This window comes from Oncorhynchus kisutch, linkage group LG15 (assembly GCF_002021735.2).
Source record: "Oncorhynchus kisutch isolate 150728-3 linkage group LG15, Okis_V2, whole genome shotgun sequence".
Classification (NCBI taxonomy): Eukaryota; Metazoa; Chordata; class Actinopteri; order Salmoniformes; family Salmonidae; genus Oncorhynchus; species Oncorhynchus kisutch.
Window position 1 is genome coordinate 27,687,047 of NC_034188.2, and position 60,948 is coordinate 27,747,994.

Here is a 60,948-nt window from a genome sequence, read left to right on the forward strand (position 1 = left end):
GTCATCAAGCTCGAGACCCTGGGTCTCGACCCCGCCCTGTGCAACTGGGTACTGGACTTCCTGACGGGCCGCCCCCAGGTGGTGAGGGTAGGCAACAACATCTCCACCCCGCTGATCCTCAACACTGGGGCCCCACAAGGGTGTGTTCTGAGCCCTCTCCTGTACTCCCTGTTCACCCACGACTGCGTGGCCACGCACGCCTCCAACTCAATCATCAAGTTTGCGGACGACACAACAGTGGTAGGCTTGATTACCAACAACGACGAGACGGCCTACAGGGAGGAGGTGAGGGCCCTCGGAGTGTGGTGTCAGGAAAATAACCTCACACTCAACGTCAACAAAACTAAGGAGATGATTGTGGACTTCAGGAAACAGCAGAGGGACACCCCCCTATCCACATCGATGGAACAGTAGTGGAGAGGGTAGCAAGTTTTAAGTTCCTCGGCATACACATCACAGACAAACTGACAACAACCACCCGAGCCACTGCCTGTTCACCCCGCTATCATCCAGAAGGCGAGGTCAGTACAGTACTATCAAAGCTGGGACCGAGAGACAAAAAACAGCTTCTATCTCAAGGCCATCAGACTGTTAAACAGCCACCACTAACATTGAGTGGCTGCTGCCAACACACTGACTCAACTCCAGCCACTTTAATAATGGGAATTGATGGGAAATGATGTCAAATATATCACTAGCCACTTTAAACAATGCTACCTAATATAATGTTTACATACCCTACATTATTCATCTCATATGTATACGTATATACTGTACTCTATATCATCTACTGCATCTTTATGTAATACATGTATCACTAGCCACTTTAACTATGCCACTTTGTTTACATACTCATCTCATGTGTATATACTGTACTCGATACCATCTACTGTATCTTGCCTATGCCGCTCTGTACCATCACTCATTCATATATCTTTATGTACATATTCTTTATCCCCTTACACTTGTGTGTATAAGACAGTAGTTTTGGAATTGTTAGTTAGATTACTTGTTGGTTATTACTGCATTGTCGGAACTAGAAGCACAAGCATTTCGCTACACTCGCATTAACATCTGCTAACCATGTGTATGTGACAAATAAGATTTGATTTGATTTGAAATTATGTCAATTAGCCTATCAGAAGCTTCTAAAGCCATGACATAATTTTCTGGAATTTTCCAAGCTGTTTAGAGGCACATTCAACTTAGTGTATGTAAACTTCTGACCCACTGGAATTGTGATACAGTGAATTATAAGTGAAATAATCTGTCTGTAAACAATTGTTGGAAAAATGACTTGTGTCATGCACAAAGTAGATGTCCTAACCGACTTGCCAAAACTATAGTTTGTTAACAAGACATTTGTAGAGTGGTTGAAAAATGAGTTTTAGTGGCTCCAACCTAAGTGTATGTAAACTTCCGACTCCAACTGTACGTAGCCTCATTATTGTTATTTTATTGTTACCTTTTATTATTGTTGACTTTAGTTTATTTGGTAAATATTTTCTTAACTCTTCTCGAACTGCACTGTTGGTTAAGGGCTTGCGTTTCACGGTAAGGTCTGCACTTGTTGTATTTGGCGCCTCTTTCTTTCTCTCTTTCTCTCTTTCTTTCTCTCTCTCTTTCTTTCTCTCTCTCTTTGCCTGTACTGCTATGCTGGCTATTGCCTCAAGAGTGGAGATTACCCAGAACTCTGTGTTCTGTCACAAGTTCCAGAACTCTGCTGCAGTCATCATTACACAGATATCATGATCTCATCTTTAATTTATCTTTAGGTCACCTGTTGATGCTCCCTGAAGAGACCTACAACTCTACCAGACATAGACATAACACAGACTTTATCATTGTCTTTTATCCTGTGTCTGTCCAGGGCTGTATTTTATAGTACGACATGTGTTGACCTATATTACTATATAAAAGCACTGTGGCTCTTCATCCTCTGTCAGTGGGGCAGCTGCCAGACGCGGACACAGGGGTGGGGTGCTGGGTAGAGGTGGGGGTTCCTCCCCTCTGGACGGGCCTGAACTGTAATGGCAGAGTAAAGAGCTTAAAATGGCACGGAAATTAACTTCCTGTCCCGCCATACACATATCTCATTACTTCCTGCTTTCCTCACATGGATCAGATGGCTGCCCCTGAAATCAGATCCCTGTTTCCCAGAGCCTTCATTTCCTCCTCTGTGTTCCCTGCTCTTCCGCAGTGGCCTGATGGTTCAGATAAGGAAAGGGGAAGTTGTTTCCTGCCTTTACTTTCTATATAAATGAAAGGGATGTTTTTGATAACTTTGTCTCAACAATGCATCCTAGATTTTTTGTTTCTGTGTGGAAATCTATGTATGGTGTTTGAGTCTGGTGTGTGTGAGACTGTGTCTGTTGTGTGAGTCTGGTGTGTGTGAGTCTGGTGTGTGTGAGACTGTGTCTGTTGTGTGAGTCTGGTGTGTGTGAGACTGTGTCTGTTGTGTGAGTCTGGTGTGTGTGAGACAGTCTGGTGTGTGTGAGACTGTGTCTGGTGTGTGTGAGACTGTGTCTGTTGTGTGTGAGACTGTGTCTGGTCTGTGTGAGACTGTGTCTGTTGTGTGAGTCTGGTGTGTGTGAGACTGTGCCTGTTGTGTGAGTCGTGTGTGTGAGACTGTCTGGTGTGTGAGACTGTCTGGTGTGTGTGACTGTCTGGTGTGTGTGTGAGTCGGGTGTGTGAGACACTCTGGTGTGTGAGAGTCTGTTGTGTGAGACTGTGTCTGTTGTGTGAGTCGGGTGTGTGAGACTGTGTCTGTTGTGTGAGACTGTGTCTGGTGTGTGTGAGACTCTGTCAGTTGTGTGAGTCTGCTGTGTGTGAGACTGTGTCTGTTGTGTGTGTGAGTCTGGTGTGTGAGACTGTGTCTGGTGTGTGAGTCTGGTGTGTGTGAGACTGTGTCTGTTGTGTGTGTGAGTCTGGTGTGTGAGACTGTGTCTGGTGTGTGAGACTGTCTGGTGTGTGAGACTGTGTCTGGTGTGTGTGAGACTGTGTCTGCTGTGTGAGTCTGGTGTGTGTGAGACTGTGTCTGTTGTGTGAGTCTGGTGTGTGTGAGACTGTGTCTGTTGTGTGAGTCTGGTGTGTGAGACTGTGTCTGGTGTGTATGAGTCTGGTGTGTGTCTGTTGGTGTGTGAGACTGTGTCTGTTGTGTGTGTGAGTCTGGTGTGTGAGACTGTGTCTGGTGTGTGAGTCTGGTGTGTGTGAGTCTGGTGTGTGAGAGTCTGGTGTGTGAGACTGTGTCTGGTGTGTGTGAGACTGTGTCTGCTGTGTGAGTCTGGTGTGTGTGAGACTGTGTCTGTTGTGTGTGAGACTGTGTCTGTTGTGTGTGAGACTGTGTCTGTTGTGTGAGTCTGGTGTGTGAGACTGTGTCTGGTGTGTATGAGTCTGGTGTGTGTGTGTCTGGTGTGTGTGAGACTGTGTCTGTTGGTGTGTGTGTCTGGTGTGTGTGAGACTGTGTCTGTTGGTGTGTGTGAGACTGTGTCTGTTGTGTGAGTCTGGTGTGTGAGACTGTGTCTGGTGTGTGTCTGTTGGTGTGTGTGTCTGGTGTGTGTGAGACTGTGTCTGTTGGTGTGTGTGAGACTGTGTCTGTTGTGTGTGTGTCCATCACGGTATGATGACGTCTGTGATGTCCTTTGTCCAGAATGTCTGACTGACGTTATTACCACACAAAGACGGTCTATTGTCAAGGTTCCCATTAGCCTGGCTACGCCTGGGATCCCCCTAATGCTCTTTCCAGTGCTGCACATGCCTGATCCATGTGTTCATGTGACTATGTGTATGGTGAGTGTGTATACCTCTTTGTGTACATCTGTGTGTGTGTGTGTGTGACTGGTGGAAATATGCCTAATGAAGCCAGATGGGGAGATGGGATGAGTGTATGATAAAAGAACAATCCCCCCCATTCTGTTGTGTGTCTCCCCCCAAGGCATCGCCTCGCTTCCTGTTGCACAGTCACAGGAAGCAGGAAGTCGGCTCAATCAGAAATGACCTTTAAATTTCAACCACATTATAACGCAGGTATTCTGCGGTCCGGATTGAATCTAGCCTCTAGAGGAAGCAATGAAAGATGGATTCTATATTATATCAATGTGATTCTCAAGATATTTATCCATTACATAGGATTGTGTAACCTAGTATAAAATGTGTAGTGTATCCTAAAAGCTTAACATTCTCAATAATATAGAATGTTCTGTATAGCTCCATCGATTGCAATACATACTGTACATATTTAAAACTTTGGAATACGATCAATTTAAAGCAAAAAAATGTGTCTTCAGATAGGTTATGTATTACATAATGTGTATCCACGTTCACTTTGAGGACTGTCGGAGGAGGGTGTCACATTTCTGCTGAGGAAACATTGTCATCTTGCTTTCATCCCCCCTTCCCCTCATCCCATTTCCCCTGTTTCCACATCGCAGCGGACACTTCAAACGGGCGTGTGAGTTGAGGCTGCTGGGAGCAGAGGATTATGGGATAGCGTGGTGCTGATGAAGTCTGGTGGATCTGGGTCACAGATAAAAGCTGAGCAAACTGATGCAGAACTACTGCCACTTAAAAACCCCTGGCCAACAGAACAGACTGGAACACTGTGGCTGCCAGGACAACATTACTAGTTGTTTAATGTGCTGTAATGCCTTAGTTTGGTATCTAGAATCATGATACATGATTATGGTAGAATTTAAGTTGGATCCTAATTATGTTGTTAGTGACTGTCTTGAATATTGTATCATTCTGCAATATTTTATTAACACAATTTCTAAAGTTCCCTTAACTAAAATACATTTTTCCCATCTTACAAACCAAGCTGCACGGTAGAAAAGACTAGACGGACAACGAGGGTTTAATGATTTCTGAACCTTTTATTTGAAATGTCAGTGTTCAAGGGCAAATAAAACAGCAATATAAATATTAGCATAACAAATAAGAGATTAGGGGGGGGGGTTAAGAGATTAGGGGGGGGGGGGGTTAAGAGATTAGGGGGGGGGGGTTTAAGAGATTTTGGGGGGGGGATGGGGGGGGTGTTAAGAGATTAGGGAGGGGGGGGGTTAAGAGATTAGGGGGGGGGGTTAAGAGATTAGGGGGGGGGGTTAAGAGATTAGGGGGGGGGGGGTTAAGAGATTAGGGGGGGGGGTTAAGAGATTAGGGGGGGGGGGGTTAAGAGATTAGGGGGGGGGGGGGGTTTAAGAGATTAGGGGGGGGGGGTTAAGAGATTAGGGGGGGGGGGGGGTTAAGAGATTAGCGGGGGGGGGGGGTTAAGAGATTGGGGGGGGGGGGTTAAGAGATTAGCGGGGGGGTTTAAGAGATTCATAAGAAAGATATCAGGCCACAGCACGGGAGAGGATTAATTCAGCAGCAGACGGACGTACACACATATATAATATTTATAATCATTTGTTCATATGGACAGAGAGAGAGGCATTCCTGCACAAATGCGCGATATGAATCACAGAAAGAAAACGTAAAGAGGTTACAGAAGGATAGAAACATTTTTTTCAATATACTTTTTTTTGTTTGGTTTCTTTACAGGGTGGTAAAATGGAGAGAGTGAAAATGAACACAAAATGTGCGCAACACATATCACAAGTTAACTAGTCTATGTGTGTCACTGTTTACTCATCGTCTAAAGTTAGCAACTTTATTTATTTACACTGAAGAGTTAGTTAGTTGGCCTTCATGGTGTTTAGTTACTACATTGCAACACTAACTTTCAGAGATCTATTTTTTTCGCAGCGGTTTTCATATTTTTCTTGAAAAACAAATGCAACACATTCCAGTAGTAAAGCCACACCTTGTGGAGAGAGGACTTTTCATTTGGAAATGCAGGACGTGGTCCGTACTATACAAACACCTGGCTCATGCCCCCGACAGGACCAGTGTTTATTTACAGTGGGGAAGAGCCTTCACTGGACCAGGGAGTGGAGGGCAGAGTCTTGAGGTTAGCTTTACCAGAGTGGATTTACACTGAGGGGATTAGATACAGTGAGGAATGGAACTAGCGAACTCTGTCCCCACTCCCTTCTTCTGAAGTGGTATCTCCTCTGTGACATGGAGAGATGTGCTTGGCTCTGTCACCCTCTAACCTGGGTCAGTGCATTCAAGGAAGTTTAGGGGTGGACCTTGCCTATGTACATTCAGTGAGTAGAGCCAAGGTCGTTGCCCCCCTCCCAGTCAATCTAATGGTACCAACCCAGACGTCGCACCCCATCCCTTTCCACTCCCCCTTGAACCCTGTTCATGTGGTGGGAGCCTGACAGACAGACAGCAAACTAAAGACTTCCCACCCCTTTCCACTCCCCCTTGAACCCTGCCTCCATGATGCCTCTTCATGTGGTGGGAGCCTGACAGACAGACAGCAAACTAAAGACTTCCTACGTATCTTCTAAACAACTCTTATGCTGCTGAGTCGTCAAAAAACATGTCTTATCACATCAAGAAATATAACTATCTGCACTTCAGGATACATAGCAAGGGGTGAACACTCAATCTGGAGCCTAGTGACCTAAGAAGTGTAATTTCTCAGCAATTTGTTGAAGATCTCTACTTGTGCCCTCCTCTGAAGGGCTTTTTACCCTACAGCTCATCTTTAAGGTATGAACAGTGCATCTCCTATGGTTGAAGTGGGATAGCCAGTGAGGGGAGGGGGCATAAGGGGACAGCAGGTGGTCTCTATGCCCATCTATGGTGTTCTAAAAAAGGGGCAGTGCCTACTATGTCACCAAGCCAGCCAATAGGGCTGATGATAGTACTATAACATGCCCCTCCCCCTCTGCCATAGCACTCTAATAGGGTTCACGCTAAGGTCATAAAAAACAACAAAATATTAGAATCTTACCATTTAACTAATGCTTACAAAATCATATTTAGAATTTTTCGCTACCACGTCAGATAAATGCTACAAAGTGCATTTATCAACCAGTATTTTTGGGAGAGGAGTTAAGGTGGTCGTCCTCTTTGCAACACTTAAGCAATGCATTGTTGAATCTTCTAGGTCTGTGGTTTGAAGCTATAGGAACATGCAGAGGAGTAGAATACTCCCAGTGGACACGATACCCTTGTGTTCCAAAGAGCTGTGGTGTAGGATCCTATGAGGCTGATCCTATATAGCGGTGGAGGCTCGACGCTCACGTCGGGATTTTCATATTCAACTGAGTGCCGCACAGATTGGTTTTAGAACTGCTATATAGGAATCTATACTATAGTCATCTACTATAGTCAACACTGATCTACTTTCCAACAACAATTACAAATCCAACATGAAACATCTTAGGGAACATGGTTAAAATATCAACCTGTGAATACGTCACTGGGGGAACCTTGTTACCCCAGCAAGGTTTTTTACACTCAATCTGTTGTCTGAAGTGAATCCAAATTCATTGACCCACCCCCCCCCCCCCAACTCCAGTCTTCCTTACCAGGAAATACCATTAATACTTTGCTGTTGAGTAGAACAGAACACAGGCTTTCCAAAAACAACCGTTTCTAGCTAGCCTTCAGAAAGGAAACAACCGTTTCTAGCTAGCCTTCAGAAAGAAAACAAAAACAACCGTTTCTAGCTAGCCTTCAGAAAGGAAACAACCGTTTCTAGCTAGCCTTCAGAAAGAAAACAAAAACAACCGTTTCTAGCTAGCCTTCAGAAAGGAAACAACCGTTTCTAGCTAGCCTTCAGAAAGAAAACAAAAACAAACGTTTCTATCTAGCCTTCAGAAAGGAAACAAAAACAACCGTTTCTATCTAGCCTTCAGAAAGGAAACAAAAACAACTGTTTCTAGCTAGCCTTCAGAAAGAAAACAAAAACAAAATGTCAATGCGGTTTGTAAACCTTCAACCCTTTCCAGATTCAAGAGCCCAAAAACAGACATTCCCAAACCATCTCCATATTTTGTGTTATCATATGAGCGTGACCAATACAATTCCAACCATGGTTAGAGTAAACGCATTGTGTGGAAAAGTGGGGGTGAGCGAGGGTTGAGTTCACAGGAGGTTGGTGGCACTTTAATTGGGGAGGACAGGCTTGTGGTAATAGCTGGAGAGGAATGGTATCAAACACATGGTTTCCATGTCTTTGATGCCATTCCATTCGCTCTGTTCCGGCCATTACGAGCATTCCTCCCCTCAGCAGCCTCCTGTGGTTAAATTTCCTTTCTCATCGGGTTGTTCTCTTCTCATCGTATACTCCATATCTATCCATTCATCGTTCGTCCTTCCATCCATCCTACTTCTTCTCCTTCTTGGTGGACTTCTTCTTGGAGGCGGGGGTCTGGGCAGCCTTGGGGGGTTCAGGCTGAGCCGAGGCCTCGGAGGGCTGGGCCTGCAGGGCCTGTTGTTGGGCTACCATCTGCTGCTGCATCAGCATCTGCTGTTGCTGCTGCTGCTGCTGAGGGTTGGAGGTTAGGGTGGCCGTGCTGCCAGGGATGTAGACGTTCTGACGGTAGTCGGGCACGTGCTGCAGGGTGAACTGGGGACTGTAACGGGTGCTTAGACCCATGGTGCCTGGTCCCAGGGTGGCGGTCGCTTCGCTCACTTCTGGGGAGAAGAGGGGCAGAGCGGGGAGGAGGAGAGGAGAGAGGAGATCGAACATATTAACAAGATGTTCTGACATGGCAGAGATGACTTGTATAATACATTGATTGTTTCCATTTGTTAGGATTTCAATGATCACTTCTATATGTTGCTTGGTAAATGTGTGTGTTTATGCAAAGCTAATTGGACTGAAATTAAGTGAATAGAGAGATTAAAAGAACAAAGGCAGAGACCTTTTGTCAAGGTGGAGGAACTTGTGAATTCATGGTGTGCATGTGTGTGTGTTCATTTCTGAATGTATGTGTGTGAGTGACCTAGCTGCTAGCTCATAATTCTCTCCCAGCCCAGAGCTACAGGGATACACACACACATCCTGACCCCGTTCCCTGCTCTCTGCCTCCACTACACGCACGCACGCTCACACACACAAACGCAACCACACAAGCTAGTAGAATTAGACTACGGATAAAAGAAGCTGGGACAATAGCTAATTTGACATGGCTGTTTCTGCTATCTCCTAACTGACTGGGCTATCTCCTAACTGATTATTAATGCACTACCTAAAGCACCATCTGCCTTTGATAACATTCTAAACCCTCCGTTTCTAGTTGTTAACATGACCTGTCTGGTAGCCTCCATTTCTAGTTAACATGACTCGTCTGGTAGCCTCTGTTTCTTGTTGTTAATATGACTCGTCTGGTAGCCTCCATTTCTAGTTAACATGACTCGTCTGATAGCCTCTGTTTCTTGTTGTTAATATGACTCGTCTGGGACCTCTGTTTCTTGTTGTTAATATGACTCGTCTGGTACCTCTGTTTCTTGTTGTTAATATGACTCGTCTGGTACCTCTGTTTCTTGTTGTTAATATGACTCGTCTGGTAGCCTTTGTTTCTTGTTGTTAATATGACTCGTCTGGGACCTCTGTTTCTTGTTGTTAATATGACTCGTCTGGTACCTCTGTTTCTTGTTGTTAATATGACTCGTCTGGTAGCCTTTGTTTCTTGTTGTTAATATGACTCGTCTGGTACCTCTGTTTCTAGTTGTTAATATGACTCGTCTGGTACCTCTGTTTCTTGTTGTTAATATGACTCGTCTGGTAGCTGTGTTTCTTGTTGTTAATATGACTCGTCTGGGACCTCTGTTTCTAGTTGTTAATATGACTCGTCTGGTAGCCTCCGTTTCTAGTTGTTAATATGACTCGTCTGATAGCCTTTGTTTCTTGTTGTTAATATGACTCGTCTGGTACCTCTGTTTCTTGTTGTTAATATGACTCGTCTGGTAGCCTTTGTTTCTTGTTGTTAATATGACGCGTCTGGTACCTCTGTTTCTAGTTGTTAATATGACTCGTCTGGTACCTCTGTTTCTTGTTGTTAATATGACTCGTCTGGTACCTCTGTTTCTTGTTGTTAATATGACTCGTCTGGTAGCCTTTGTTTCTTGTTGTTAATATGACGCGTCTGGTACCTCTGTTTCTAGTTGTTAATATGACTCGTCTGGTACCTCTGTTTCTTGTTGTTAATATGACTCGTCTGGTAGCTGTGTTTCTAGTTGTTAATATGACTCGTCTGGGACCTCTGTTTCTTGTTGTTAATATGACTCGTCTGGTACCTCTGTTTCTTGTTGTTAATATAACTCGTCTGGTAGCCTTTGTTTCTTGTTGTTAATATGACGCGTCTGGTACCTCTGTTTCTAGTTGTTAATATGACTCGTCTGGTACCTCTGTTTCTTGTTGTTAATATGACTCGTCTGGTAGCTGTGTTTCTAGTTGTTAATATGACTCGTCTGGGACCTCTGTTTCTTGTTGTTAATATGACTCGTCTGGGACCTCTGTTTCTAGTTGTTAATATGACTCGTCTGGTAGCCTCCGTTTCTAGTTGTTAATATGACTCGTCTGATAGCCTTTGTTTCTTGTTGTTAATATGACTCGTCTGGGACCTCTGTTTCTTGTTGTTAATATGACTCGTCTGGTACCTCTGTTTCTTGTTGTTAATATGACTCGTCTGGTAGCCTTTGTTTCTTGTTGTTAATATGACGCGTCTGGTACCTCTGTTTCTAGTTGTTAATATGACTCGTCTGGTACCTCTGTTTCTTGTTGTTAATATGACTCGTCTGGTAGCTGTGTTTCTAGTTGTTAATATGACTCGTCTGGGACCTCTGTTTCTTGTTGTTAATATGACTCGTCTGATAGCCTCTGTTTCTTGTTGTTAATATGACTCGTCTGGTACCTCTGTTTCTTGTTGTTAACATGACCCGCCTGGTACCTCTGTTTCTTGTTGTTAATATGACTCGTCTGGTAGCCTCCGTTTCTAGTTGTTAATATGACTCGTCTGGTAGCTGTGTTTCTAGTTGTTAATATGACTCGTCTGGTAGCTGTGTTTCTAGTTGTTAATATGACTCGTCTGGGACCTCTGTTTCTTGTTGTTAATGACTCGTCTGGTACGTCTGTTTCTTGTTGTTAATATGACTCGTCTGGTAGCTGTGCCCTGGCTCTGTCTGAACCTGCACAGAGAGTGTTTCCTCTTTCTCACTGTGATGACAGACACACTATCCAGCCAGAGTCATTCCATCATTCTCCTAATGGAAACCGTAAGATCACATCCGGGGTGTGTGAGCAGTGTCTTGGAGGGAGGGGTATATGTGTGTGCGTGGGAGGATTGATGTGTCAATGGTAGAAATAACAATGAAACAATGACAGAAGACTATGTGCTAAGACTTCTAATTGAAGTTTGTCTGTCTGTCTCTCTGTACAATGGGTCATGGACATCTTTATCAATGAGTCTGGCTTCATGCCCTCTAACATAACAGGAACAAACCATGACCCCTCCCTCCCTTCCCCTTTACCCCACCACATTGAGGGAGAGAGGGGGATAAAAACAAATGAAGATGGTGATGGAAAGAGAGGGATAGAGAGTGGTAGAGGATTGGAATAAAGGATAGAGAGATGGGATAGAGAGTGGTAGAGGATTGGAATAAAGGATAGAGAGTGGTAGAGGATTGGAATAAAGGATAGAGAGATGGGATAGAGAGTGGTAGAGGATTGGAATAAAGGATAGAGAGATGGGATAGAGAGTGGTAGAGGATTGGAATAAAGGATAGAGAGATGGGATAGAGAGTGGTAGAGGATTGGAATAAAGGATGGAGAGATGGGATAGAGTGGTAGAGGATTGGAATAAAGGATAGAGAGTGGTAGAGGATTGGAATAAAGGATGGAGAGATGGGATAGAGAGATGAATGGAGAAGTGTTGGACTCACCGTTGGCGGCGGCCATCAGGGCTTGGAGCTGCTCAGCCTCGGTGGGGGGGTTGGGCCAGGGTCCGGTTCCCATGGCCATTTCAGGGGGGCCTCCAGCCCTGCAAGGACAGAGAGAGACAGAGGACACATACGTCAACAACTGGCAGCCATTTTGGAACTCTAGTCTTTTGAGAGTGTTTTGTTGTGTTGCTGGTCCCTGGTGTGACGTTTGGTGGTTTATGATGTCAAGTCACAGCGTCTGATCATGATTAGACACAGCCTGCGTGTACATCCGAAGATGATGTACACACACACACACAGTCATGTGCATGCATGAGCACACACTTCAGTACATCCTCACTCTCTCTAGCATGTCCACTAGCACAGCACCATGTAGTAAATCGGATGGCACCACATTAAAAAGGAACAGCTGGCTAAACGCAGAGACACACACACGTTGAACATTTCCATATGGGCAACGTTGATCTTCAAAGGGTTGTTTTTTAGTCTGTAATCAGCATGTAGAGGAACAAAGGAAGGAGTAGACCTGCTCTCTAGAACGCGAACCTTCATACATGCGCACACGCGCGCGCGCACACACACACACACACACACAAACAAACATTTAGGTCAAATAGTTTTCTGCTAGTCCGTCCGGTTTCACAAGACCTAACGGAGAAGGCCACTGATACTCTGCAGTTTGTTTTCTGGGTTCTTCAGTTCTGTATCTGACTGCCTGGGCTTTACAATGTCCCTGTTCTCTAACCTTCCCTACCCTGCCATATCTCACAGAGTCCTATAGGCATTAGGCACGGGCATTTCCTCGAAGCAGTCGACTGATGGTTTTCACCCACACCAGTCTCTTCAGCAGCTGTTTGACGACCTAAATCAGTAGTTCATTAGCTCCAGGAGGTTGTGGGCAGTATTGGGGGTTACATAATCAGATGACTTTTTACAGTTGCTTTGTCAAACAACGCTACGCGTGCATTACTTTCACAATCATATCTCTACGGGGTGCATGTTTCCGTGATCTGGTCTCCACTTGTTTCCTCATTTAGTTCTGGAGTGAACAGTAGTGCTGAGCAATTCCGTGACAGTTAGGTTATTTTTCGTTTTTTAAAACAACTAATTGACCGATGTCAATTAAATTACTTGAATTCCATTTTGTTCGTATAATTTTTTTCTGCAAACTAAATGCACAGTTTTAGAGATAAATCAGATCAAGTCCGAACTGGGCAATGTAGTTGGAAGTTTTAGTTTCCAACAGGTCAATATTCTACATAGTTTAGCACAGAAAACGTGGTAATTAACTACATGACCATAATCCATTGCGTGCCTACTACTGTGTGGGGCAGACAGAGAGGGAGATAAGAGAAAGAAGAACGAGTGATGGAGAGGGATTGCGAGCAGTTGCTTCGCAAAGTATCTCTACCTAAAAATACATGATCTAAGTGATTGATAGTTGGTGTTCAGCACTCATAAAAGCAGTCATAAAAGCAGTCATAAAAGCAGTCATAAAAGCAGTCATAAAAGCAGTCATAAAAGTATGCCTTATTTACTTTGAAACAAATAATATAAATAATAAATAATATAAGTAATAAAGTTATTTGAATAAAACTAATGTAATATACACAACAACTGAAGTATTTTATTAAAGTAAAGTAGTGTGAATAAATGATGGTGAATAAGTGATAAGTAGTAATGGACAGTCACTACTATCATGGGACTTTTATTAATTGTTTCAGTCTATGTTGTTACAGCATTCAACCCACATAATGCATAGTGCATTTCATGTTTGTTTTTTAAATAATCAAAATCGTACCGACCTTAAAAAGCACTAATCGCTCAGCACTAGCATGCAAAGAAAGGATATTTGGAGAAAAGCCATGACAGCTGCTTTCCATAGAAATGTATAGAGGGCACTCCTCTGACCTTTGCCATTCATCACTTCTGTGATATTTGTTTTCTTTATTTGGATCCCCATTAGCTTTTGCAGAAGGAGCAGCTACTCTTCCTGGGGTCCACAAGAAACATGACAAGGACAGTAAAACATAGAGGGCTTTCCTGTCTAGTGGCAAGTATACATCTCTATAGGTCCGTGTACATGCAGTCTATAACCAGAATTGACGTCTCGGGAAAAAGATTTTGAATGAAAAGATAGGAAATCTGTACAGATGTTTGGCTTACAGTATATATGGCTAATTAAGCAGCCCGTATATAGTGCAGAACTTTCTGACTTTGGTAGAGTGTGTTCGCCTTGCTCCCTCCGACAGTCAAACAAACAATGAGATTTTTTTTTAAATGTTCATGAAACTAGCGTAAAGTAATATAGCTTTTTTATGATTTTTTAAAATTTAACTAGGCAAGTCAGTTAAGAACAAATTCTTATTTTCAAAAACCTGGACGACGCTGGGCCAATTGTGTGCCGCACAAATGTAACAAGTAAATGTAATATGTAATGTAATACTTTCCCAAGTAACTAATGACACCACTAGTTGTAGGTAAAGGCTGTGCCCCTGTTTGAAGCCCCAGGGAGGAAAGAGAATGGCACGCGAGGGGTTAAAAAGGTCTCAGGTCCAGCTTCCTGACTTATACGAGCAGCAGTAAAAATAAGATGAATGCGTGTTATGGACTGCAGTTTAAAAAAATAACTGAATGCCAATTAAAAACCCATTGGACTAAAGTACATGGAACGGGGGGAGTAGGATTTAGTTTATTATCTACTTCACTTGCTTTGGGAATGTTAACATATGTTTCCCATGCCAATACAACCGTTACATATGAGAGCAGTGGAGGCTGCTGAGGGGAGGACGGCTCATAATAATGGCTTGAACGGAGCGAATGGAATGGCATCAAACCATGTGAGGATAGAGATTGAGCATGTTTTTGTAAAAACAAGTGGAGCCAAAATGTTCTGCCAAAGTTTAACCCACATTTAATTTTCTGGCCTAAAATTACTGATGTGCCAAAGCGTGAGACAGTCTTTACATGTTTGACCACTGCCAGCATCTCAAATGAGAACCAGACAAGGTTAAAGTGGGGTCAGTGGAGGCAGCTGGGAGGCCATTTTGATTAGTTTCCTTTGGTGGATTGGAGAGATGAGGAGGCCTTGTTTGTCGCTAATTAGCCTCTCCTTGCTCTATCACTCCCTGTGGTCAGGACTATCACTCCCTGCGGTCAGGACTATCTCTTCCTGCGGTCAGGACTATCTCTTCCTGTGGCTAAGACGATTACTATTCATGCTCAGAGGGATCATTCTCACTGGTCAGTAAGAGCTGCTACTGTAACCATGCATGAAATAACCCTCTTATCTATGAGGAGGCCTTCAAAGTGCTTCCTCAGCTCTACTGTCCACTTCAACTATGGGTTACTCCTGTCCAATCCTTCTACAGAGAAGTAGGCGTTATTCCTGTCCTTCTCTACAAGGTCCTGTTCAACCCCCTTCTCAGCCAGCTGGGTTCCATCCATCATCACACAGTCGTTTCAAAACCCTCTCTTCTGGCCACCAGGGAAAGCGCATGAGAAGAACCCCCATAGAGTGTCAGTGTGTCTGGGAAAAGCAGCAAACTCAACACATCAAAGGAATCTCTATTTGGGATAAAACATATTTTACACCAAACTAAAAACAAGGACAACTATTCTTCAGAGATTTGAGACAACAGTCTTTGATTACACCACCACACCATGCGAAGTAAAACTCCACAAAATACAGACAGTGAAGAAACTCAAAGCATCCCACTACACACGAGGGAACCAATCAGAGATCCCCATCAAAGTCTCACTATCGCAGAGGGACCAACAGCCCAGGCTAGTGAATCTGCGCCTTAGCAAAAGGATCAGGGATACCTACACACAACACTGCAGAGCTCTACCTACCAAGCTGTGGCTACTCTCTGCCCTTAACAACTGGTGTCGGATCAGTTTCCCTTACCTCAGCTCCAACATTACCCATTTACCAATGACTCAACAAAATCGATCCAGAACAGTTGTTAAGGGGATAAAGTGACCACACTGTATACTATACACATGTTGATACCTTATGCTTCGCTTCTGCGGCCATCTTATGTGATCACCATGGTAGTTGCAGGGACTGGAAACACAAGAGAAGTGTTGTGACTTCTATTTCCTCAGGATCTACAGGCTAGGGGAAGATCAGGCAATATCAACTCAGCGGCGCTCCACTCTCCTGTGAAAAATGTAGCGCCTGTGACATCCATCTAACATTTCAAAGAGAAGCCAAGTTTTCCAAATGGACCACTTCCAATGTATCCACAACCACAGTGACATCCAGCATGGACAGCTGTTGTGTCTTTGTTCCCTGCTAAAGCTGCCTTGTGTGTGTGTGTGTGTCCGTGAGTGCATTGGTGTTGCGTGTCTGTACGTGCGTGTGTTGCGTTTGTCGTTTATGTGTTGTTGTGTGTGTGTGTGTCTGTGTGTATGTGTACGTGCGTGTGTGTGTGGGTGGGTCTGTGTGTGTGTGTGTGTGCGTGTACGTGCGTGTGTGTGCGTGTGTGTGTATGTGCGTGTGTGTATGTGCGTGTGTGTACGTGCGTGTGCGTGTGTGTGTGTGTGCGCGTGCGTGCGTGGGTTTGTGTGTGTGTACGATCGTGTGTGTGTACGTGCGTGGGTTTGTGTGTGTGTACGATTGTGTGTGTGTGTACGTGTGTGGGTTTGTGTGTGTGTGTACGTGCGTGGGTTTCTGTGTGTGTGTGCACGTGCGTGTGTTTCTGTGTGTGTGTGCACGTGCGTGTGTTTCTGTGTGTGTGTGTACGTGCGTAGGTTTGTGTGTGTGTGTGTGTACGTGCGTGGGTTTGTGTGTGTGTGTGTGTACGTGCGTGGGTTTGTATGTGTGCAAGAAAAGCAGGCTAGGAGAGGAGAGAGTTTCCTCTCCCAGATGGTTGATTTCAGATGAGGACGCATGGAATGTATTGTGTAATGTTCTGTTGTGGAACCTGCTGCAGAAATTTGGAACACAATGCGGGCTGAATAAGCAATGAAGGGGCACACAGTCACACACAGTTACTCACACACAGTTACACACACACTGATTGGTGTCGGTAGATGCAATTCCCCAGCTACCGCTATGAAACAGCCAATCATTGATGTCAAACAGTAAATCACAAGTGGTCAATCAAATGCAATCACCCAGATGGAAACACAGTGATCAATGAGACACAATGTGGAGGTTAGAAATCTGTGCGCTTATGTTCTCCCCTCCCTGTCACTCTGGTCCCCTCCCTGTCACTCTGGTCCCCTTCCCCCTCACTCTGGTCCCCTCCTCTCATGAGCAGTACTGAGTGATGGCACACAGGCTCTGAGCAGAGGGAAGGAGGGAGAGGAATGGAAGCCATTTTGTATGTGAGGGAGAGAACAGCCTGGAGACAGGCAGGAGAGAACAGCCTGGAGACAGGCAGGAGAGACAAAGTGAGAAGAATCTGACAGTTCACTCAGAGGAATCAGAGCTCAGATGGAATCTCTCCATTATCTTCAAAGTCTCTGTGCCTCAGTATCTGATGTCATCACCGCTGAGAACTGTATGTTCCTACTGCTTCCTCTCCTCACTCCCTTCACCCATCTCTCCATCTCTCTCGCTATCCATCGCTTTATCTCGCTGTCTCCCCATCTCCAGGCCTCCCTCTCTTGCTCTGCTCACTCCTCTGTTGCCCTCCTTCCCTCTGAAAGCCTCTGAGCAACACCAAAGCTCAGTTACTCGTCATGAATACATAGTGTGTGTGTGTGAGTGTGAGTGTGTGTGTGTGTGAGAGAGAGAGAGAGAGAATCTATGTACTCACCCACTGGGTCCAGGTCTTTGTCCTTGGGTGAAGCGCCAGTCGGCGTTAGGAGGCTTTTGCTGTGAAGAAAACACAAAATCAAATCTCTGTTTCTACATACCAACAACGGGACCATGGGACTGTGTGTCCGTCTGTCTGTCTTATGCATTACTGTTTGGGTCTCAGGCCATTCGGGCGTATGTGTATGTGTGTGTACTCTTTTTGTCTGTAGTCAGGGGGTTGAATAAAGGGCATGCATCTTCCAACCTACATGGGAGGCCATTTTGTTCTGAAATCCATGGAGCAGAAAATGTCAGTGAAGTGTACTGAGACACACACACAGAGACTGGGACACCGCTCCCAATTACAGTCACAAAACAAAATCAACTCAGGAACTAAAAGGATTTCACGGGATATGGACAGGATATGTGTCATCCTTGTTGCATTACTGGTTATACCCTTAATACAGAGCTTCAACAAGATGAAAGTCTTAGTTTATCAGATTCAGACAACACAAGATCATCGTTGATGAGATATTCCCTCAAATGTATTCACAATAGGTGACAACATCTAAAACGTGTGGTGTCTGATTCCCAGTGATAAGGACTCCATATAGCCATAGACAAGTTAACTGGTTTTGGCTGATTCACAGTGATAAGGACTCCATATAGCCAGTATATAGACAAGTGAACTGGTTGTGGCTGATTCACAGTGATAAGGACTCCATATAGCCAGTATATAGACAAGTGAACTGGTTGTGGCTGATTCACAGTGATAAGGACTCCATATAGCCAGTATATAGACAAGTTAACTGGTTTTTGCTGATTGATTCACAGTGATAAGGACTCCATATAGCCAGTATATAGACAAGTGAACTGGTTGTGGCTGATTCACAGTGATAAGGACTCTATATAGCCAGTATATAGACAAGTTAACTGGTTTTGGCTGATTCACAGTGATAAGGACTCTATATAGCCAGTATATAGACAAGTTAACTGGTTTTGGATGATTCACAGTGATAAGGACTCTATATAGACAAGTTAACGTGTTGTGGCTGATTCACAGTGATAAGGACTCTATATAGCCAGTATATAGACAAGTTAACTGGTTTTGGATGATTCACAGTGATAAGGACTCTATATAGCCAGTATATAGACAAGTGAACTGGTTGTGGCTGATTCACAGTGATAAGGACTCCATATAGCCAGTATATAGACAAGTGAACTGGTTTTGGATGATTCACAGTGATAAGGACTCTATATAGCCAGTATATAGACAAGTTAACGTGTTGTGGCTGATTCACAGTGATAAGGACTCTATATAGCCTGTATATAGACAAGTCAACTGGTTTTGGCTGATTCACAGTGATAAGGACTCTATATGGCCAGTATATAGACAAGTTAACTGGTTTTGGATGATTCACAGTGATAAGGACTCTATATAGCCAGTATATAGAAAAATTAACTGGTTTTGGCTGATTCACAGTGATAAGGACTCTATATAGCCAGTATATAGACAAGTTAACTGGTTTTGGATGATTCACAGTGATAAGGACTCTATATAGACAAGTTAACGTGTTGTGGCTGATTCACAGTGATAAGGACTCTATATAGCCAGTATATAGACAAGTTAACTGGTTTTGGATGATTCACAGTGATAAGGACTCTATATAGCCAGTATATAGACAAGTGAACTGGTTGTGGCTGATTCACAGTGATAAGGACTCCATATAGCCAGTATATAGACAAGTGAACTGGTTTTGGATGATTCACAGTGATAAGGACTCTATATAGCCAGTATATAGACAAGTTAACGTGTTGTGGCTGATTCACAGTGATAAGGACTCTATATAGCCTGTATATAGACAAGTCAACTGGTTTTGGCTGATTCACAGTGATAAGGACTCTATATAGCCAGTATATAGACAAGTTAACTGGTTTTGGATGATTCACAGTGATAAGGACTCTATATAGCCAGTATATAGAAAAGTTAACTGGTTTTGGATGATTCACAGTGATAAGGACTCTATATAGCCAGTATATAGACAAGTTAACTGGTTGTGGCTGATTCACAGTGATAAGGACTCTATATAGCCAGTATATAGACAAGTTAACTGGTTTTGGATGATTCACAGTGATAAGGACTCTATATAGACAAGTTAACGTGTTGTGGCTGATTCACAGTGATAAGGACTCTATATAGCCAGTATATAGACAAGTTAACTGGTTTTGGATGATTCACAGTGATAAGGACTCTATATAGCCAGTATATAGACAAGTGAACTGGTTTTGGATGATTCACAGTGATAAGGACTCTATATAGCCAGTATATAGACAAGTTAACGTGTTGTGGCTGATTCACAGTGATAAGGACTCTATATAGCCTGTATATAGACAAGTCAACTGGTTTTGGCTGATTCACAGTGATAAGGACTCTATATAGCCAGTATATAGACAAGTTAACTGGTTTTGGATGATTCACAGTGATAAGGACTCTATATAGCCAGTATATAGAAAAGTTAACTGGTTTTGGATGATTCACAGTGATAAGGACTCTATATAGCCAGTATATAGACAAGTTAACTGGTTTTGTCTGATTCACAGTGATAAGGACTCTATATAGCCAGTATATAGACAAGTTAACTGGTTGTGGCTGATTCACAGTGATAAGGTCTCTATATAGGCAGTATATAGACAAGTTAACTGGTTGTGGCTGATTCACAGTGATAAGGACTCTATATAGCCAGTATATAGACAAGTTAACTGGTTTTGGCTGATTCACAGTGATAAGGACTCTATATAGCCTGTATAGAGCTAAGTTAACGTGTTGTGGCTGATTCCCACCTATTTTCTCTTTCTCTCTCCCTATTTTCCCTCTTTCTCTCACTCTATTTTCCCTCTCTCTCCCTATTTTCCCTCTTTCTCTCACTCTCTATTTTCCCTCTTTCTCTCTCTCTATTTTCCCTCTCTCTCTCTCTATTTTCCCTCTTTCTCTCACTCTCTACCCTCTCTCTCCCTATTTTCCCTCTCTCTCTCTCCCTATTTTCCCTCTCTCTCTCCCTATTTTCCCTCTCTCTCCCCCTTTTTTCCCTCTCTCTCCCTATTTTCCTTCTCTCTCCCTATTTTCCCTCTCTCTCTCCCCCTATTTTCCCTCTCTCCCCCTATTTTCCCTCTCTCCCCCTATTTCCCTCTCTCTCTCTATTTTCCCTCTCTCCCCTATTTCCCTTTCTCTCTCTCTATTTCTCTTTGTCTATTTTTTCTCTCTCCCTATTTTCCCATCCCTCACTCCCTATTTCCCTCTCTATATATTTTCTCTCTCCCTCCCCATTTTCCCTCTCTCCCCCTATTTTCCCTCTCTCCCCCTATTTCCCTCTCTCTCTCTCTATTTTCCCTCTCTCCCCCTATTTCCCTTTCTCTCTCTCTATTTTCTCTTTGTCTATTTTTTCTCTCTCCCTATTTTCCCCTCCCTCACTCCCTATTTCCCTCTCTATATATTTTCTCTCTCCCTCCCCATTTTCTCTCTCTCCTCCCTATTTTCCCTCACTCTCCCTATTTTCCCTCTCTCTCTCCCTATTTCCCTCTCTCTCTGTCCCTATTTCCCCCCTCTCTCTCTCTCTCTCTCCTTATTTTCCCTGTCTCTCTCCTTATTTTCCCTCTCCCCCTATTTTCTCTCTTTCTCTCCCTATTTCCCCTCTTTCTCTCTCTACCTATTTTCCCTCTTTCTCTCTCTACATATTTTCTCTCTCTCTACCTATTTTCCCTCTTTCTCTCTCTACATATTTTCTCTCTCTCTACCTATTTTCCCTCTTTCTCTCTCTACATATTTTCTCTCTCTCTACCTATTTCCCCTCTTTCTCTCTCTACCTATTTTCCCTCTCTCTCTCTACATATTTTCTCTCTCTCTAACTATTTTCCCTATTTCTCTCGCTACATATTTTCTCTCTCTCTCCCTATTTTCCATCTCTCTCTCTCGCGCATGTTGGGCATCGAGGCAGTAAATAGACCCTTGGCTCTGTTCCAGACTCTGTCTCCTAATCAACACAGGAGGAGAAAACAGGAGAGAAGAGAAAGGCTCCCCAGAGAGAAGCCAGCACTGCTGCCAAAGATTTATCAACACAACTGTTCTACCACACTGAGACACAGAGACGGAAGAAAGAGAGAGGGGGAGGGATGGAGGGATAGAAGGAGGGAGGTAGAGACAGGGGTAGAGCAACACACTATCCAATTTCAATAACACCTTCCCCACAAACACAGAATTTACAAGCTGCCCCAAAATGCCCCACTGATTAAATATCAGTCTACCCAAGGGTCTCGTAACACAATGATACACATCACTCACATCTGTATGCAAATTCTATCCTGTCAAGGATCCTTTAAATGTATACTTGTATTGATAAGAGACTGTCAATTAAACCAAACAGAAATACCCTGGTCTCTGAACTATGAATAGGCTTCTAAATAAGACAATCATGACAGGGAGGGAAGAAAGGTGTGTAATCTAATCTTCTCCACTCATGTAGTGTGGGTATTTTGTTTCAAACGGAGAGACAGACGCACAGATGGATATTTCCCCATTTCTCTCTCTGCTGGTTTTGGCGGCAGTTGTCATGGCAGTAAGGGAGAAAAGAGAAAACGTGTTTCCTCATCTGAAAATGAACGAGGGGCCCAACATTCCAGCAGTGTGACGCTCACTGCCGACAAAACCATTCCCAGAGGTCATTCCCAGGTCTCGCCACAGGCATGTAGAATAAAGGCAAACAGATTCTGGGCTGGCGTTCCATACAGGGACACTATGTAGTGTTACTGTACTGAGGTGAGTTCACACATTTAAAGGGTCAAGTGACATTAGCAAGAGCACAACAGCTCACGTTCATTTCTATCTCTTTCAGTTTGTATGTAACGTAATAAATGTGTACTAACTTTCTGCCCCTAAAACCCAACACATAATAGTTCAAATAGGGACCGGTGCTCCAGAAAGCTGATCCAGAGTCAGTTAAAGGCAGAACCAAGAAAGTGACCAGAGAGGATCAAATCCCCTAGACTCCCTCAGTGAGAAGTTCTGCCGGCTCTGAGGCCAGATAGGGATTAGAGTTCTCCTGTTCTGATCCATAGAGACTTATCAGAATTATAGCTCCTAGCACAGAGTTACCACAGGAGTTAGAACCGTAGGTAGAGAACCTACTGCCTTACAGCCTGTTCATGTCCGTAGGATACTGTGGATGAAAACAGTCACTATAGAGGTTTAAAATCATTGAGGATTTATCTGATGTGGAGAAGGAAAATCACAGTAAGGGGTGGCTCTGGATTCAAGTGGGAAGAGACACTAATCGCTGAACATGAACGTCTGGTCTCCATCTGTCTGTCTGTCGGTCGGTCGGTCGGTCTGTCTATCTGTCGGTCGGTCGAACCAGAAAAGACAGCAGGCTTCTCTGCCGAAACACACACACACACCCTCCATTGGCATGGTTATCACACAGGCTGGACCCACCTGGTGCTTTGTGCTGTGTGAGGAAGTTACCGTTTTCAAACACACACCAAAACACACACACACACACCCAAAGCTCTTTACATTTACAGAACTGTGGCTAGACTGCACCTGGTGCTCTGTCTGAACGTGGAGGTCCCTCCAACAGTAAATAGTCAAATAACATACAGTACCAGACAGAAGTTTGGACACACCTACTCATTCCAGGGTATTTTTCCATTTGGACTATTTTCTACATTGTAGAATAATAGTGAAAACATAAATACTATGACATTTTTGACTGGTATTGTACATAGGCCATTTAACAGATGTCATGTGTGCATCAATTTGACATAAGTGGTGGTCCCGGGAACCGAACCCACTACCCTGGTGTTACAAGCTCTACCAACTGAGCTTCACAAACCCCCACACTCCCGCATAATATTATCCTAGTATTCACAATACATGCTTTTACGTTCCATTGTCCACTAAGCCATTCTGAAGACGACACTAGAGGAAAAACAGATTATTATGAATCTTAAAGCTCTAGCTGGATCCTAGTGACAGAGGCAACCATGTTGGAACCACCAGGAGGCTACGACCAGGGCAGGAGACATGAAGGGAAGACTGTTGATGAGCTTTATTCAGATGCACTGGTCCACACTGAGACACAGTCACACAGGATATGAGTCAGGGACAGAGTCAGTGAGCAATGCAGGCCTGTTGGTGGCACGTGCTGCTTCTTCATCCGTGAAACACACAGTATTTACCAACCACTCCATACCTAATCACCCCACGTGACCACACGAACACAGCTACATACTGTAGTGTCAACATGAGCGCATACACACACCCTGAATGTGGTACTTCACTTCTTGTACACAACCCCACTCCAACAGTTCCAAACACAAAGAACCTTTGATGAAGAGCTACACACTCCTATTGAAATGAGAGGAGATACGGGGACACTGAGGAGTCACTCTCTCTGTCACAATGGGACATTGGGAACTTAGGGCCCTGCTAAAATGACACACCCCTGTAGGGCTTGGAACACCTGACTATACGCTGTTCACACACACACTGATTGTGCACCCTCTGTGGCCTTGGCCCAGAGTGGGAACAAGTCCATCTGTCACTGGGGCACACGTGCGTAAAGCCATCCCTTGCTCTCTTTCTCTCCCTTAATCCTTCTCTCCTTCCATCATCCTTCGTCACTGTTCTACACGTGTCACTGTAGCATGGAGACAGATGTTACCCTGACAACAGCAGGGACAGGCAGATTCAGGGAGACAGAGATTTAGAGGGACAGAGAGACAAGGGGGGAGAGAGAGAGAGTAAAATCTGATGACAAGGTAAACAACCTGCTACCTCTGAGAGAAATGTAAGCTGTGTAACCCACCAGAGAAACAGCTGCTGTGTAACTCACCAGAGAAACAGCTGCTGTGTAACCCACCAGAGAAACAGCTGCTGTGTAACTCACCAGAGAAACGTAGGCTGTGTAACCCACCAGAGAAACAGCTGCTGTGTAACCCACCAGAGAAACAGCTGCTGTGTAACTCACCAGAGAAACAGCTGCTGTGTAACTCACCAGAGAAACAGCTGCTGTGTAACTCACCAGAGAAACAGCTGCTGTGTAACCCACCAAAGAAACAGCTGCTGTGTAACTCACCAGAGAAACAGCTGCTGTGTAACTCAACAGAGAAACAGCTGCTGTGTAACCCACCAAAGAAACGTAAGCTGTGTAACACACCAGAGAAACAGCTGCTGTGTAACCCACCAGAGAAACAGCTGCTGTGTAACCCACCAGAGAAACGGCTGCTGTGTAACCCACCAGAGAAACGGCTGCTGTGTAACCCACCAGAGAAACGTAGGCTGTGTAACCCACCAGAGAAACAGCTGCTGTGTAACCCACCAGAGAAATGTAAGCTGTGTAACCCACCAGAGAAACAGCTGCTGTGTAACTCACCAGAGAAACAGCTGCTGTGTAACTCACCAGAGAAACAGCTGCTGTGTAACTCACCAGAGAAACAGCTGCTGTGTAACTCACCAGAGAATCAGCTGCTGTGTAACTCACCAGAGAATCAGCTGCTGTGTAACTCACCAGAGAATCAGCTGCTGTGTAACTCACCAGAGAAACAGCTGCTGTGTAACTCACCAGAGAAACAGCTGCTGTTTAACTCACCAGAGAAATGTAAGCTCTGAAACCCACCAGAGAAATGTAAGCTGTGTAACCCACCAGAGAAACAGCTGCTGTGTAACTCACCAGAGAATCAGCTGCTGTGTAACTCACCAGAGAAACAGCTGCTGTTTAACTCACCAGAGAAACGTAGGCTGTGTAACCCACCAGAGAAACAGCTGCTGTGTAACCCACCAGAGAAACGTAAGCTGTGTAACTCACCAGAGAAACAGCTGCTGTGTAACCCACCAGAGAAACAGCTGCTGTGTAACTCACCAGAAAAACAGCTGCTGTGTAACCCACCAGAGAAACAGCTGCTGTGTAACTCACCAGAGAAACAGCTGCTGTGTAACTCACCAGAGAAACAGCTGCTGTGTAACCCACCAGAGAAACAGCTGCTGTGTAACTCACCAGAGAAAAAGCTGCTATGTAACCCACCAGAGAAACAGCTGCTATGTAACCCACCAGAGAAACGTAAGCTATGTAACTCACCAGAGAAACAGCTGCTATGTAACCCACCAGAGAAACAGCTGCTATGTAACCCACCAGAGAAACAGCTGCTGTGTAACCCACCAGAGAAACGTAAGCTGTGTAACCCACCAGAGAAACGTAAGCTATGTCACCCACCAGAGAAACGTAAGCTGTGTAACCCACCAGAGAAACAGCTGCTATGTAACCCACCAGAGAAACGTACGCTATGTAATCCACCAGAGAAACGTAAGCTATGTAACCCACCAGAGAAGCGTAAGCTGTGTAACCCACCTGAGAAACATAAGCTGTGTAACCCACCAGAGAAACGTAAGCTGTGTAACTCACCAGTGAAACAGCTGCTATGTAACTCACCAGAGAAACAGCTGCTGTGTAACTCACCAGAGAAACAGCTGCTATGTAACCCACCAGAGAAACAGCTGCTATGTAACCCACCAGAGAAACAGCTGCTATGTATCCCACCAGAGAAACGTAAGCTGTGTAACCCAGCAGAGAAACAGCTGCTATGTAACCCAGCAGAGAATCAGCTGCTATGTAACCCACCAGAGAAACAGCTGCTATGTAACCCAGCAGAGAAACAGCTGCTGTGTAACCCACCAGAGAAACAGCTGCTATGTAACCCACCAGAGAAACAGCTGCTATGTAACCCACCAGAGAAACAGCTGCTATGTAACCCACCAGAGAAACGTAAGCTGTGTAACCCACCAGAGAAACAGCTGCTGTGTAACCCACCAGAGAAACGTAAACTGTGTAACCCACCAGAGAAACATAAGCTATGTAACCCACCAGAGAAACGTAAGCTGTGTAACCCACCAGAGAAACAGTTGCTATGTAACCCACCAGAGAAACATAAGCTATGTAACCCACCAGAGAAACATAAGCTATGTAACCCACCAGAGAAACAGCTGCTGTGTAACCCACCAGAGAAACATAAGCTGTGTAACTCACCAGAGAAACAGCTGTTATGTAACCCACCAGAGAAACATAAGCTGTGTAACCCACCAGAGAAACAGCTGCTGTGTAACCCACCAGAGAAACGTAAGCTGTGTAACCCACCAGAGAAACGTACGCTGTGTAACCCACCAGAGAATCAGCTGCTGTGTAACCCACCAGAGAAACAGCTGCTGTGTAACTCACCAGAGAAACAGCTGCTGTGTAACCCACCAGAGAAACAGCTGCTATGTAACCCACCAGAGAAACGTAAGCTATGTAACCCACCAGATAATCCTAAACTGTGGAACCCACCAGAGAAACGTAGGCTGTGTAACCCACCTGAGAAACAGCTGCTGTGTAACTCACCAGAGAAACGTAGGCTGTGTAAGTCACCAGAGAAACAGCTGCTGTGTAACCCACCAGAGAAACATAAGCTGTGTAACCCACCAGAAAAACAGCTGCTGTGTAACCCACCAGAGAAACAGCTGCTATGTAACTCACCAGATAAACAGCTGCTGTGTAACTCACCAGAGAAACAGCTGCTGTGTAACTCACCAGAGAAACAGCTGCTGTGTAACTCACCAGAGAAACAGCTGCTGTGTAACTCACCAGAGAAACAGTTGCTGTGTAACTCACCAGAGAAACAGCTGCTGTGTAACTCACCAGAGAAACAGCTGCTGTGTAACTCACCAGAGAAACAGCTGCTGTGTAACTCACCAGATAAACGTAAGCTGTGTAACCCACCAGAGAAACAGCTGCTATGTAACCCACCAGAGAAACGTAAGCTGTGTAACCCACCAGAGAAACGTAAGCTGTGTAACCCACAAGAGAAACAGCTGCTGTATAACCCACCAGAGAAACGTAAGCTGTGTAACTCACCAGAGAATCAGCTGCTGTGTAACCCACCAGAGAAACAGCTGCTGTGTAACTCACCAGAGAAACAGCTGCTGTGTAACCCACCAGAGAAACAGCTGCTGTGTAACCCACCAGAGAAACGTAAGCTATGTAACCCACCAGATAATCCTAAACTGTGGAACCCACCAGAGAAACGTAGGCTATGTAACCCACCAGAGAAACAGCTGCTGTGTAACCCAACAGAGAAACATAAGCTGTGTAACCCACCAGAGAAACAGCTGCTGTGTAACTCAGAGAAACAGCTGCTGTGTAACTCACCAGAGAAACAGCTGCTGTGTAACTCACCAGAGAAACAGCTGCTGTGTAACTCACCAGAGAAACAGCTGCTGTGTAACTCACCAGATAAACAGCTGCTGTGTAACTCACCAGATAAACGTAAGCTATGTAACCCACCAGAGAAACAGCTGCTGTGTAACCCAACAGAGAAACGTAAGCTATGTAACCCACCAGAGAAACAGCTGCTGTGTAACCCAACAGAGAAACATAAGCTGTGTAACCCACCAGAGAAACAGCTGCTGTGTAACTCAGAGAAACAGCTGCTGTGTAACTCACCAGAGAAACAGCTGCTGTGTAACTCACCAGAGAAACAGCTGCTGTGTAACTCACCAGAGAAACAGCTGCTGTGTAACTCACCAGAGAAACAGCTGCTGTGTAACTCACCAGAGAAACAGCTGCTGTGTAACTCACCAGATAAACAGCTGCTGTGTAACTCACCAGATAAACAGCTGCTGTGTAACTCACCAGATAAACAGCTGCTGTGTAACCCACCAGAGAAACATAAGCTGTGTAACTCACCAGAGAAACAGCTGCTTTGTAACTCACCAGAGAAACAGCTGCTGTGTAACCCACCAGAGAAACAGCTGCTGTGTAACTCAGAGAAACAGCTGCTGTGTAACTCACCAGAGAAACAGCTGCTGTGTAACTCACCAGAGAAACAGCTGCTGTGTAACTCACCAGATAAACAGCTGCTGTGTAACCCACCAGAGAAACAGCTGCTGTGTAACCCACCAGAGAAACGTAAGCTGTGTAACCCACCAGAGAAACAGCTGCTGTGTAACCCACCAGAGAAACAGCTGCTATGTAACCCACCAGAGAAACGTAAGCTGTGTAACCCACCAGAGAAACAGCTGCTATGTAACCCACCAGAGAAACAGCTGCTGTGTAACCCACCAGAGAAACAGCTGCTGTGTAACCCACCAGAGAAACAGCTGCTATGTAACCCACCAGAGAAACAGCTGCTGTGTAACTCACCAGAGAAACAGCTGCTGTGTAACTCACCAGAGAAACAGCTGCTGTGTAACTCACCAGAGAAACAGCTGCTGTGTAACTCACCAGATAAACAGCTGCTGTGTAACTCACCAGATAAACGTAAGCTATGTAACCCACCAGAGAAACAGCTGCTGTGTAACCCAACAGAGAAACGTAAGCTATGTAACCCACCAGAGAAACAGCTGCTGTGTAACCCAACAGAGAAACATAAGCTGTGTAACCCACCAGAGAAACAGCTGCTGTGTAACTCAGAGAAACAGCTGCTGTGTAACTCACCAGAGAAACAGCTGCTGTGTAACTCACCAGAGAAACAGTTGCTGTGTAACTCACCAGAGAAACAGCTGCTGTGTAACTCACCAGAGAAACAGCTGCTGTGTAACTCACCAGAGAAACAGCTGCTGTGTAACTCACCAGATAAACAGCTGCTGTGTAACTCACCAGATAAACAGCTGCTGTGTAACTCACCAGATAAACAGCTGCTGTGTAACCCACCAGAGAAACATAAGCTGTGTAACTCACCAGAGAAACAGCTGCTGTGTAACTCACCAGAGAAACAGCTGCTGTGTAACCCACCAGAGAAACAGCTGCTGTGTAACTCAGAGAAACAGCTGCTGTGTAACTCACCAGAGAAACAGCTGCTGTGTAACTCACCAGAGAAACAGCTGCTGTGTAACTCACCAGAGAAACAGCTGCTGTGTAACTCACCAGATAAACAGCTGCTGTGTAACTCACCAGATAAACAGCTGCTGTGTAACTCACCAGATAAACAGCTGCTGTGTAACTCACCAGATAAACAGCTGCTGTGTAACTCACCAGATAAACAGCTGCTGTGTAACTCACCAGATAAACAGCTGCTGTGTAACTCACCAGATAAACAGCTGCTGTGTAACCCACCAGAGAAACAGCTGCTGTGTAACCCACCAGAGAAACGTAAGCTGTGTAACCCACCAGAGAAACAGCTGCTGTGTAACCCACCAGAGAAACAGCTGCTATGTAACCCACCAGAGAAACGTAAGCTGTGTAACCCACCAGAGAAACAGCTGCTATGTAACCCACCAGAGAAACAGCTGCTGTGTAACCCACCAGAGAAACAGCTGCTGTGTAACCCACCAGAGAAACAGCTGCTATGTAACCCACCAGAGAAACAGCTGCTGTGTAACTCACCAGAGAAACAGCTGCTGTGTAACTCACCAGAGAAACAGCTGCTGTGTAACTCACCAGAGAAACAGCTGCTGTGTAACTCACCAGAGAAACAGCTGCTGTGTAACTCACCAGATAAACAGCTGCTGTGTAACTCACCAGATAAACAGCTGCTGTGTAACTCACCAGATAAACAGCTGCTGTGTAACCCACCAGAGAAACATAAGCTGTGTAACTCACCAGAGAAACAGCTGCTGTGTAACTCACCAGAGAAACAGCTGCTGTGTAACCCACCAGAGAAACAGCTGCTGTGTAACTCAGAGAAACAGCTGCTGTGTAACTCACCAGAGAAACAGCTGCTGTGTAACTCACCAGAGAAACAGCTGCTGTGTAACTCACCAGAGAAACAGCTGCTGTGTAACTCACCAGAGAAACAGCTGCTGTGTAACTCACCAGAGAAACAGCTGCTGTGTAACTCACCAGATAAACAGCTGCTGTGTAACTCACCAGATAAACAGCTGCTGTGTAACTCACCAGATAAACAGCTGCTGTGTAACTCACCAGATAAACAGCTGCTGTGTAACCCACCAGAGAAACAGCTGCTGTGTAACCCACCAGAGAAACGTAAGCTGTGTAACCCACCAGAGAAACAGCTGCTGTGTAACCCACCAGAGAAACAGCTGCTATGTAACCCACCAGAGAAACGTAAGCTGTGTAACCCACCAGAGAAACAGCTGCTATGTAACCCACCAGAGAAACGTAAGCTGTGTAACCCACCAGAGAAACAGCTGCTATGTAACCCACCAGAGAAACAGCTGCTGTGTAACCCACCAGAGAAACAGCTGCTGTGTAACCCACCAGAGAAACAGCTGCTATGTAACCCACCAGAGAAACAGCTGCTATGTAACTCACCAGAGAAACAGCTGCTATGTAACCCACCAGAGAAACAGCTGCTATGTAACCCACCAGAGAAACGTAAGCTGTGTAACTCACCAGAGAAACAGCTGCTGTGTAACCCACCAGATAAACAGCTGCTATGTAACCCACAAGAGAAACAGCTGCTGTGTAACCCACCAGAGAAACAGCTGCTGTGTAACCCACCAGAGAAACAGCTGCTGTGTAACCCACCAGAGAAACAGCTGCTATGTAACCCACCAGAGAAACGTAAGCTGTGTAACCCACCAGAGAAACAGCTGCTATGTAACCCACCAGAGAAACAGCTGCTATGTAACCCACCAGAGAAACAGCTGCTGTGTAACCCACCAGAGAAACAGCTGCTATGTAACCCACCAGAGAAACAGATGCTATGTAACCCACCAGAGAAACAGCTGCTATGTAACTCACCAGAGAAACAGCTGCTGTGTAACCCACCAGAGAAACATAAGCTATGTAACCCACCAGAGAAACAGCTGCTGTGTAACTCACCAGAGAAACAGCTGCTGTGTAACCCACCAGAGAAACAGCTGCTGTGTAACCCACCAGAGAAACGTAAGCTGTGTAACCCACCAGAGAAACATAAGCTGTGTAACTCACCAGAGAAATATTAAAACTAAAACTAAACCACACCACCACCCACTGACCTCTTTCTGTGGGGACTTTACTAAAACTATAATCACTGGTTAGGCTAAATTAAAAAAGGATAAAAAAATGTACATTTGGGAAAGAGGCCACAGTCTCTCCACATGAATCATCAAAACTAGAGCACAGGCAGCCATCTTGGAAACCCAGCGCTACATAGTGAGTCAGGAACAGAGAGGAGTCCTCTGTATACTGTATGTGGACAGATTTAACGGAATATACCTTTCCATCCACACCCCGAGAACATAGAGTGGAATGGTATTCTTAACAAGTGCTCTGGGAATGAGGTTTGGGAATGTTTGGCCAGAGCTGCTGCCACAGGCGTACAGACGTCCACACAGGGCGAAGCCATGGTTGTCTTGGTGTCAGAGGCATGGAACCAATCAAGGTTCAGAGGACAACAGGAAGTGAGAGGTCGAGCGCTGACTCTGGAATTCCTGTTTTTCAGCTTCTGCTTTACTCTTTGACTGATTCACCCCCTCTTCTCCCTTTCCTTCCCTCTGTTCCATCCTCCCCCTCTCCCTCACGCCCCTCTCTCTTCCGCTCTCGGTCATCCTGTTCCCTTCCACTTCCTATCTTACTATTCCGTTACTCTATTTCCATCTGTCGTTACTCTCCTCCTCTCTACTCTAAACCTTCCCCTCTATGTCCCTCCAATCTCTGCCTTCCAATCCATCCATTCCCTCTCTCCATCCAATCCCTGCCCTCCAATCCATCCATTCCCTCTCTCCCTCATTCTCTCACAGCACAGTGCTTCACTGCTGATCTTGTTTAGTAATTGGAAGTCAGAAAGAGAGAGAGACTGCATTTCCTAGTCTTGGGTCAGATGAAATATTAAATCTCTCCTCTTCTCCTTCATATCCTCCTCTAGCTGGATGACACAGTAAGGAATGCCCTGTCACCACGTCCTAAGGAGAAGGAGGAGGCTCAACAACACTAGTCTTTAGGAGAAATACTGCATTGTTACGTGACTTAGTCAATCTAGGTGAGCAGGCTCAAGACTGGATGTTAAAAATAGTATTAGAACCATGATTTGAATTCTCCTTTCAATATGGTAGACAACCATCTTTGGATAAAACCTTCACCGCCACTGGTTATAACCTAGTCCTTATAGACCTCAAATGACATTGAACAAGTGATTTTTCAGAAACACCTGTGATATGGCTAATAGAGTTATCTCACCAATACCCTGCCTTCTGCCCCCTGGTGCCCTCACCTCATTGGCTGAGTTCATTAGGTGCTTCCTGTTGAGTGTCATACTGAGTGTGTTGTTATGGCTCATCATGGGTGTCTTAACAAACATAAAGTCACTGCGGCTGGAGGTGGTGGAGTAGCAGGGTCTGTAGGTCCGTGTTCCTGGGGGGTCTTGAGCCCCTCCCACCACCTCCATGTAACGGATGGGTCCGTCTGTGTTGAGCTGCAGGTGGAGGTCCTTGTGGGGCCTCTGATGGTAGACCCCGCTGGGCCGGTAATGGCTGTAGCAGCAGCCTGTCCCTCCATGGTCGCTGCGGTGGCGGAGGCATCGGACCATGATGATGAAGAAGGTGAGGAAGGACATGGCCGAGACGCAGGCCAGTGAGATGATGAGGTACAGGGTGATGTCAGACATCCCAGTCCGCTGCATCCCCGACGTCTTCCGGTTGTCCATGGCGGTGTCACTGGCGCCCTTCTCCTCCACTGTTACCGTAATGGCCACAGTGGTGGAGAGAGTAGGTTCGCCGTTGTCCTGGACGACCACAGTGATGTCATAGGCGGAGCCACCCTCCTCCTCGGCTAGCTTGCGAGTGGTGCGGAGCTCGCCGGTGTGCGGGGTGATGAGGAACAGAGCAGCATGAGGCCCGGGGGCGATGGAGTAGAACAACCAGGCGTTATGACCGCTATCGGGATCCACCCCAACCAGTTTATTAATGAGGTGCCCTGGCCCAGCTGACAGTGGAACACTGAGCTGCAGCCCCGCATCCTGGGGGAAGGGGGGGTACACGATGAGGGGCGCATTGTCGTTAAGATCTACTATGAACACATGCACGGTGACGTTGGTGGTCCGAGGTGGCGCCCCGGCGTCTCGAGCCTGTACCTCAATGCGGAAGGCGCTGAGGGTTTCATGGTCCAGGGAGTGCATGCTATAGATGTGGCCAGTCTCTGGGTTGATGTAGACATAGGAGGAGATGTGCGAGCCCTGGACCATGCTGGGCAGGATGGAAAAGGAGACGCGGGCATTTTCCCCTATGTCCGGGTCAGAGGCCACCACCATGGCGATTGGGGTGCTGGGGGCATTGTTCTCGGGGACGTCCACTGAGTAAGAGGCCTGGGAGAATGACGGAGCGTTGTCATTCACGTCTGACAGCTTGACCACGAAGGTCGTACATGACGACAGGGGAGGGGATCCAGCGTCGGTCGCCATGATGACCACAGTGTAATCAGCCATGGTCTCTCTGTCCAGGTTGCCGTCGGTGATGAGGTTGTAGTGCTCTCCAAAGGCGGAGTTGAGTTTGAAGGGCAGACCAGACTGGACCTTCAATGTTACCTTGCCGTTCTTACCAGAGTCCAGGTCCCTTGCGCTGATGAGGGCGATAACTGTGCCCAGTGCTGCGTCCTCCTGGATAGGACTGGTCAGTGACGTCAACATCACCTCCGGAGAGTTATCATTCACGTCAGTGACTTCAACTTTGATGTTACAGGATGCTTCCATGGCGGGGGTTCCCCCATCCCTGGCCAGCACAGTGACGTAATACTCATTCGCTGTCTCGTAATCCACGTGACCATTCACACGGACCTCACCGGTTTTCGAATCCACGCTGAATAGCTTGAGCACCCGGTCCGGCGTGTATTTACTAAACAGGAAGGAGATCTCCCCGTTCTGAGCATAATCCGCGTCGGTTGCGTTCAGTTTCGTTACTAAAGTGCCCTTTTCAACATTCTCCAACACGCTAACTTTTTAATCGACATGTCAAAGACGGGCGCGTTGTCATTGACGTCCAGAATTGTAATGAGTAGAAGAGTGGAGCCAGACTTCTCTGGCTGTCCCCCGTCTAGGGCAGTAAGCAACAGGCGAAACGAGGCCTGCGTCTCCCTATCCAAAGCCTTCACTAAAACTAACTCCGGGAACTTATCCCCGTCACTTTTCGTTTCCACATTCAAAACAAAGCGGTCGTTGGATGCGAGGTGATACGTACGCAGAGAGTTGATACCCACATCTGGATCGTGCGCACTCTCCAGACGGAACCGGGTGCCCGGCGCGGCCGCCTCTGATATCTCCAAGGAAATATTATTAGTGGAAAACTGCGGCGCATTGTCATTCACATCCACAATATCCACAAGAACACGATGTATTGCTAAAGGGTCCTCTAGTACAATCTCAACATGCAGTGAACATGTTGCACTTAATTCGCACATGTGTTCCCTGTCAATTGTCTGTCTAATAATAAAATCCCCAGTCGCCTGGTTCACCTCGAAGTACTGCGCGTTAGATTCCGAGACCACCCGCAATTTTCTCTGAATTATCATTTGAACAGTGAGACCCAAATCTTTAACGATATTCCCGACCACAGCCCCCGGACTGAGCTCTTCTGACACCGAGTAACTAAGCTGGGCGGTCGCGCCCATGAGGCAAGCCAGGGAAAACCATAGCCTCAGCACGGGCCACCCTCCGCAATGCTTCCTCTGTCTGGATTCCATTATGAGAGGGGTCCGGGGGATGGAAAAGTTAAAAGTTCCTCTTTACCTTAACTAATCCATAGTTTCGTGAAAACAACGGTACCAGGCTGTTGGTAAACACTTCCGCTTAAGAAAAAGTGCGGTGGAAAGTTTATAAGTAATCATGACGCCGTTATTCTATATGTAAAATAAAGAGTAAAGGTAAAACTGCTTGAAGGCTCGGCTAAAACTCTCCCCAGTCTGTCTCCTCTGCTCCGCTCCTCTTAGGGCGGGGACACAAATACCCGTTTCCTATTGGCCGAGCACCCGGGACTTGCTCCCCATACAGAAAGAACTCTTTCACAAAGCGGAGAGAGTGAAAACGTTTTAGAGGCACTTCTTTTGCACTAACAACCAAGTTACCGACACGTTACAGGCGAAATCCATTATTGTTTTAAGCTAAACAACTCAATGCACAACAGAAAGGCAAAGGGAAGCGTAAAAGCAAATTATTGAGTTTGTTTTTTAAAGAAAGTGACTTATGCCTTTTCCAAAGGCATGCTGCACAGACCGAAACAAAAAGGGTGGGTATGAACCACAACTGTAAGTATGAACTTGTTGTTATGTTTTGTCAACGAGAGGAACTTATTCCACTGAATATAGGCAACGTTAAAAGGGAAGTGATGAACTGATGGTCAAATTGCAATTATAGATTTAGCCGCAAGGTGGCATGTTTCCAAAGCGTTTCCATTTCAGACGTGTTGATAACGCTTGAATCATACACCATTATGTAACCTAGACTCGTCTTGGTAAGGAGGCAGCAATGTCATTGATGACAAATACAACGAGCATTGGCCTACTTACAACAGCTGTGTTGTAACAGGCCTACTACAACAGTTAATAAATGGCATATGCACTTATTTACATTTACATTTTAGTAATTTAGCAGACGCCATTATCCAGAGGGATTTACAGTTAGATTACAAAAGTCACTTATCGTTTGATCCGGTGAAAATTAGTAGGCCTACGGTACTGACAAAATACTTTAATGAGAAATTACAGTGCTATGATATAGGCCTAAAGAAATCCATATAATTCACTGGTATGCTAAATGAGGTAATCAACGAAAGAGGGTTTAATAACTATTAACACAATTTGTCCGGTGTAAATTCATGTTTTGAAAAATCATAATTGTCTTCATCATTTTCGTTATGAAGAAAATATTTTACATGAAACCACAAGCCTACATTTTTTATGTAGTTGATAAGTGTTTACAATTAATTATTTTTCTGAACTACTCGACAACCATATATGACATGCAGGTTAAGATATCATCCATTCTCATAGGCTACAACGTTGAGGTGAATGTGCATACCGGTAAGCATGATTTGGCGCTAATACTATATAATATTAGGCCGACATTGTTATATCATAAAGTGCACCCTGGACAATTAAACGTCACAATACAGTTCATCATACACTCTCAGGGTGTGATGTCATAACTGATGGTGGATCTTCACTTACGGATTATGACATCATAGGCTACATGAAAAATTAACTCTGAATTCTCATGATAGGACGTCATAAAGCACTAGAGTCAGGAATATTATTCGTCACAATGCTGTTGTTTACTGCTCACCTGCTGGCTCTCAAAGGTCCAGGCGCTGTCGGGTAAAGACGCGTCTAGAACGTTGATCATCTCTTTAAAGTCAGTGGTGCTGCTGGGCTTAACGAAGGTGAAATCACTGAACTCTGACATGGGAGAGAGACAGGACCTGAAGGACTGACTCTGAGACAACATGTCCCCTCCCAGGACCTCTACGTACTTAATAGGCCCGTCAGTGTTGAGCTGGATCTGCAGGTTTCTATTGGGGTTATTGTAGCCGTCCAAATCGTCCAGTCTCATGCAGCAACTACCGCTGCTCCTGCTGTTTCTAACGCACTTGACCGCTAACATGACAAAAGTCACCAGAGACAGCATGGACACCGAGGCCAGAGAGAGGATCAAATACAGGGTGATTCTCCCGCTTTTCTTGCCGGGCTCTGGCGCTTTCTGTCGGAGGTCCAAGATGGGTTCTTGGAGCCCGTCCTCTACCAGTATGGCCACTGTGACCGTGGAAGACTGTACCGGTTCCCCGTCGTCCTTTATCTCTATAAGCAGCCTCTGAGAGGAGTCGTCCTGCTCGGACACAGCGCGTTTAGTCCTTACTTCCCCTGTGTAAAGATTGACATTGAACAGAGACGCATCTGTGGCCTCCGCCAGTTTATACGAGATCCAGGCGTTATGACCCGAGTCTGCGTCCACGGCCGTTACCTTAGTAACCAGGTGGCCTGCTTTAGAAGAGCGGGGCATCTTCTGGTGAGAGAGCGAGCCCAGGGCAGTGGAGGGGTAAATAACAGCGGGGGCATTGTCGTTCTGGTCCAGGATAAAAACTTGAACAGTGGCGTTGCTGCTCAGAGACGGAGAGCCGTGGTCCTTTGCCTGCACCAGAATCTGAAACACCTTCAGTGCCTCATAGTCAAACGAGTGCATGCTGTAGATGCTGCCGTTATCAGAGTTCATATAAACATAGGAGGAGACAGACACGCCCTGCACTTTGGAGTCTAGGATGGAGTAAGAGATTTTGGCATTATCCCCGAAATCCAGGTCAGATGCAGATACTGAGGAGAGCATGGAGCCTGGTAGTCCATTCTCTTTTAAATAGACATCATAGGAGGACTGAGTGAATTTAGGGGAGTTGTCGTTGACATCAATGATACTGACAGGTATAGTTTTCTTGGTAGTCAGGGGAGGGGAGCCCGAATCAGTGGCTGTTATCTCAATTTTATACTCTGAGAAGCTCTCTCGGTCTAAAACACCACTGGTGACTAGTGCGTAATTATTAGAAAATGACGGTTTCAGTTTGAAAGGATAGTCTCGCGGGAGCTCTAACGTTACGTTACCGTTATTCCCGGAGTCTAGGTCCCGGGCACTGATCAAAGCCACTACTGTGCCACTGGGTGCGTCTTCGCGCACAGGGCTCGGTTTAGAGGTGAGGACGATTTCAGGAGAGTTGTCATTAACGTCTACGACTTCTACCTGCACACTACAATGTCCCTCCATTTTAGGGGTGCCTTTGTCTTTCGCGCTGATGTCAATTTCAAAATTTACAGCACTCTCGAAATCTAATTCCCCCTTTAAAAATAATTTCCCGGTCATAGGATCAATCTCAAATACAGACAGCACGGAATCAGGTGTATGCACACCGAACGAATAATCTACCTCCCCATTTTGGCCCTCGTCGATGTCTGTCGCTTTAGGTTGTAGTATTAGAGTACCCTTCGCGCTACTTTCACTTACATAAACTTTATACACAGTTTTTTCAAAAACGGGAATATTGTCATTATTATCAAGTACTGTAATTGTTATTTGTGCCGTTCCGGATCTTATGGGATTACCCCCATCAAGCGCTGTCAATAATAGCTGATGGAAAACCTTTTTCTCTCTGTCCAGAGGTTTTGCCAAAACCAGTTCTGGCACTTTTCTTCCACCAGTGATTTCTTTTAATTTTAAAGTAAAACATTCGTCTTTACTAAGAGTATATGATTTTAGAGAATTACTTCCAACATCTGGGTCTTGTGCGCTTTCTAATGGAAAACGTACACCTGCTGCAGTAGATTCAGCTATCTCTAATGTATGTTGTTTTGAAGGAAAACTAGGGGAGTTGTCATTCATATCTTGTATTTCTACCTCAACACGATATAGTTGTAACGGGTTCTCAATAACAACCTGCAGAGGTAGAACGCAGCTGGCGCTTTGTCCGCATAAAGTCTCTCTGTCTATTCTCTCATTGACGACCAGCTCGCCCTTCCCCGCATCCACACTGAAGTACTGCTTACCAGCCTCAGAGGCGACACGCAGTTTACGGTCAAAAATCTCAGATAGTCCCAAACCCAGATCTTTGGCTAGATTTCCTACCACAGAGCCCTGTTTCAGTTCCTCCGGGATGGTGTAGCGAGTCTGTCCGTCTATTGTACTCCACAAGAGAAATAAATGATGCCACCAAAGAGCCAGCCATCTCCAGTCTCGGTATCCCATTCTCTTTGTCATTCCTGATCCGTTACAGCACAATTCCTAATTAAATAAATACTGTCCAGAACAAAGAGTGTCATATCAAAACATCTCCAGAATGTATATTCCATTCAGCAATTTTCCCATAAATGTTTTACCACGACATGGACGTTGTGTTTGGAGTATGTAGTCTTTACGTGTATGGAAGCGCATCCCCCTCTCTCCTCCAGCTCGGAGTATTGTAAGGGTTACGTTGCTGAGGCTGGGGGAGGGGGTAGATCTCTTTGGACAGTTCTGCACACTATTGGTGCACAGTGTACATCTCTAACACCCAATGAGGGGCCACCAGTACAGACCTCTTAAAGTCACAGCAGTCACACTACCCACGCGCTCTAACACCCACTGACAGCACACAGAGAGAGTCCCATTAGCCCCTGCAATAATATACTGTTCATGTTGATGTACAACATCCTATGGGCAGCCAAGAGGTAAGCCTATGACTCAGAATGTGTAAAGGTGTAAACCAGGATGGAAAATAAAATACCCTATTGCTCACAGACTTCATCCCAAACAGTCTTTCTAAAAAGAGCCCAAGTGGAAGGAAACACCTTTTTTTTTTACTACTAAGTTTATATAAACTATCAAATGAGCTGCAATCAATCATAAAAATACCAGCAATTGTACAATTTAAAAATGTTCAACAACTGTAAATGTATTTCTCTGTTAGACTGCCATGAGCCCACAGAATCACACCGTTGATTCCGAGGTGGTGTTAATCAGGGTCACAACAGAACTACCACCACGTTTAACACCCACAGAAACATTATCACTCAGAGTCACTGATGATTATGACCAGGGGATTCCTGTGGTTTTCTAACCATCCATTGAAGATGGCTGCCTACGTCAGCAGTTCAATTAAGAGTAACCGGCTGATAATATGTTTTACATAATTGTATTATGAAAAACTGAAACCATGATTTCGATTCATATTAATGTAAGGTTCCGTGGCAGAGTTTTTCACTGCACCTACTTCCTCTAATACATGACGAATACTGAGCATAAACTATGCGCTAGCCACACAATATTCTTATTCTATCTAAACAACCACCCCAAACAACAAGCTATGATTTATGGAATGAAAGACACCAGTGGAGGTTATTTTGTTACGTATTCTTCTAATGGAGATTAATGACGTCACTAAACAGTCTACATTCGAATATCATAACAATCACAATCAACTACAGTTCACTGCTCACCTGCTGGCTCTCAAAGGTCCAGGCGCTGTCGGGTAAAGACGCGTCTAGAACGTTGATCATCTCTTTAAAGTCAGTGGTGCAGTCTAGGTCCCGGGCGCTGATCAAAGCCACGACTGTGCCACTCTTCTCGCACCGGACTCGGTTGGGAGGTGAGGACGATTTCGGGAGCATTGTCGTTCAGGTCAACCACTTCTACCTGCACACTACAGTGTCCTTCCATCTCCGGGATACCTTTATCTTTAGCAGTGATATCAATTTCAAAGTTTGCAGCAGTTTCGTAATCTAATTTACCTTTCAAAAATATCTCTCCTGTTTCCGTATCAATATCAAATGTAGAAAGTACAGACTCGGGTGTGTGCTCACCAAATGTATATTTTACCTCACCATTTTGACCATCATCTTTATCCGTTGCCTTAAGTTTAACCATGAAAGCGCCTTTTGCGCTATTTTCGCCGATGGAAGCTTTATACACAGATTTTTCGAATACGGGGATATTATCATTTACATCAAGTACTGTGATTGTTATCTGTGAAGTCCCGGATCTGACTGGACTCCCCCCATCTAGTGCTGTCAATAGTAGCTGATGGACAGCTTTTTTCTCCCGGTCAAGTGGTTTCTCTAAAACCAGTTCAGGGACTTTTCTTCCATTACGAAGCTCTTTTACTTTTAAACTAAAACAGTCGTCTTTACTGATGGTATAGGATTTAAATGAGTTGCTTCCCACGTCAGGGTCCTCTGCGCTCTCCAACGGAAAACGAACACCCGCTACAGTACATTCTGCCATTTTTAAAGCCTGCTCCTTTGTGAGAAAAGTAGGGGAATTGTCATTTATGTCTCGTATGTCCACCTCAATTCGATACAACTGTAACGGGTTCTCAATTACAACCTTCAGAGGTAAAACGCAGCTGGCGCTTTGTCCACATACAGTCTCTCTATCTATTCTCTCATTGACGACCAGCTCGCCCTTCCCTGCATCCACACTAAAGTACTGCTTACCAGCCTCAGAAGCGACACGCAGTTTACGGTCAAAAATCTCAGATAGTCCCAAACCCAGATCTTTGGCTAGATTTCCCACCACAGAGCCCCGTTTCAGTTCCTCCGGGATGGTGTAGCGAGTCTGTCCGTCTATTGTACTCCACAAAATAAATAAATGATGCCACCAAAGAGCCAGCCATCTCCAGTCTCGGTATCCCATTCTCTTTCTCATCCCTGATCTGTTATAACACAATTCACACTTAAATACTGTCCAGAACAAAGAGCTTCATATCAAAATATATCTCCAGAATCTATATTCCATTTAGCATCTTCCATTAGTTTTGATATAGAAACTGATGTTTAGATTACATTATCCTTCCGTCTGTGTAAGTACATCCCTCTCTCTTCTCCGACTCGGAGGATTGTAAGGGTTACGGTGCTGAGGCTGAGGCTGAGGGAGTAGATCTCTTTGTACAGTTCTGCACACTATTGGTGCACAGCGTGCATCTCTAACACCCAATGAGAGACCAACAGAACATACCTCTTAAAGCCACAGCAGCATCCAGGAGCTGCATATAAGCACTCTGACGCAACACACACACAGAGAGAGATAGTTATGGTCAGCTCACTATTTTTGATATACTATCTATCTATATTGTTGTGAAATCTATTATGGACAGGGCTGCCCATAGCCCACAGAAAGGAATAGGTTCAAGTGCAAACAACCATGATCATCATATAAATGCGTTCAAGTGTAAACCATGATCAGAAATATTCTCTCTCATTAGGCGCAGACATCATCCAAAACACTGCCATTCTCGTGGATCCCATAGGAAGGAAACACTTGGTTTTCCTGTTATACATTAACTATTAATTGAGCTGCAATGAATGTGAACAATATACTGTATATCTTACAGCAATTATAAATTATCCTCTCTTTGCCATCGCGGCCACAAAACAACATAGTTCATTCAAAGGGAATGTCGCTGTCCATGGTGCTGAAACCCTCAGCCTCTTTAAACCAGTCAGACTGAAACATAATCATGCCTAACACGCACTACAGACAGTAACAATAGTTTTTACACTGTCTCTGAGGATTACAACCAAGATTCAAATCATTCAGCTATTTCGAAATCATAGCGAAATCATACAGCAAATTATCTAACGTGGATACACCTAAAGGATGGAACAATTGCGCTGTTTTGTTCAATGGTGAAATTATTTCGAATTTACAAAACACTGCTTGAATTCTAAGTTTCACTCCGACTTCAGTTGCACAGCAGTTATTAACTATGTATTTACTGGCTTTAGGACGTGACATATGGAGTCTCAAAATGAACCTACCATTATATTCCATCATTGTAAAGGAAACTACTATCAGAAGAACAAGTTGAGATTTGGTAAATGTTGAAATACAAACTACTATACGTCACAAAACAGTCTACATTCGAATATCATAACAATCACAATCAACTACAGTTCACTGCTCACCTGCTGGCTCTCAAAGGTCCAGGCGCTGTCGGGTAAAGACGCGTCTAGAACGTTGATCATCTCCTTAAAGTCAGTGGTGCTGCTGGGCTTAACGAAGGTGAAATCACTGAACTCTGACATGGGAGAGAGACAGGACCTGAAGGACTGACTCTGAGACAACATGTCCCCTCCCAGGACCTCTACGTACTTAATAGGCCCGTCAGTGTTGAGCTGGATCTGCAGGTTTCTATTGGGGTTATTGTAGCCGTCCAAATCGTCCAGTCTCATGCAGCAACTACCGCTGCTCCTGCTGTTTCTAACGCACTTGACCGCTAACATGACAAAAGTCACCAGAGACAGCATGGACACCGAGGCCAGAGAGAGGATCAAATACAGGGTGATTCTCCCGCTTTTCTTGCCGGGCTCTGGCGCTTTCTGTCGGAGGTCCAAGATGGGTTCTTGGAGCCCGTCCTCTACCAGTATGGCCACTGTGACCGTGGAAGACTGTACCGGTTCCCCGTCGTCCTTTATCTCTATAAGCAGCCTCTGAGAGGAGTCGTCCTGCTCGGACACAGCGCGTTTAGTCCTTACTTCCCCTGTGTAAAGATTGACATTGAACAGAGACGCATCTGTGGCCTCCGTCAGTTTATACGAGATCCAGGCGTTATGACCTGAATCTGCGTCCACGGCCGTTACCTTAGTAACCAGGTGGCCTGCTTTAGAAGAGCGGGGCATCTTCTGGTGAGAGAGCGAGCCCAGGGCAGCGGAGGGGTAAATAACAGCGGGGGCATTGTCGTTCTGGTCCAGGATAAAAACATGGACAGTGGCGTTGCTGCTCAGAGACGGAGAGCCGTGGTCCTTTGCCTGCACCAGAATCTGAAACACCTTCAGTGTCTCATAGTCAAACGAGTGCATGCTGTAGATGCTGCCGTTATCAGAGTTCATATAAACATAGGAGGAGACAGACACGCCCTGCACTTTGGAGTCTAGGATGGAGTAAGAGATTTTGGCATTATCCCCGAAATCCAGGTCAGATGCAGATACTGAGGAGAGCATGGAGCCTGGTAGTCCATTCTCTTTTAAATAGACATTATAGGAGGACTGAGTGAATTTAGGGGAGTTGTCGTTGACATCAATGATACTGACAGGTATAGTTTTCTTGGTAGTCAGGGGAGGGGAGCCCGAATCAGTGGCTGTTATCTCAATTTTATACTCTGAGAAGCTCTCTCGGTCTAAAACACCACTGGTGACCAGTGCGTAATTATTAGAAAATGACGGTTTCAGATTAAAAGGATAGTCTCGCGGGAGTTGTAACGTTACGTTACCGTTTTTCCCGGAGTCTTGGTCTCGGGCACTAATCAAAGCCACTACTGTGCCACTGGGTGCGTCTTCGCGCAACGGACTCGGCTTGGAGGTCAAAATTATTTCAGGAGGGTTGTCGTTTACGTCAACTACCTCCACCCGAACACTACATTGTCCCTCCATTTCCGGAGTGCCGTTATCTTTTGCATTGATATCAATTTCATATGTAGCAGCATTTTCGAAATCTAATTCTCCTTTCAAAAACATCTCCCCTGTGTCTGAATCAATGTCAAATATAGAAAGCACAGCATTGGGGGTGCGCTCACCAAATGAATACTTCACCTCCCCATTTTGAACATCGTCTACGTCTATCGCTTTAAGTTTGACCATAAAAGTACCTTTTGGACTATTTTCGTGTATGGAAACCTTGTACAATGCCTTTTCAAACACTGGAAAATTGTCGTTTACATCAAGCACTGTAATAGTTATCTGTGACGTCCCGGATCTGACAGGACTCCCCCCATCTAGTGCAGTTAATAGTAGCTGATGGACAGCTTCTTTCTCTCGATCTAGAGGTTTTTCTAATACTAACTCTGGCGCTTTTCTTCCATTACTAAGGTCTCTTACCTTTAAACTAAAGCACTCGTCTTTACTAATTGTGTAATACTTGAGTGCGTTACTTCCCACATCTGGGTCCTCTGCGCTCTCCAAAGAAAATCGCCTGCCTACAACAACAGATTCCGCTATTTTCAGCGTGAGTTCATTTGTTATAAAATTTGGTGAATTGTCATTTATGTCTCGTATTTCCACCTCAATTCGATACAACTGTAACGGGTTCTCAATAACAACCTGCAGAGGTAAAACGCAGCTGGCGCTTTGTCCACATACAGTCTCTCTATCTATTCTCTCATTGACGACCAGCTCGCCCTTCCCCGCATCCACACTGAAGTACTGCTTACCAGCCTCAGAGGCGACACGCAGTTTACGGTCAAAAATCTCAGATAGTCCCAAACCCAGATCTTTGGCTAGATTTCCTACCACAGAGCCCTGTTTCAGTTCCTCCGGGATGGTGTAGCGAGTCTGTCCGTCTATTGTACTCCACAAGAGAAAAAAATTATGCCACCAAAGAGCCAGCCATCTCCAGTCTCGGTATCCCATTCTCTTTGTTATCCCTGATCCGTTATAACACAATTCCCACTTAAATACTGTCCAGAACAAAGAGCTTCATATCAAAATACCTCTCCAGAATACATATTTTATTAAGCATTATTTCGTTAATTTTGTATCACGATAAGGATGTGTTTAGAGGATGTTGTATCTCCGTGTGTATGACTGCGTCCCCCTCTCTTCTCCAGCTCAGAATATTGTAAGGGTTAAGGTGCTGAGGCTAGGGGGAGGGAGTAGATCTCTTTGAACAGTTCTGCACGCTATTGGTGCACAGCGTGCATCTCTAACACCCAATGAGAGGCCAAAATAACAGACTTTTTAAAGCCAGAGCAGCATCCAGGAGCTGTCCAAGCGCTCTGACAGAGCAACACACACAGAGAGAGAGAGAGAGAGAGAGAGAGAGAGACAGAGAGAGAGAGAGAGAGAGAGAGAGAGAGAGAGCGAGAGAGAGTGAAGGACTGTATTTTCCATTGAACAATAATACATTGTCTATATTGATGTGAAAAATATTATGGAGAGTCCAGAGGTAGGTTAGATTTAAGAATTCATAAATGTGTGAAGCGGCGTCGGAAATATCGTGTGACTTTGCGCACAGATACCAACACATTGGCATTCCAATAGAGCCCCTTGCTTGGAAGAAAACACATTTGACTAGATCTCTTATAGTTTACATAAAATAATCATTGAGTGGCAGAAAAAAGATACCAAAATATCTCTAAATTCGGTGACCAAGTTATTCATTATTTATCAACCGTGCTTGGTTCTGAACCTAAAATAACAAGCATTGATTTGTGCAATGTTGAAACAAAACAGTGGTGCTGCTGGGCTTAACGAAGGTGAAATCACTGAACTCTGACATGGGAGAGAGACAGGACCTGAAGGACTGGCTCTGAGACATGTCCCCTCCCAGGACCTCTACGTACTTAATAGGCCCGTCAGTGTAGAGCTGGATCTGCAGATGTCTGTGTCGCACAGGAGGACACAGACACGTCCTGCACGTTGGAGTCTAGGACGGAGTAGGAGATCTTGACACAATCCCCCAGGTCTGGATCAGTAACGGAGGTTGAAAATAATATTTTCCCCGGTGTGTAATTGTCTTTTACATACACTGGGTAGGAAGGCTGAGAGAATAGCGGTAGATTGTCATTCACATCTAACACATCAACAGTGATAGTTTTCTTGCTGGATAGAGGGTTTTCTGCTGAATCACAAGCACTGATCTCTATACTGGGAGTGACGCTCACTGTCAAGAGGTGCGTTAGTTACCGGTGCATAATGCTTGGATACGGACGGGTTCAATTTGAATGGAGACGTTGGGGACACGCTCAACCTCACCTTCCCATTGTCTCCTGAATCTGGGTCTTTAGCGCTTGGCAAAGCTGTCCCATTCCCGATAGGCGAATCCTCCGGAACAGTAGTACTTAGAGACGTCATAATGATCTCTGGGATGTTGCCAGTGACGTCAGTTATTAGAAATTCATCACCACAATGCCCATCCATCTCTGGGTTGCCTTTGTTTTTAGTAATAACGTCAAATACATGTGAATACGTTTTTTCATAATCTAGTTCAGTTTTTACTATATTTACTCCAGATTAATGGTACATTTCAAATCATGTTGCCACTGAGTCTGGTGTTTGATCGACAAAAGACCTGCTCGATATCCCCACGTTCTTCATCTGGATCTGTCGCTTTTACGCGTAAAATCACAGTGACGTGAGCAACATTTTCGTTAACACTAGCCTCATAAAGCTGTCTCTCAAACAGTGGTGCGTTATCGTTAATATCAAGCACCCTAATACTAGTCTCAGAGGTTCCTGAATGTTGTCCCATCACAGTGGTTTTTGTTCGTTAATGTTAATGCGGTAAGAGAGTATTGTTTTTGCAGCTCCACCAGAATCCAGTGCACTTTCGAGTGGAAATCGTGAGTCTGGGTTTGCTGACTCTACAATCTTCAGCCCGCTTTTTTTCGTAAGAAAACAGGGAGAATTGTCATTAATATCCCCCTGCATTTGAGTCTCGACTCAGTGCAGCTGCAAATGACTTTATATCACTATCTCCAAAGGCAATACACGGAACTCTTTGTCCACACATATCCTCTCTGTCTATCCTCTCACTGACGACCAGCTCTCCAAATCCACTCTGAAATCCTGCTTACCAGCCTCCGAGGTTATCCGTACTTTACGATTGTAAATCTCAGATAGTCCCAACCCCAGATCTTTGGCTAGATTTCCTACCACAGAGCCCTATTTCAGTTCCTCCGGGATGATGTAGCGAGTCTGTCCATCTATTGTAACCAACAAGAGAAAGACACCATAGCAGCACCTGCCACACATCCAGTCTATTCCACATGGTTCCACAACACATCAAAACCTTTATATGATTCCATCCAACATTCGGCCTCTCGCAGGAGTGGTAATAATCAATCAGTAATCCAAAGTGTCTCATATTCTACAATGATGGGGAAGCTTTTTGTAGATATCTTTGTACAGTTCTGCACGCTATTGGTGCACAGCATCTAATGAGTTAAACATCAAGATTTAGCTGTCATTTATAGCTACAGTGAAAATTTCAGCACGTGGGAAACCGATGAAGCACCATAGCAATTCAATATGATAATAACACAATCCAAATCTATTATCATTATCAGCTGGTGAAGGATCTAAATGTTCTTATTAAATTGTTATAAATGAATTACAGATGGAATACTGGTATGTGCACAGCTGTACTGTAAATCTTTGCAGCGTTAAAAGAGGTATTATAGGTTGTAAAGTGGTTCTAAAACTCTAGGTATCATACGGGCTCGGGCTCAATGCTTCCTGATGTCTGTGTGGGAGACAAAGGCTCTCCGTTGCCGTCCTGTGGTAACAGAAAGCAGGCGCAGCACAGCCTGAGCACGTCATAAGAGCAACCCACGTGGCTCTGAATATAAATACATCCCACAAGCCGTCTTAAAAATATCTGCATGCGGTCTGAAGAGCAAATGAAAAGAGAGGGGGAGCGGAGATCGCTCTCACACACACACACTTCACTGGCCTATTTTCATGACATTAACTAATTAACTGAGAGCTGACTAGACCGCCCTAATATTTGTGATTTGGACATATTCTATCGACACTTTTTTGTGGTCGACCACGAATCGGGTCTAGGAGATTAAAGGGTTGCGCGATTTCGTCATCCCTCGAGGTCTGCATAGCAACACTGGCATCTGACGGAATTATTTATATCCGCAATGAAAAAAACAGCAAAACCTCCAGTGAAAGTAAACGCTATATTATTATACAAATCACAAGCCGTAGCTTACATCATATCACAATAGTGCAACGAATGTATCTAAATATGAACACAATATATCAGCTTTGCTATTAGATAATCCGAGTCTGACAGAACGACGAAGGTTGGTAGGGAGAGCGAGAGAGGGAGGGGGAACGCGCCTCCACTGAGCTCTGAAGCGAGTTTCAGCACCACACGGGTGGACAGCCCCACACAAGCGGCCAGCTCGCGGTGCTGCTGAAATGTGGGCGACCGCGTGGTGGCTGCTGCACAGACAGAGTCCTTCCCAAACAAAGACTTTCGAAAACACAACCACAACATACCCTTGCGAACCTCCTCTTCTCTCTCGATTCAAACAGAAAAACGTTCTGCCTTAATAAACAATCCAAGTGTTTCCAATAACAATTTTGATCGAGCAAATAATTTTGTTTTATAAACCTATTGTTTTTAACGCACTGCCAAATCAGGTGCCGAAAGCAGTTATTGTAGGCTACCTACGCCGCAACATACTTACGTATAAAAACATTTAGTGACGTAGGATATATATCGTGTTTGAACTTCCATCATACTCTGATCGTTGTCAGATTCGTTCTGACGTGCCTACACGGAGTCACTATAGAGATTTAGTCATCTATATGTCCTTATAGACTGTCTCTACATTGCAACGCTTTCAAACGGATCTGCCAACATATAGAATCTGGTATCCACACAACATCCACCCATATAATGAAGGGCTCCAGCCTTATATTCAGCCCCTTTCCTTTGCTTGGAACTGTGAATTACATGTCAATGTATAGTTTATTATATGAAAATGATATACAGTACATCTTCCCAGCTATTGGTGGAATGACACTCAGTGCTGGGTGCCACTGTATATGCGGATCATAAAGGTGCTTCATTGTCTTACTTTGTCCTGTTTATGAGGTCATTTCAGTCAGTAAGGTTATGGAGGTGTGCACTGTATGTGAGTTGGGATGGTGGAGTCCCTCTAACTTAAAGTATTTCTTACCTTATTTGGAGAGCCGGGGGAGCAACAGAAGACATGTCCGCAACAGCAGCAAAGGAGAGACATGGAAGAGAAGAACAGAGAGACAAAAGAGACGTGGGTCAGCACACGTCTTGGGACAGACACATCCCTGATACTTACCGTTCACCTTTACAACGGCAGTGTAGCCTTGACGGACTCCAGAGTGGGTGACAGGGATGATATGCACTGTGATACCTGTGACATTTGGCCAAATGATGATGTTCCCAGAGCCGATCTGCTATGTGAACTGTTTGTGTGCGTCAAAGGTGGGCTAATATCAAAACAATACAAATAATGAATGTGTCTGCTATATGTGAGGTGTGCTTCTTTGTACACACAGAGACAGAGACAGAGAGACAGAGAGACAGAGAGAGAGAGAGAGAGAGAGAACAGATCCTCACAAGAATCTGAAGTCAAATGTCTACTGATGATCTGGTGCTTTTGTCCCCAACCAAGGAGGGCCTACAGCAGCACCTAGATCTTCTGCACAGATTCTGTCAGACCTGGGCCCTGAAAGTAAATCTCAGTAAGACCAAAATAATGGTGTTCCAAAAAAGGTCCAGTTGCCAGGACCACAAATACAAATTCCATCTAGACACCGTTGCCCTAGAGCACACAAAAACCTATACATACCTCGGCCTAAACATCAGCACCACAGGTAAGTTCCACACAGCTGTGAATGAGCTGAGAGACAAGGGAAGAAGGGCCTTCTATGCCATCAAAAGGAACATAAAATTTCACATACCAGTTAGGATCTCGCTAAAAATACTTAAATCCGTTATAGAACCCAATCCGTTATAGAACCCATTGTCCGCTCACCAACCAAGAATTCACTAAATGGGACAAACTGTTGAGACTGCATGAATATCCTCCGTGTACATCGTAAAACACCAAATAATACATGCAGAGCAGAATTAGGCCGATATTCGCTATGATCAAAATCCAGAAAAGAGCTGTAAAATTCTACAACCACCTAAAAGGAGGCGATTCCCAAACCTTCCATAACAAAGTCATTACCTACTGAGAGATGAACCTGGAGAAGAGTCCCCTAAGCAAGCTGGTCCTGGGGCTCTGTTCACAAACACAAACGGACCCCACAGAGCCCCAGGACAGCAACACAATTAGACAATTAGTTTAATGAGAAAACAAAAATATAATTACTCTACACATTGGAAAGAATTAACAATTAGCAAACTAGAATGCTATTTGGCCCTAAACAGAGAGTACACAGTGGTAGAATACCTGACCACTGTGACTGACCCAAAATTAAGGAAAACTTTGACTATGTCCAGACTCAGTGAGCATAGCCTTGCTATTGGGAAAGGTCGCCGTAGGCACCTTGGTGCATTTCTAAAGAGGAGAAAGGCTACAAAATGGAGGTGGAAACTGAGCTGCACTTCCTAACCTCCTGCCAAATGTATGACCATATTAGAGACACATATTTCCCTCAGATTACACAGACCCACAAAGAATTTGAAAGCAAATCCAATTTTGATAAACTCCCGTATCTATTGGGTGAAATACAACAGTGTGCCATCACAGCAGCAAGATTTGTGACCTGTTGTCACAAGAAAAGGGCAACCAGTGAAGAACAAACACCATTGTAAATACAACCCATATTTATGCTTATTTATTTTCCCTTTTGTACTTTAATTATTTGTACATCGTTATAACATTGTATATAGACATAATATATTTGTAATGTCTTTATTATTTTGGAACTTCTGTGAGTGTAATGTTTACTGTTAATTGTTATTGTTTATTTCACTTTAGTTTTTTTACTTGCTTTGGCAATGTAAACATATGTTTCCCATGACAATAAAGGTGATTGAATAGAGAGGGTGGATACAGAGGACAAGACTTAATGAAAGAGAAATACAACACCCTTATTGACCCAGCCTCTCTGAAACAGGAGTGTGAGCAGTGGAGTTGATCATCATCTGCATGTCCCAGCCAGAACGCTGATAGCCCCATTTAAGGAGGACTGAGGGTGTGTCCAATATGGCTCCCTATTCCCTATGTAGTGCACTACTTTGACCAGAGTTCTATGGGAACCTGGTCCAAAGTAGTGCACTATATTGGGAATAGGCTGCCATTTCACTATGCTGCAGTACAGGACGTTGCCATGCTGCAGAGGAACACAGGAACAGCAGGTGCACTCAAGGAGATGCCCAGGGATGATGTATTCTTTATTAATTACATGCTTTCACGCTGTGCGTCTGATAGAGGAACAGAGCTTGTGGTACTGTGTGTTACACATTGATAACCACTATGATACACACACAAGAATGCACATGTACCAGTCAATAGAAAATCAATGTATAGCCTGTGACCAAAGGAAACAACATCTACAGAGCCTTGAGGGTTTAGTTTAGACAGCGCTTTCACACTCCAAGTCAGAGCAACAGGGAGGTGAAACCGTGAAAGGTGTTCAGGGGAGCGTCCATCTTCTGGAAACAGAGAGGTAGAGCCTTCAACATACCCCCACGCCACCCTGTCATACACCCTCTCTCCCACCAATCCAACTCTGAGCCCAAGGACACTGCACCTCTGTGTCCTAAACAGGGGTGCGTCTGCCCTCTTTAAAGCCCACAGCTGCCTGTATCCCAATAGACAGCAGACACTGCATCTGCTGATGCCCCCCTGTGTACCGCACCACAATGGTACAGTCCTGACAGTGAGTCAGCTTGTTGCTACGGCAACACATCCCACCTCTCTTCCTGAGAGTGGAAAAAACCGAAGTATGTAGAAAACAGAATGGAGGGGAGAAGAGAGAAAGGAAGGGTGATAGGGTGTCTAAAAGGTTCCTTATACACTGTACAGTCCTCTCTTCTAATCATTCATCACTTACCAAGGCACCAATACAATTAGTAGTGTATCTAAGTTAAGAATGTACAGGCTTGTGGACAGCAGCAATAACCTACTGACCAGTTACATCAAGAGAACAGAGGGAGAAAGAGCTCCTCTGATAAACACAACACAGGTGTGACTTTGGACGCCCAAATGCGTCCATGGTTTTATGCACACAGTACAAAATGTTTTGGAACGAGCAGAGGAGATCTCGCTCTCCCTCTTCCTCCTCCAGCTCTCTCACACTCACTGAATCAGAACGGTGCAGCTGGAGGGGGGGGGGGGGGGGGGGAGAAGCAGAGAACCAACGAGATCAGGAAGAAAAAGGAGAGGACCAACAAATCCAGAATGCCTTACAGAGGAAACAGCTAACCAAAAGGCCTTTGCCACAAACATACATGTTGAACCATCCCCAAAATGACTATCTCTGTGACCACTACTTTTATCCACGGACACCATCACTGGTAATGATCATGACAATAATGACATTGAGACTATTAACAATAACCATCATTGTGATTGTGATCACATTACTAATCATATTGACTACATTGCAGTAGCCATTTAGTGCATACTAACGCTTTCTTCCTGCTAGTGTTGTGTCAGGGCTTAGCCTCAGACTCACAGCAAAATGGCTGCAGTGAGTCTATCCAGCCTGACAGATCAGAACATCGTCACACACCACCACCCACATGCCCTGACCTCAGGACTATCACCTAGTGTGTGTGTGCGTCGCGGAGTGTGTATCATGTGAATGTCTGTGACTCAGACGGCGTGTAACAGTATGTGACGTGCAATACAATTCTGGCTGAGCCTTACTGTTACACTGGCCTGTATAGTCCCTGGTATGATCCTTTCCAGAGGAGCAGCGAGTCCAGAATCACTGGGCATCACTACTGGAACAGTAACACAAATAACACACAATAGAAACACACAACTCAATCTGGGGCATACAAGAGCACCTGGACCTAAGAGCAATATAACAGGTGAATGTAGTCCTTCATATACACTGAGTGTATGAAACATTAAGAACACCTTCCTAATATTGAGTTGCACCCCCATTTGCCCTCAGAACAGACTCAATTTGTCAGGGCATGAACTCTACAAGGTGTCGAAAGCGTTCCACAGGGATGCTGGCCCATGTTGACTCCAATGCTTCCCACAGTTGTGTCAAGTTGGCTAGATGTCCTTTGGGTGTTGGACCATTCTTGGACCACACACAGAAAACTGTTGAGAGTGAAAAACCCAGCAGTGTTGCAGTTCTTGACACACTCAAACCAGTGTGCCTGGCACCTACTACCATACCCTGTTCAAACACACTTAAAAATATTGTCTTGCCCTTTCACACTGTGAATGGCACACATACACAATCCATGTCTCAATTGCCTCAAGGCTTAAAAATCTGTCTTTAACCCATCCCCTCCCCTTCATCTACACTGATTGAAGTGGATTAAACAGATGATCAATAAGGGATCAGAACTTTCACCTGGTCAGTCTACGTCATGGATGGAGCAGGTGTTCATAATGTGTGTGTGTATGTATGTATGTATGTATGTATGTATGTATGTATGTATGTATGTATGTGTGTATGTGTATGTATGTATGTATGTGTGTATGTGTGTGTGTGTATGTATGTATGTATGTGTGTATGTGTGTGTGTGTGTATGTATGTATGTGTGTATGTGTGTGTGTGTGTATGTATGTATGTGTGTATGTGTGTGTGTGTGTGTATATATATATGTGTATGTGTGTGTGTATATATATATGTGTGTGTATATATATATATATATATATATATATATATATATATATATATATATATATATATATATATATATATGTATGTATGTATGTATGTATGTATGTATGTATGTATGTATGTATGTATGTATGTATGTATGTATGTATGTATGTATGTATGTATGTATGTATGTATGTTATGTATGCATGTGTGTATGTGTGTGTGTGTGTGTATGTATGTATGTGTGTTGTGTGGTGTGTGTGTGTATATATGTATGTATGTGCCCAGTTCCCTGCACATTGCTCAAAGGGTCAGGCCAGGCCAGGCCAGGTGAATACTCATAATGCCAATGACTGCTTTGAGCACCCGAGACAGTGTTCAGAGGACATCTGCCTCATCATCAGAGCCAAAACTGCCTCTCTTCTCTTCAGGCCTGCACACTGAATGCACGTACACAACATGGCCCCATTTTCATTCAAATTATTGTCCATTGAATGTAGAGAGGCAAAGGAACCTTTGGCTGTAGACTATTGAGACAGCCTGGGACTGTAAGACTGTGCCCCTTGGCCTGTAGGATTGAAGGGCAGTAGGACACTGCAGGGAAACAGGACATTCTTACTACCAGGCCAGAGAAAACAGAACATCAGATCACCACAGCTGAGAGCCTGAGGGTTTACTGTCATGAATTGAAATAGACTGAGGGTAACGATGATAAGACTCAGGGGTACATGTCAGTAGAAGCAGAGTTGCCTCCCTCCATCCTCAAAACCATGAACTGAGATGACAGCATACTTTTGGAGTGATTCCACAAGGAAGGATGATTAAAGAAAACGTACAGGACATGTTCCCGCTTCTCTGTACTTACATCAGATCTCACACAGTCACTACACAGACTTATGGATAGAGCTGACAAACTGTGAGTGTGGTCTCAACTCCCCTTAGCAGAATATTTGAGTGTGTGCAGGAGTGTGAGAGAGAGGATAAAGTCACTAACAAATCATCCATGCATCCCTGATATCTAATCAAGGATCTTAATGGGGCAGGGGGAGCAGAGGAATCATATATGTGAGAATCAGAACTTCTAACCCCACTTTCCAGAAGGCTAGATAAGAGGCAAGCACGCACACACGAACACACGCATGCACAGCACACACACAGCTCAATGCATCCTGATCACCATACACAGAAACCATGCTCAAATACTGCTCAAAGTCCAATGTTAATCTTCATACAGAGCAACACACTGTAGAGAAACAGCTGCTCACCAGATGACTGGGCCAGTGAGGAAGGAAGTACAGTATTAACAACAGCTGTGGGAAAGCAGTTTCTTCCCATATCAATGTGGACAGTCACAAGGTCTAGAAACTACAGGGCCTCTGCTCAGGGTGGGATCCAAAATGGCTGCCAAGGCAGGGGACTGCTAAATTCTGCTCCAGAGGACTACAGCCTTGACATATGTCAGCAAACCACTGTTTTACATTTCAAAGGTCATCCAAGTGGGGATCTGAACCAGAAGCGAGAAGTCATATCCAAGGGTCACCCACACACCATCCACATCTATACACTGGACTGGACCATTCAGGGCTAGACCGAGGGGTGTATGGGTCGGTGGGGTCTGACCCCCACAGAGACACAGTGAGTTCAAGGGTTTATGGTCCATAGTAAAAGCCTTCCTCGCTGACAAGCCTGAGAACCAGGGTTTAGTGGTTAAAAAGTGGTTGAAAATGGGTAAAACGGACACAGATGTGGGGTGATAATGATGATAGACTGTTTCCAGAGGGACAGAGGTTTCCTCCATAAAACCTCAAGCGTTTTTGTGTCATGTCAGATGTTTATGAGGCATGTGCTACTCATCTACACAGAAACATTCAACACAAACACATACAAAATGCCTGTGCAGTATGTACACAAACAGACAGCCTGCTGTCTATGCCAGGGCCACACTCTCCATCTACAGACACCGACTGAAACTACACCACCTCTAGCATTAGATACTATGTCCCCCCATACAATAAAGCCAGCATCATGACAACCTTACTAAGAATTTAACAACATTGACATGCAATAGGATCACCACGTTGTGAAAAAGAGTGTGACCATCACCTATTTTATGAGGTAACCTATCAGTTGACGGGACACACTCTTTTCACACCACTTCGATACAAAGTGATTTTCGTGGCAGGTTAGGAGAGCATTTTCTCTATCCCTAACCCCTTTCCAAATCTTAACCTCAGTCTCCTAACCTGCTATGTTAATTATCCTAACCCGCTACGAAAAAGTCCCTTCAGTATCGAAGTGCCATGAAAAGAGTGTTTCCAATCGGTTGGCCTGGTGACTTGCTGTGTCTGGCAGTGGCCTGGTGTGTGGGATTAGTATTATGGGCTGCATGTGAGAGACATATGGAGGGCATTTCCTCCCTGTGTGTGTGTTACCCAGTACACATGGAGGCCTGTGGGCCATGGAGCTCTAATGACCCCTTTATGATGTCTGTGGTGGGGAGGAGAAAGAGGGATCAAGGAGCTCTCCTCAGTGATACAAACAACATGTCACTATACTAGCATCATATAGAGGAATCTAGCACAGTTTACTCATCTGTCTCTCACTCTCCTTTCAACACAGTAGTTTACTCATCTGTCTCTCTGTCTCTCTCCTTTTAACACAGTAGTTTACTCATCTGTCTCTCTCCTTTTAACACAGTAGTTTACTCATCTGTCCCTCTGTCTCTCTCCTTTCAGCACAGTAGTTTACTCATCTGTCCCTCTGTCTCTCTCCTTTCAGCACAGTAGTTTACTCATCTGTCCCTCTGTCTCTCTCCTTTCAGCACAGTAGTTTACTCATCTGTCCCTCTGTCTCTCTCCTTTTAACACAGTATTTTACTCATCTGTCCCTCTGTCTCTCTCCTTTCAGCACAGTAGTTTACTCATCTGTCTCTCTCCTTTCAGCACAGTAGTATACTCATCTGTCTCTCTGTCTCTCTCCTTTCAGCACAGTAGTTTACTCATCTGTCTCTCTCCTTTCAGCACAGTAGTTTACTCATCTGTCTCTCTCCTTTCAGCACAGTAGTTTACTCATCTGTCTCTCTCCTTTCAGCACAGTAGTATACTCATCTGTCTCTCTGTCTCTCTCCTTTTAACACAGTAGTTTACTCATCTGTCCCTCTGTCTCTCTCCTTTCAGCACAGTAGTATACTCATCTGTCTCTCTGTCTCTCTCCTTTTAACACAGTAGTTTACTCATCTGTCCCTCTGTCTCTCTCCTTTTAACACAGTAGTTTACTCATCTGTCCCTCTGTCTCTCTCCTTTCAGCACAGTAGTTTACTCATCTGTCTCTCTTTCTCTCTCCTTTTAACACAGTAGTTTACTCATCTGTCTCTCTGTCTCTCTCCTTTTAACACAGTAGTTTACTCATCTGTCTCTCTGTCTCTCTCCTTTCAGCACAGTAGTTTACTCATCTGTCTCTCTCCTTTCAGCACAGTAGTTTACTCATCTGTCTCTCTGTCTCTCTCCTTTCAACACAGTAGTTTACTCATATGTCTCTGTCTCTCTTCTTTCAGCACAGTAGTTTACTCATCTGTCTCTCTCCTTTCAGCACAGTAGTATACTCATCTGTCTCTCTGTCTCTCTCCTTTCAACACAGTAGTTTACTCATATGTCTCTGTCTCTCTTCTTTCAGCACAGTAGTTTACTCATCTGTCTCTCTCCTTTCAGCACAGTAGTATACTCATCTGTCGCTCTGTCTCTCTCCTTTCAGCACAGTAGTATACTCATCTGTCGCTCTGTCTCTCTCCTTTTAACACAGTAGTTTACTCATCTGTCTCTGTCTCTCTCCTTTTAACACAGTAGTTTACTCATCTGTCTCTCTCCTTTCAGCACAGTAGTATACTCATCTGTCTCTCTGTCTCTCTCCTTTCAACACAGTAGTTTACTCATATGTCTCTGTCTCTCTTCTTTCAGCACAGTAGTTTACTCATCTGTCTCTCTCCTTTCAGCACTGTAGTATACTCATCTGTCGCTCTGTCTCTCTCCTTTCAGCACAGTAGTATACTCATCTGTCGCTCTGTCTCTCTCCTTTCAACACAGTAGTTTACTCATCTGTCTCTCTCCTTTCAACACAGTAGTTTACTCATATGTCTCTCTGTCTCTCTCTAGTTTCAACACAGTAGTTTACTCATCTGTCCCTCTGTCTCTCGCTCGTTTCAACACAGTAGTCTACTCAACTTTCTCTCTCTGTATCTTTATCACTCTCTCTCTCCTTTCAGCACAAAAACAGTTTGCTCTTATATTTTAAGCTGGATGTCATATACTGTCATTTTCTTTCTCCCTCCCTCTATTTTTCCCTGTTTCTATTTTTCCCTGCATCTATCTTTCCCTGCATCTATCTTTCCCTGTTTCTATCTTTCCCTGCATCTATCTTTCCCTGTTTCCATCTTTCCCTGCATCTATCTTTCCCTGTATCGAGCCCTGCCTCATTTATATCCACACTCAATTATTTATAGTTGTTTATCCATCCCTTTCTACCTTAGAGGTGATGAGGAGCCTATTTCTCTGCAAACACTGCAGCTTGTGGTGCAGAATGGCTGCCGTGCATCACTAACGCAGTGTTGCTGCGCATGAACGGTGGATGAGGCCAGCTACAACACATCTCTTCCCCTCCCTCTCTCTGGCTCCCTACTACTGCCTCTCCCCATCCTTCTCTACAACACATCTCTTCCCCTCCCCCACACCATCCCTCTCTCTGGCTCCCTGCTACTGCCTCTCCCCATCCTTCTCTACAACACATCTCTTCCCCTCCCTCTCTCTGGCTCCCTGCTACTGCCTCTCCCCATCCTTCTCTACAACACATCTCTTCCCCTCCCTCTCTCTGGCTCCCTGCTACTGCCTCTCCCCATCCTTCTCTACAACACATCTCTTCCCCTCCCTCTCTCTGGCTCCCTGCTACTGCCTCTCCCCATCCTTCTCTACAACACATCTCTTCCCCTCCCCCACACCCTCCCTCTCTCTGGCTCCCTGCTACTGCCTCTCCCCATCCTTCTCTACAACACATCTCTTCCCCTCCCTCTCTCTGGCTCCCTGCTACTGCCTCTCCCCATCCTTCTCTACAACACATCTCTTCCCCTCCCCCACACCCTCCCTCTCTTTGTCTCCCTGCTACTGCCTCTCCCCATCCTTCTCTACAACACATCTCTTCCCCTCCCCCTCTCTGGGCCCTGCTACTGCCTCTCCCCATCCTTCTCTACAACACATCTCTTCCCCTCCCCCACACCCTCCCTCTCTCTGGCTCCCTGCTACTGCCTCTCCCCATCCTCATCCTTCTCTCCAACACATTTCCCACCTCTTTCAGTCCGATTCCTCTCTACTACTCCTCAATCTCCTCTCCTCTCTCTCTCATCTCTTGCTCTCTGTATGTACATGGTTCAAAGTCAGGAACATACAGTAACAGCAGCGTGTGAGAGACAGGAATTTAGGTCGGTGTTAAAAATAGTGCAGTGTGTGTGTGTGTGTGAGAGAGAAAAAAAAACTCCAGCCCAGACCAGTCCAGCCCAGTCCAGCCCAGACCAGCCCAGCTCAGTCTCGTCTAGTCCAGCCCAGTCTCGTCTAGTCCTGCCCAGTCCAGCCCAGCCTCGTCTAGTCCAGCCCAGTCCAGTCCAGCCCAGCCCAGTCTCGTCTAGTCCAGCCCAGTCCAGCCCAGTCCAGTCTCGTCTAGTCCAGCCCAGTCCAGTCCAGTCTCGTCTAGTCCAGCCCAGTCCAGCCCAGTCTCGTCTAGTCCAGCCCAGTCTCGTCTCGTCCAGTCCAGTCCAGCCCAGCCCAGTCTCGTCCAGTCCAGTCCAGTTCAGTTCAGTCCACTCCCGTCTAGTCCAGCCCAGTCCAGTCTCGTCTCATCCAGCCCAGTCCAGCCCAGTCTCATCTAGTCCAGCCCAGTCCAACCCAGTCCAGCCCAGTCTCGTCCAGCCCAGCCCAGTCCAGCCCAGTCCAGTCTCGTCTAGTCCAGCCCAGTCCAGCCCCGTCCAGCCCAGTCCAGCCCCGTCCAGCCCCGTCCAGCCCAGTCCATTCTCGTCTCGTCCAGCCCAGTCCAGCCCAGTCTCGTCTAGTCCAGCCCAGCCCAGTCCAACCCAGTCCAGCCCAGTCCAGTCTCATCTAGTCCAGCCCAATCCAGCCCAGTCCAGCCCCGTCCAGCCCAGTCCAGCCCAGTCCAGCCCAGTCCAGCCCAGTCTAGCCCAGTCCTGCCCAGCCCAGCCCAGTCCAGCCCCGTCCAGCCCAGCCCAGTCCAACCCGTCCAGCCCAGTCTCGTCTAGTCCAGCCCAGCCCAGTCCAGCCCTGTCCAGCCCAGTCTAGCCCAGTCCAGTCCAGCCCAGCCCAGTCCAGCCCAGCCCAGTCCAGCCCCATCCAGCCCAGCCCCGTCCAGCCCAGCCCCGTCCAGTCCAGCCCAGCCCTTCCTTTGTGTTTCTCTATAGCCTTCAGCAGCACTGCTCTCTTTGTCCCTGAATGCATTCCATAAGATGATTTCATACAGGTTCGCTGCTGTGTTTCACAGGGCAGTCTTTGGCAACCCTATAACCTATATTAATTACATAGGCATTATTCCAGAATGAGTATATCGGAATGTGATTGCCTGATGACAGGTACATAGCATGTACCACTGCTAAAGCCAAGGCAAAGAAGGTGAGTGTCAAATTGGTAAGTATTTGCTATGTAAGGCCTAATTACTTGT

At 45.2% G+C, this 60,948-nt stretch overlaps 2 protein-coding genes and 1 pseudogene across 3 annotated transcripts; all 3 read right to left on the reverse strand.

Moving 5' to 3' along the window:
* Nucleotides 1–5,380: 5,380 nt before the first annotated feature.
* On the reverse strand, nt 5,381–35,406 carry LOC109878412 (protocadherin gamma-C5-like; annotated as a pseudogene). Its single transcript, XR_004203007.1, has 4 exons — nt 32,714–35,406; nt 17,556–17,614; nt 11,785–11,882; nt 5,381–8,532 (listed from the first exon to the last, which is right to left on the reverse strand). The product of XR_004203007.1 is annotated as a protocadherin gamma-C5-like (transcript).
* Nucleotides 35,407–40,447: 5,041 nt separating this feature from the next.
* LOC116353591 (protocadherin gamma-C5-like) lies at nt 40,448–41,929 on the reverse strand. Its single transcript, XM_031789988.1, has one exon. It carries the CDS (start codon nt 41,642–41,644, stop codon nt 40,508–40,510), a length of 1,137 nt encoding a protein of 378 aa, XP_031645848.1. The 5' UTR covers nt 41,645–41,929; the 3' UTR covers nt 40,448–40,507.
* Nucleotides 41,930–42,871: 942 nt separating this feature from the next.
* Nucleotides 42,872–45,548, reverse strand: LOC109878407 (protocadherin gamma-C5-like). The gene has a single exon (XM_031789985.1). The coding sequence runs from the start codon at nt 45,340–45,342 to the stop codon at nt 42,886–42,888; it is 2,457 nt and encodes an 818-aa protein (XP_031645845.1). The 5' UTR covers nt 45,343–45,548; the 3' UTR covers nt 42,872–42,885.
* Between the last annotated feature and the right edge of the window lie 15,400 nt (nt 45,549–60,948).

Coding starts and splice junctions, on each gene's coding strand:
- LOC116353591 (XM_031789988.1), bottom strand. CDS start 41,644: ATGAGAAAGAGAATGGGATACCGAGACTGGAGATGGCTGGCTCTTTGG.
- LOC109878407 (XM_031789985.1), bottom strand. CDS start 45,342: ATGGGATACCGAGACTGGAGATGGCTGGCTCTTTGGTGGCATAATTTT.